Raw genomic sequence first — 72,089 nt, 5'->3', positions numbered from 1 at the left:
TTTCATTTCAATATGTTGAGGAACCCAAGTACTACAAGTCTTAAGAAGGAGTGAAGAACTATTATATAAGAGAAATAGAAGTTAGTTGCCAAAAAAATGTGCTAATGATATCGTTATTATGAGTCACGAATTTTTATACTATTTAATATAAAAATGTTGTGTTCATAATTATGCCGAAGGTGTTTTCTCTATCGATTTTCATGTCCAAACACTATTCACTAATTCGTCATTCAATCTAATGGTATTTGACCATGTGGTTCATCCTTGAAACACAACCACACCGTCGTTGCTCTTCCATTTCGTCGAGATATTGTTGTTACGCTTTCATTTTGATATGTTGAGGAACCAAAGTACTACAATACGATAATACTGCATCTGGAGATGAGCCATGCAAGCCTAATCAACAAAATCCATTTCAACGTTTGTCCGTCGGGTGTTTCATGGGCACAGAATGTCCCGATCATCAACATTAAGAACAATCATCAATACTTTCCGGTGGGTTTCTTCCTCAACCCGGCTCTCGCTTCGCTTCTCAACGTCATGTTCCCAAAACAGAAGAACAAAACGACCATTATAATTTATTGTTCAAGTCGCTGGTATCAGAAGAGAATTTTTGCTAGCCTTCAATTGAAGACAACATACTCCCACCTTGTCCACTGCATATTGCTACCTTCCAACCAGGTCCCTTGAGGGAAAGAGTATCAGAATTTGCACAACTAGGTCCCTTGAGAGGAAGAGTATCAGCATTGCACTTGCATGTTCAGCTAAATCGTTTAGCATATCAGAACGGTCCATCAGCCGGATAAGATTTGATTCACTAACTTCACACTCAATAAGTTCCTCCTCTTCATCTTTTTCTTGTTGGATCAAAGCAAGTCGATCTAATTCCTCTGGCATATTGGTATTTTGTTCCTGACAAAATTTTCCTTTCTCAATCACTAAGTGCTCCAACTTTAAGTTACGAAACGCTACTTTAAGCATGCGACCCTCAATAGAATGGGTTGTGATAAGCCTATAAATAAGTACAGGTCATGTTTTTCCAATCCTGTGGCATCGATCCATAGCTCGCATATCCATTTGAGGATTCCAATCACTATCATAGATAATACAAGTGTCTGCAGTAGTAAAATTAATTCCAAGACCACCAGCATGTGTGCTTAGTAAAAAGATACAAAAGTTGCTATCTGGGTCATTGAAATCCCTTATCTGATTTTTCCTATCCTCCAACTTAACACTTCCATCAATGCGACAAACCTCATATCCTCTCACACTTAGATAGTATTCCATCAAGTCAAGAACTTTAGTCCATTGAGAAAATATCAACCTCTTGTGTTTCTGAGCTTTCAAATGTGTTAATAGCCTGTCTAGCAAACCAAATTTACCACACTGCTTAACCAACTGCTCCACTGGTGGATATTCAAATGATTGATCAAACTGAAAATAAACCTCAAGTGTTCTGTTGACCAAATGATCTTTGATCTTCTTCTGATGTTCTGTCATATCTGCACACAAAATTATCTCTTTTTTGTTGGGCAGGGACTGCTCAACCTCTTCTTTCAACCTTTTGAGAAGAAATGGTCGAAGGATCAAATGAAGCTTTGAAATTACTTGAACTTGTATTTTCTCTTCAATTTCTTCATGCCTCATCCCATTGATTTATTTCCCAGCTAGATCAAACCAAGATTCAAACTCTTCATGTTATGTGAATATTTGAGGCAAAATGAAATTCAAAAAGGACCAAAGTTCCACCCAATTATTTTGTAGGGGCATCCTAATCAACAGAAACTTTTTTCAGCATGTAAGGTTTTCAATTCCCTCAGCAAATTGCAGTTGGATTTGTTTAATCGGTGTCCCTCATCAACAACTATATATTTCCAATCATAGCAAACCAAAGCCTTGCTATCTGATCTGAATTTGAAACTACTTGAAATTTGTTTGCAAGGTATTCAATTCAGAATTAAACATGTTTAAAAGACTTCCATGTCTTGCAGAAAGAAAACACATGAAATTTTCAGCTGTTCATGACCCATTCAAGCATAGCAGAGTTATTTCCTTTTACTGTTTAACACATTAAAATGAATTTTTTCTGCAAAATAAATCAACCACATATGCAAAAGAAGTTGATAAAGCAGTTCACCCCCTCCAGGGCTACGTCTGTTGGGTCCAAAGCTCCTAACCGGGCTTGTCCTTGTTTTTATTAAATGCTCAAATTGAAAATACAGCTGAATAGAAGCATATACAGGAGAAATAGATGGTAGAAATGGATTCAGAACACTTGAATCCTTCAGGATTGACTATTGGATCACCTCCAATGGATACCTGCAACCCTGTACAGTCTTCCCAATACTGGGCCCTAGTGGCTCCTAGAACTTCCACGGCTTCAAAACGTCTGCAAATGACCTCTGATGGCTGTAAGACCTGCACCAATGGCTTCAGAAGGTCGAAATTACCCAAAATCCAAAAAAAAATTCGTCCAAAACCGACTTTCCTAGCCAAAGTTATGGCCATTTACTCCCAATTGTCAGTTTGGCCTAACAAAACCCCAGTTAACTTTAGTGGAGGCCAGTTAGGCCCGCCAAATATGGCGGGACCGCCAAATTTGTCGCTCCGCCAAATAATCCGCCAGCTGTAACTGCAGTTCAAAAATGCGTATGTGACCACAAAGTTCGGTTGGCGGTTAACCTTGGATTTCGCGCCAGGCGGTTTAGTTTCTAAGCCCACGGTTCCGGGGCCATGGTCACATGAGAGGGCGGGGCTGGCCCTTAGGGGCTGGCCCCCTTTGTTTTCCCGCCAAACGTAGTTTTCAATTCAAATATAATTTCGTTGCAATACATTTCACGTCCGGCTCCCATGGTGTAACCGTAAGGCGTTGGGCTGGCACAAAGGAGGTCACGCGTTCAAATCTTGCTGATGCCAAAACTATTTTGCATTGCGCCCCAACAAAAGGTTTGCTGACATCATCTGGGGCCACGTGGCAGCCTCTGATTGGTGCCTGAAAAGGGAATATTCCAAGGAATATTCTGCAGAATATTCCTTTTTTAATTTTTTTTGAAAAATCAAATTTTCTAATGATTTGGACAAATTATTCTTTTGGCCATATCTTCCTCATACGGCGACTGTTTTTCGAACCGTTTGCGGCGCCGGAATCGGGAGGACGAGCACTTTCCCGTCATTCAGCTTTGAACCGATTCTGAGCACTTTAAATTTTGAGCATTTTTACGACACTTAGGACATGAGCACCTGATCACGCCTCCCCATTGGGAAGCTTTTGGACCCCAAAAGCCTTCAACTACATGTTAAAGAGGTGAGGGTATAGCTCCCTCACTCTGTCCACCTCCATCCACTTTTCCTTGTTCGGTTTGCTGCCTTTGAAACCAACCCGAACATAGTCTACACTGCCCCTCCTTGAAGTGCATGTCCTTCTGTCAAGGATTGTATCTTCTTTCAGCTCATCTAATAATTCTAGCGAGAAATCTTCTATAGATGGCAGTTGAACAGCACTTTCATGATCAGCAATCAAAGGAGGTTCATACAAACGTAAGTTCTCCACATTGACAACAAAATACATTTGCATGTAGGAAGGCAAATCTAATTGAAAATCATTATTTCCAACCTTCTTGAGGATTTTGAATGGACCATAACGAATAGGCTTCAGCTTTTTACCTTCTCCTTGCATCCTTTCCTTACTAATGTACAGCCATACCTCATCCCCTTCTTGAAACTTGTGATCGACTCTATGCTTGTCGTGTCTTTCCTTGTACTTGCCTTGACTCTTCTCAAGCTGTTCTTGAATTTGCTGATGTATTTGCTGAATTCTTTCAATGAATGAACGATCTTTGTCAATATCACTATGTCCCTCAATGGAAACATCTTTCTCAAGAATGAAATCAAGAGGTGATTTTGGCAAGTAACCAAAACAAGCTTCAAACGGTGAGGTGTCTGTGGAAGAGTGCTTAGCACGGTTGTAAGCATGTTGTATGTAGTGCAAATGTTCATCCCAAAGCTTGGGATGCTTGCTACAATAACCTCTCAAGAGGTGCACAATGGTTTTGTTCACAACTTCGGTTTGTCCATCTGTTTGCGGATGGAAAGCAGTGCTTTTCTTCAACTTTGTGTCCATCATCTCCCATAGGTTGGACCAAAAATTCCCCACAAATCTGGAATCCCTGTCACTAATAATGGAAGTAGGCAAACCAAAGTGAATCCATACATGATGAAAAAATAATTCAGCAGTTTGTTCAGCAGTTATAGTTTTCTTACAAGGCATAAGTATACACATTTTGCTGAAACGATCAACCACTACATATAAATAATCATGCTGCTTTCTAGATTTTGGCAAACCTCCTACAAAATCCATAGAGATGCTCTCCCATGGTCTAGAAGGTACCGGCAAAGGAGTATACAAACCAAGCTTCCTATTGCTAGGCTTGCTTGTAGCACATAATGAACAACCTCTTATGGACCTTGAAACAGAATCTACCATGCGAGGCCAATAGCAATACCTCTGTAGATGTGCAACTGTTTTGCTCACACCAAAATGGCCAGCAATAAGAGAAGAATGAGCTTCTCTTATGACATTTATCCTCTCCCCCTGTGGTATACACAACTTATCCAAATGAAACAGCAAATTGTTATGCATGTTATAATCATTTTCCTCTACATGATTCCCTTTACTCAAGTTAGCATACACATCTTTAAAGTCATCATCATATGCATATTGTTCTATGTAACTATCATGTACAATGGAAGCATTCTTAAGTAAAGTAACAGCACCAATAATAGGCCTCGAAAGCATATCAACAACCTTATTCAAAGTACCTTTCTTGTACCTTATTACCAAATGGAACTGTTGCAAGAAGCCCATCCATCTGAAGTGTCGTGACTATTGTAACTTGCTTTGCGATTGCAAGTACTGTAAGGGCTGATGGTCGGTATGTATAACAGTTTCTTTGCCCATCAAATAGCGTTTCCACTTTTTGACGCTTTGTACCAATGCATACAAATCCTTATCATATGTAGGATAATTTACAACAGCACCATTAAAAGTTTCAGAATGAAATTCAATAGGCTTACCATGCTGTAGAAGAACTGCACCCATAGCATAATCACTAGCATCAGTTTGTATCTCAAATGGCTGTCTCAAATCTGGTAATGCAAGGACTGGAGCTGAACTAATCTTCTCTTTCAAAGATTCGAAAGCTTTTTGTTCGTTGCCTCCCCATTGGAAAGCATGCTTCACACTTGTCACTGCATGCATAGGAGCTGCTATAGAAGAGAAGTTAGAGATAAACTTCCTCCAATATTGAGCTGCACCCAAAAAACTTCTTACCTCTGTTATGGATTTTGGAGTAGGCCACTTCACAATAGCCTCAATCTTAGCAGGATCAATTCTCAAAGCACCTCCTCCTACTATGTGTCCCAAATAAACCAAAGAAGTCTTTCCAAATTCACACTTCGACATTTTAAGAAATAACTGATTCTTCTTCAAAACATCAAGTACTTTTCTAACATGCATGACATGATCTTCTCTAGACTTGCTGAAAATTAAGATATCATCTAAGTAGACAATAACGAAATCATCAAGAAAAGGACGCAAGACATCATCCATTACCCGCATGAAAGTTGCAGGTGCATTGCACAAACCAAACGACATCACAAGCCACTCAAAGAGTCCTTGTTTGGTTTTAAAGGTTGTCTTCCAAATGTCACTTTCTTCAATTCTTACTTGATGATATCCACTGCGCAAGTCTAGCTTAGTGAAATATCGAGCATCTTTCAGCTGGTCTAACAAATCATCTATCCTTGGGAGTGGGTAACGATTCTTTACCGTTATCTTGTTCAAGGCCCTGAAATCGACACACATACGCCAAGTGCCATCTTTCTTTGGAATCAATACAATCGGTGACCCACATGGCGAAGTACTTGGCCTTATGAAACCTTTGTCCAACAAGTCCTTGATTTGCTTCTTTATTTCAACATTCTCCATAATAGACATGCGGTACATGCCTATGTTTGGAAGAGGACAATCTGGATGCAAATGGATTTCATGCTGAATCTCCCTCTTAGGAGGCAAACCTGTTGGCTCCTGAAACATCTCATGATATGCTTCAACTACATCATACAGATCTGATTTAAGTTTTGGATCACAATTTTCAAATGACTCATGATTCACATCAACCTTGGGCTTAATCATAAGAAGAACAAAATTCTTACTTGAATTGACCAGCCTTTTTACCTGTCCTGCATTCACCATCGCTATATTTGTCTTCTTGCGATGAGCTCTAACAATGAACTCCTTGCCATCTTTGAACAGATGATATTTGTTTTCATGGCGATGAAAGATAGCTTTCCTGTCAAACAAGTAAGGACTTCCCAAAACAATTCCTGCTATATCAAAAGGTACCACATCAAGTTCAACTGTGTCAATAAAATGTGCAGTAATTGCAAAGCGCAATGTGCACTTTCTTGAAACTTGTAAGTTTGCATCCTTGCAAATCCATCCAAGTGGATATGGCTTCGGATGTGGAACGGTCTCAAGTTTAAGCTGCTTGACCAAGTCCTCTGATATAAGGTTTGCTTGTGACCCACTATCAAAAAGTGTGTCAATCTTAGTATGTTTTGAAATCACCCTCACATGAAACAGTTCAATTCTTTCTTCCTCATTAGGAGCTTGTACATGGCAGTTTGAGGTATTAGTGCTGGCTTGAGTTTCAATTTCTTTTCCCTTCAAGTTTTTCAAACCCATGGCTGCAATTTTGGTTTCATCACCTGAATCTTCCCCTAAATCTTGTGGTGTAGATGTAGCAGCAGCAGTTTTCTGTTTCCCTTTGGATTTGTTAGATTGAGGTCTTTTTTCAGGATGTAATTTCCAACAGTTTTTCTCCTCATGGCTTGGTTTAGAACAGTGTTTACAGATCACTTTCTCACTCTCCTGCTTGACAGATGCATTCTTTTTGCCCTTTCCCTTGGAGGTTTTCTCTTTGCTTTTCCCCTTGGGGGGCTTGCTTCTACCCTCTTCAAATGTGTTTTTTCCCCTTGCCTCTAAATGGGTAGCTTGGACACAAACCTCGTCCAGGCTAGTAGGGTTAAACATCAAGATGGTGTGTCTAAGGTAGCTATGCAAGCCACCAATGTATTTCAGCAAGGTTTCTTGGGACTGTAAATCTACCCCTAACAAGAGAACTCTTCTCCTGAATTCTTGGGTGTAGTCTTGGACACTCTGACCCTTAAGTTGTCTGAAACTTTGCCAGTTCATAATGGCTTTCTGCATGTGAGCAAGAGGATAAAATTGTTTTTTAATGGCTAACAGAAATTTAGGCCATGTTAAGGTAACCTTACCAAATTTCTTGATCTCCTCTTTAGTCTTGGCCTCCCACCAGACCAAGGCTGCTCCATCCATTCTCAAAGAAGACAACTGAATCTTTGTGGCATCATCATGCATATTTTGGATCCTCAAGTAAACTTCCAACTGCCTAATCCAGTTGTCAAGTTTTTCTGCATTCACTTCACCATTAAACATAGGTAATTCGAATTTTACATCAAGCTTCAAAAAAGGACTTTTTCCAGAGGATCTATGCTTATGAACAGAAGAAGACGAGGATGAAGAGGAAGAAGGTGAAGATGGGGGTGGTGGATCACCATTACCTCCATGTCCTTTCTTGGAATGATCATCATCCTTCTTACCTCCTGAAGATCCCTCTCCTTCATGTGGATGTTTGGACCCTTCTCCAGCCAATTTCTCATTTCTTTCTTGGTACAATATCCTCACCATTTCAGTGAGATCCAAGAAAGCCTTTCTGAAGACTCTTTCTTCTTCTCTTGGATCTGTCTCTATAGGAATTTCTCCTTCATGTTCAGACATCTTTGAAGCTTCTGCTGAGACTCTTGAGGGTGAAATTGAAGGTGGAGGTGATGGCTCTCTGGCCTTCCTTGACTGAGGATTCTCTCGTTCTCTAGTCAATTGTCCTTCCCCTCTTTTAAGTTTCAACCTGGTAAGCATCAATACTTGCAAGACAGTTAGAAGATCTTTGCACAAAAACCCTGAGCTCTGATACCAACTTGATCTGAATTTGAAACTACTTGAAATTTGTTTGCAAGGTATTCAATTCAGAATTAAACATGTTTAAAAGACTTCCATGTCTTGCAGAAAGAAAACACATGAAATTTTCAGTTGTTCATGACCCATTCAAGCATAGCAGAGTTATTTCCTTTTACTGTTTAACACATTAAAATGAATTTGTTCTGCAAAATAAATCAACCACATATGCAAAATAAGTTGATAAAGCAGTTCACCCCCTCTAGGGCTACGTCTGCTGGGTCCAAAGCTCCCAACCGGGCTTGTCCTTGTTTTTATTAAATGCTCAAATTAAAAATACAGCTGAATAGAAGCATCTACAGGAGAAATAGATGGTAGAAATGGATTCAGAACACTTGAATCCTTCAGGATTGACTATTGGATCACCTCCAATGGATACTTGCAACCCTGTACAGTCTTCCCAATACTGGGCCCTAGTGGCTCCTAGAACTTCCACGGCTTCAAAACGTCTGCAAATGACCTCTGATGGCTGTAAGACCTGCACCAATGGCTTCAGAAGGTCGAAATTACCCAAAATCCAAAAAAAAATTCGTCCAAAACCGACTTTCCTAGCCAAAGTTATGGCCATTTACTCCCAACTGTCAGTTTGGCCTAACAAAACCCCAGTTAACTTTAGTTGAGGCTAGTTAGGCCTGCCATATATGGCGGGACCGCCAAATAATCCGCCAGCTGTAACTGCAGTTCAAAAATGCACATGTGACCACAAATTTTGGTTGGCGGTTAACCTTGGATTTCGCGCCAGGCGGTTTAGTTTCTAAGCCCACGGTTCCGGGGCCATGGTCACATGAGAGGGCGGGGCTGGCCCCCTTTGTTTTCCCGCCAAACACCATTTTCAATTCAAATATAATTTCATTGAAATACATTTCATGTCCGGCTCCCATGGTGTAACGGTAAGGCATTGGGCTAGCACAAAGGAGGTTGTGCGTTCAAATCTTGCCGATGCCAAAACAATTTTGCATTGCGCCCCAACAAAAGGTTTGCTGACGTCATCTGGGGCCACGTGGCGCCCTCCGGGCCTGCCACGTGGCAGCCTCTGATTGGTGTCTGAAAAGGGAATATTCCCTAGAATATTCCAAGGAATATTCTGCGGAATATTCCTTTTTTAATTTTTTTTGAAAAATCAAATTTTCTAATGTTTTGGACAAATTATTCTTTTGGCCATATCTTCTTCATACGGCGACCGTTTTTCGAACCGTTTGCGGCGCCGGAATCGGGAGGACGAGCACTTTCCCGTCGTTTAGCTTTGAACCAGTTATGAGCACTTTAAATTTTGAGCATTTTTACGACACTTAGGACATGAGCACCTGATCACGATCATTCAAAACAACCTCATATGAAGCGAAAATGACAAGGAATGTTGGGCACACTGTGTAAGGCATGTGGGTTTTCCTCAACTCTTGTCGCTCAATTTTGGAGGCAAGATAGATTATAGCATTCATGCTTGGAAAAACCCTATTGATTTCATTTACCCAATTCGAGAGAGTTGAAATAGGATCAACTATTAAAAAGGGCCCATGCATGCCCATCCCCTTGAGATGAGCAAGGAGACCAATAGTCTAGGTTTCAAGGTTATTTTTTTACATGCTGGATCACTCTAGAATAAAGAAACCGAGTGAAGACAGAGGGCTTAGCCCTTACCCAGCCTCATAGCTGGCGTTTAGAACCTATCATCGTGCCTTTATTTTTTTGGAGACATTCATTTGGCTCTTTCTTCCCTCCATTGAAAGCCACATAACCACAAGCCTTACAAGGAGAGAAATTTTCATTAAGGGCATAAAAAAAAAAAAAAAAATTTGATTTTTGCGTATCATTTCATAGTGTTTTTCTCTTTGAAACCCACAAGCCATCAAGGGCTTCTCACATCTAAAATCAAAGGGTTTCAAACCTCATTAGTTACATAAATCGTTTATAATTTTCAAAATGAATTTTCTGAGCCTACTGTGAATATTTGAAGGACTATTATATGTGTTTTCCAGCGGCAAAGGGGTTTTGAAATTCCTCTTTTACATAAAATGATTCCTAACCATCCTGTAACATGGTTCCATCACAACTTTTGGGCTCAAGAATAATTTTCATTGTCTTGTTTCATTGGAGAATTTACTTCAAGAAGGTCGTAGGCTTTTCATTCATGCTTCAAACCTCTGAGGTTTTGTTAAGGGTATTAAGGGTCTTAAATGAGCAAGGAGACCAATAGTCTGCACCATCTTTCCTATACCCATTTGATCTGCTAGAATTCTATTGAGCCCATTTTTCTATAAAGAAATCAACCACTTTACAACCTTAATTTGATAGGACTTTAACATTCCCCTGATCAATAGAGGAACATGTTCCATCCGTTCTTTCCAGTTCCTCTCCTCCTCTCTAAAATTATTAGAAGCTTGAAGTAGGTGCCTCCTATGCAATTCTTAGTCATAGCATTCATAACATTTTTTGACTTTTTCTTCATCTGATAAGAGTCTGCATTATTAGTCACTATCTTACGCTTTCAACCCCTACCACTTTCCTTCTACGCACTTGATTTTTCATTTCCATTCTCGCTTGGAATAAATGTGATGTCGTCGATCTTCTCAAGTAGAAACTCTGAATAAAGTTGAGTCTGGCTAAGAAGCTCATCCAGTTTTTTAAATAACATATGATCCATCTGTTAACTCCCATTGCTCAGTTGTTTTTACATTTCCTTCTTTTCTCGCTCATCTCGTTCTTCTTCTAGGCGTTTCTACTCCATGGCCATATCCTCTAGAACTTCCAATGCTTCACTATAAACTGATAAATCATTATCCTTTGCATCAACAACTGGCACTTCACTTCCAAATATTCCCTCATCCTCTAAAATAAATATAGGTGAATGTGCATCTCCTTTAAGACTAGCGGTTGAATCCTTCTCCATTTTTAAAATCATTCGTCAATACTAATCCGGCAATGGTCCAATTGCTCGATGGAGTGTTAAGCTCTTCACCAGGATTCTGCTCCTATGTTCAATCACATGCATATTGAATGAGTTTGAAAGAGATGAAGTTGGGTACCAAGTCCAAGTGAAATTTGCACCAGTCAGACTTGGCACCTAAATACACCCGACAAATTGGCACCTAAAATGATAAATTGCCCGAATATGGATGTGCTTCTGCGTTAAGAAAATTGAGAACATCTCCTAAGTTAGATGTTTGAAGTTGTTTTAATGGTTGACTCAATCCCTTGCTCTTTAAGAATTTTTATTTTTATTTTTTTGGTGTATTTTTGTGCATACAAAATAAATGGAAATGTCCAAGTCAAAATAAATTGGATGTACTCCTCTTCATATCCCTCCTGGCCCCTAGCCCAATTAGATATATGTAGATCAGAGCCTTTTGGATGTAGGGGTCACAAAAACCCTTTCAATTGGAATTGTTTCAAGCAATTTTAGAGCACCAAACGATATGTCGTGAATAAACACCCAAAATCCAACCAATTTTCACCGGTGACAAAATCCTACAATATCCCCCAGAACAACCAATCAAGTGGGCCAAACTTAAGATGCTCTGACGCTTGCACATCAGGGATCAAACTTTACACCTTTTCTTGTTTTTTTCATTATATCTTTATTTTTTTGCATACTATCTTTGAATTTACGCTTTACTTCTTCCTCACCCTCCACGCAGAGAAAGATAGAGACAACTAAGTTGAGACCAAATGAGGCAAAGCCAAAAAGTAGGAGAGAAAAACACAACGAAGTTGAGACGAAATTGAAGATAGTGACAAACACTGATAGTAGAAAACAAAAAGCTTGGCTTTTTGAGCTTTCGGCATTCCTTTGCTCCTCTCGATGCAATTGCTAGTGATATTGTTACTATGAATCACGGATTTCTATACTATTTAATATAAGAATGTTGTGCTAATAATAATATTGTATAGTAAAAACATAACATTTTATTATTTTACAGAAGTAAAAATAATTTTCTTAAAAATTCTAAATTATAAAATGAAATGTTTCATTTTGTAAAATTTCTTTTGATAAAATAAAATTAAATAACTAGAAATATGTTTTGAATGTTCTCAAATTTAACAATCACTCATCAATCAAATTTAATAATGGCTCATCAATTAAATGAAAATGTTTATCGTTCAAATAATACTTTAATACATCTATTTTAACAGATAACATTCTTATAATATTCTTTTAAATCTTATATTAGTATATATGTAGATGTAACAGCCTTGGTGAAAAGTTCATGTAATAAAATTTAATAAAGGAAAAACAAGACCACAGTTAAGGGACACTTATTCCAAGCTGAATGTTGGGCAAATATATCCTAGTGGGCATCACTGGATGTGTTTATCGCTAAGGAAATTGGAAAAGGCATTAAAAGGAAAAAATACATTTTTGACACATTTATTCGTGAAAATAAAGGAAATTAGGAGAAAAGTAAGGTGAAAGGTCACACGTTGCATGTGAGGAGGAAATTGAAGGAAAATAATGGAAAATGAAGAAATTAAAGGCCTCATTAATAAAAAGGCTTATGAGGATTAGTTGGTAACCTTTTGTTAGTTCAAGTTTTGGAGCCCTCTCATTATTCTCTCTCACTCTCACTCTCGGTCACTTAGAGTTTTCTTAGAGCACTCTAGCTTTGGATCAAGGAAGGAAAAAGCAAGAAAAGGGAAAGGAAGGAAAGCAAAGATCAAGGAAGGAAGAGCAGGATCAAGAAGCTTCAGCATGAATACTTGTAGGTAATATATTGCATGTGTGATTTCCTAGTTGGTTTTGACATGCATGGATTTGCATGTTGGTATATGGCTCTCTTGTTGTTGGTGCCATGGTTTTGTCAGGTTATGGTAGTGGTTTTTAGCCTAGCCTTGCATTTACCAGATGCCATGGTGTGTTGGGATGTTTATCTGGGTTTTGAGCTTTGGATTTGCCGGATGGATTTCGGAATCTGGGGTGGAGGTGGCCTCAAGGTTCATTCCCAAATGCCTAGGAAACCCTTAACGGATTTTGGCAGGATACATGGTAAAACCCGACAGAGGAGTCTCAATTTAAGGCCTAGTGATCTAAGTTTGGATTGTTGTAAAGTTTGAGAGACTAGTCTCGGTTTAGGGCCTAGTGATCTGGGATTAGATTGCGGTAAAGCTTGAGAGACAAGGAGACAAAAAATTCCTCAAGGATAGTGATGGATTTCAGATGGAATTTCAGGTTCGATTGAGTTGTGATCGGAGCACCGGTTTAGGTGTGATCACGGTTTGGTGAGGGTGGAGGTGGTTTAACCTCTGGATTCTCTTGGTTGTTTTTGGATTGGTTTATCCATGAGATCCCACATTCATGCTTGGAATATGGCATGGGGTGGCTGGCTGAAAGAAAGATTTGTTCAGCTATGTGTACAGTCGGGTGGTACGTGGAAGTCCTGAACGTGGTCGGATTTGCCTACGTTTAATGAAAGCTAAGCTCTCTTTCTTTTTCACTTGTCTATATGTGCATTTAATGGTTGTTATATATTTTTTATTTTACATGGTTTTATGCTAGTTATAAGCATGGTTAATTGACTGGTTCATGGCATGGTCATTTGATGTATTTACTTGTAATTGTTAAAATGATGGATGCAAGACCTAATTGATGTCATAATAGTTCAAGGGACGAGGTGGTGATCCTTCTTGTCATGTTTCATAAGAGTTTTCAGTCATTCATGCTCTGTCTTGTATCCTAGACCTGTAGGTTCTATTGATTCAAAGTGTTTGATGAAATGTCAGTCCCGGTTGGGGATGGTCAGGCCTAGTCTTGAGGTTGATTTTTGGTTTATTAGTACTTTCATCATGTCTTTGATGGATTCTGAAAGTTACAACAAGTTTTGGAAAGTGGGCGAAATTATGGGCTAGAAAAGTGCCTTGAATTCCACAGACGCTGGCATAGGTATGCTGGGAAAAGTCCATAGATGTTGGCTTGCAGGCTTGTGAGAGCATCCAGGGGTCCCTAGACACTGGCATGCCATTAGCATGAGAGCGTCCAGAGGTCAAGAGGTCTAAAATATCAATGGTACCTATGGGCAGGATGTCTGAGTGGTTGAGATGTCTTGTGGGGGTGTTATTGCTTATGTGGAAGGTATGGTTGATGTGTTCCGTCAATTCCATTTCCTTAAGGTCACCAAGGAGGTTGAATCCCTTCATAGTGGCCTCTTTCGGCACATGTTTACCTCGATTGGTCAATTACTTGGTTGTATGTGGGAGGAGGGTGGTTACAGATTGGTATCAGAGCGTGGTTGTGCTCTCCTTGGGTGAATGTGTTTGTCATGCATTCATGTCGGTTGTACATGTGTCAGTCATCCTTGTGGTCTATGTGCGTGTTACATATGAATGGTGTTGGTTATGGTCGTAGTGATGTCGCCATGGGAATAAGGATGTCATTGCGTGAAGCATGTTTCCATGAGTGTAAGACTGGTTACATGTTATATGTCGCTTACATGTGTCATTTTGTATGCTTGGTTACATTCTCATATGTTTGGTTACATTCTTGTACACTTGGTTACATGTATCATTTTTGTAGGTTTGGTTACAAGTATCGTCGTTCATGCTTGATCATATGCGTTCATGCGTGGGTGTGGTAGATTACGCATTGCTTATGCATGTGGTTAAGTATACAGTGGTGTTATGGTTGTTGTTGTCATGCATGTAGTCATGGTATGTGTGTAGTTGATATGGTCATGCATTGATGACTGGACTCTAGCTACACTGATGGTTACATGGTTATGTGCTTATATATCATATGTCTATATGTTGTTATGATTATGTTATAGATGTATCACACTGATTTGATGATTTTGTAGATCAGATATCCTCCCTGAACTATGCTAAGGTACATTGGTTTATTGTGATTTGGTTTAGCTGACATAGTATGCCTTGCAAGAATGAGATAAAATGGCTAGCAAGATGGTAGACTACAAAGACTCCCCTATGAATTGAATGAGCAACATGGTGTTGGGCTCTCTTATAATTTGGCAGATACATTGAGAGGCTTGAAGGAAGAAATAAGGAGTTATAAGGCGGACAATGACAAAATCGTGCAGGAACAAGAGAAACAAGCACAGGTTAATGCAATACTACTTCAGAGTTTGTCATAATTGCAACGACAGGGACCACTTCGGATCAACCATGAGAAGGAGGATAGAACTAATGGGGCATATGGCAGCAGGTCTTATGGTGGTCACAAGTCGGACAGACACATCATGATCAGAGATGGCAGGTTTTCGGACACTCCGGATAGGATAGGTGATGGACACAGGTACTATTCCAGTTTTGGTTCGAACAGGCAACTTGATCGTCCTTGTTATCATCCTTACAGGAGGAGTGATAGGGGATACTTTCCAGATGAGTTTAAGAAAGAAAATCCATCTACGGTGAAAAGATGGAGAAATCAAAGGATGCAGAGGCATGGTTGCTTGGTATGAGGAAGTTCTTCAGATTGCATGATTATTCAGAAAACATGAAAGTAAAGATAGCCACATTCAGTCTTAAAGGTAAAGTAGATATTTGGTGTGAATATGTGAAGAATGTTAAAGGTTTACATGAGGATGATTTGACTTGGCATGATTTTGAGAGGCTCTTCAAGAAGAAGTATTTGTCGGAAAGGTACTTTGATGACAGAGCTAAGGAGTTTTATGAGTTGCGGATGGGTTCCATGACAGATGATGAGTATACTAGCAGGTTCTTGGAGTTGTTGAGATATGTGCCTTACCTCAAGGAGGAGAAGGCCATGGTTCATAGATTCACCCGTGGACTATCAGTAGCATACAGAGACTGGATTGAGTTCAATGAGCCTAAATCATTGGAGGAGGCCATTCGAATGTCAAAACATTGTTATGAGCAATCGAAGTGCAAAGTTGAGCCTAAGCATGACTTGAAAAGAAATGAGAAAGCTAAAGGAAAATGGACACCAAAGCGAGAAATACCTCAAGAAGCGAGTGAGAAATAAAATGTAGCTCCTTACAAGAGGTTCAATACAACTGAGAAAGGACATGGAGAGCAGCAGGCTAGAAGCAGTGGTAGGGAACCATTGCAGTGTTGGATATGTGGTAAGGATCATTGTAAGAGGGATTTTCCACAGTATCAAAGTGGTGGTAGACCCCAGATCTACAGTGCTCAGGAGGTGCATATAGTTGGTAATGTTGATCCTAATATAAATATTATAAACACTAAAATAAACATGATTGACCATCGTTGATTTTCATATTGAGACAATCCTTATCACAATTCCATGTTGGACCATGGTTGCCCATAACACACCATGGTTGACCGGGGAATAATAAACCCAAGCAATTGATATTAGAAACCCAAAGGAACAATAAACCCAAGGGATTAATACTAAAATCCGAAGGGATTATGATCCTAAGGGAATAATATTAAACCCATTGGACTAATATTATAAACCCAAGGTATATAAACCCTAAGTGGAGACAATTCTTTTCATAATGCGATACCAGACCATGATTGACCACAGTTGATCATGGTTGACCATGATTGATATTATAAACCCAAGTTAATAATAAACCCAAGGGATTGATATTATGAACCCAAGGGAAACATAAACTCATGGGATTAATACTAAAAACCCTAAGGGAATAATATTAAACCTAAGGCACTGATATTTAAAACCCAACATTTGTAAACCCAAATATAAATATTACAAACACTAAAATAAACATGGTTTATTTTCATGGTGAGACAACCCTTGTCACAATGCTACATTCAAACATGGTTGACCATGGTTGGCTATGATTGACAATGGTTGACCATGATTGATATTATAAACCTAAGAGAATAATAAACCCAAGGGATTGATATTATAAACCCAAGGGACTAAAACTAAAACCCTAAGGGATTATGAACCCAAGGGAATAATATTAAACCCAAGGGAATAATATTAAACCCAAGGGACTAATATTATAAACCCTAAGATAAATATTATAAACACTAAAATAAACATGATTGACCATATTGAGACAATCCTTATCACAATTCCATGTTGGACAATGGTTAACCATGGTTGAAATCATAATAAACCATGGTTAACCGGGGAATAATAAACCCAAGTGATTAATACCAAAACCCCAAGGGATGAACACTAAAACTCCAAGAGATTATGAACCTAAGGGAATAATATTAAACCCAAGGGAATAATATTATAAACCCAAGGTATAAAAACCCTAAGATAAATATTAAAAATACTAAAATAAACATGGTTGAATTAATATTTTAAACTCAAGGGATTAATAAGACCTAAGAATTAATATTTTAAACTCAAAGGATTAATAAACCAAAGAGATTATTACTATTATAAACCCAACCGTTTAATATTATAAACCCAAGGAATTAGTGAACCCAAGGGATAAATATTAAAAACCTAAGGGATCAAGAAGAACAAGGGATCGATATTATAAACACTAGAGATTAATAAAGCCTAGGAATTAATATTCTAAAAACAAAGGATTGATAAACTCGCATGATTATTAATATTATAAACTGAAGCGATCAATAAACCTTAGAGATTGTTAGTATTATAAACCCAATGAATAAATAGACTCAAGGGATAAACATTATAAACCTAATGGATTAAACCCTTATTATTGGGGTTTAATAAAGCGAAGGTATTATTATTATAAATCCAAGGGAATATTAATATTATAAATACAAGGGATGAATAAACCCAATAATGCATTATTAATATTATAAACCCAAGACATTAATTTTATAAAAACAAATGATTAATAACCCCAAGACATTAATATTATAAAAACAAATGATTAATAAACCCAAGCAATCAATAAACCCAACAAACTAATATTAAAAACCTAAACGATTAATAAACCATAGCTATTAATATTTTAAAGTCAAGGGATTAATAAACCCAAGGGATAAACAGATAAACGAAATGAATTATTAATATTATAAACTCAAAGAACAAATAAACCCAGGCATTTAATATTATAAACCCAAGAGAAAAATAGTATAAACGTAAGGGATCAAAATATGCAAGGGATTAATATTATAAACCCAAGGTAAATAAACCCTAAGACAAATATTGTAAACACTAAAATTATCATGGTTGGCATGGTTGATTTTCATATTGATACAATCTTTGTCACAATGCAACGTTGCAACATGAATGACCATGGATATTAGACGCAAGGGATTAATATTATAAACCTAAGGTATATAGACAGTGAGATAAATATAATAAACCCTAAAATAAACATGGTTGACTAAAATATATATGGTTTACTATGGTTGACCATGGTTGACTATGGTTCAGAGTAATATTAAACCCAATGTATGAACATTATCAACCTAATTTAATTAATTAAATCAATGACATTTATATTAAACCAAAGGATTAATATTATGAACCCTATGAATAATAGTACGCCCAATGAATATGAACCCTTAGATTAATAAACCCAAAGGATTGATATTATAAACCCACAAGAAGTAAACCCTAAAATTATCATGGTTGACTGTGGTTGATTTTCATATTGAGACAATTTTTGTAACAATGCAACATTGCAACATGGTTTACTATGGATATTATACCCAAGGGATTAATATTGTAAGGCCAAGATATATAAACCCTAAAATAAACATGGTTGACTAAAATAAATATGGTTGACTATTGTTGGGAGTAATATTAAACCCAACGGATGAATATTAACAACCAATTTAATTAATTAAATTTATGGGATTTATATCAAACCCAAGGATTAATATTATGAACTCTATGAATAATAGTACACCCTATGAATATGAACCCTTATATTAATAAACTGAAGGGATTGATATTATAAGCCCACGGGAGTAAAAAACCCAAGGAATCAATAATAAAAACATAATGGAATAATATTACACACAAACAATAAATATTATAAACCCAAGGTATATAACCCCTAATATAAATATTGTAAACCCTATAATTATCATGGTTGACCATGATTGATTTTCATATCAAGACAATCTTTGTCACAATGCGACATTGCAATATGGTTGACCATGGTTGACCATGGTTGACCATGATTTATTTTCATATGCGCACAATATTTTGTCACAATGCAATGTTGAACCATGGTTGATTTTCATATAGAGAAAATATTTGTCACAATGTGACATTGGACCATGGTTGACCATGATTATAAACCAAGGGGATTTATATTAGACCCAAGAATTAATATTATAAACCCTATGAATAATATTAAGCCCTAGGAATAAGAACCCTTAGATTAATAAATCTAAGGGATTGCTATTAGAAACCAAGGGATAAATAAACCAAATGGATTAATACTAAAAACCCAATGGATTATAAACCCAAGGGATTAATATTATAAAACCAAGGTATATAAACCCTAAGATAAATATTATAAACCCTAAAATAGACATGGTTGATCATGGTTTACCATACTTGATTTTCATATTGATACAATCTTTGGCAGAACACGATGTTGGACTATGGTTGACCATGATTATAAACCCAATGGATTCATATTAAACCCGAGGATTAATATTATAAACCCTATGAATAATATCATACCCTAGGAGGATGAACCCTTAGATTAATAAACCCAAGGGGTTGTTATTATAAACCCAAAAGAATAAATTTAAAACCCCCAATGTTTTAAAAAAAATTATAAACCATAAATTTTCAATTGGTAACTATATATGAATTTCTGGGTTTTTCTGACTACCCAAATATTGTTCTTGTGTATTGTTTGCTACTCATTCTTATGCATTTAAAATTTAGATTTGTTCAGATATGATTGTATATGACTATATTTCCCGAAAATAATTTCCTGTCTAATCAAGGTTCTTGAAAAAGGGTTCTTTCAACCGTGGACCGACTTAGGTTTACTGACCTCCAACCCCGTCGATCGACCAGAGCTAAAAAGGCGGTTACCTGACTCCTCACTACACAATCGGGAAGAAAATAAAGTACACAGATAATATCTCGTTTGACAGTTAAAATACTTTCTTGGGACCAGGGTTTCATGCATGTTATAGTTTAATACCTTCTTGAATGGTCTTTCTATTTTCCTTCCTTCAAATCTAGTTCCTTTCTTTTTCTTTATATTCTTCTTAGTAGCTTTCGAAGTGTCTGCCAAGAGTTATCTTTTATACCTTTTGAGGCCTTATGAATTTTCTTTCCACGTTTCCATTGGCTAAATGGGTTTTTTCTTCCAGCGATACACAGATTCTTCGGGCATGTAGACCTAATCTGACAACCCCATATAGATTTTTACTAGTTCATGTTCACCATTAGTGTCTTACCTCTCAAGCCCTGTACTTTTTAGGTGAGAATACTTGTACCACATTTCACAGTTAATTCTACGCATAATTTATTTTGGCTTTCTTTTCCAACTATACGCATAACTCATAACATTGTTATCTACAACATTATTCAATAATGTTTAATATACTTCAACTAACAGTCAAATCATGCACTATTATATTAACCAGAAACACAATCTTGCTTTCATTACCATTCAACTGGAAAAGAACTTATCAAATCATTTACAACAACAAATAAATAAATTCCTCTCAAGAAAATATGTGTATCTTAGTACTCTGACAATATGGGAAATTTCTTTCGGAAAGTGAGCTCTCCACCCAACCTTGAGTTTGGCTATTACAATCAACACCCTTCCTCGAGCCATTTCTGTTGCAGACTCAGTTAATAAACATTGGTTTGATACTCTCGTTCTTCTAGCATCAATACTACATTCCAGCCAGGTCTCTTTCAGACTCAAAGGGCTAATCAGGACATCCACTGGCTCCTACCCAACCTTTTTCCGATTTCTCTTCATTTCACAATTCCTCTCTCTCTCCTCTCCTCGACCAACCTGTTGGATCCCTTTGTTGTTTTTCCTTTCTCTTTTGAGAGGAAAAGGGAGTAACTGTCTATAATTGTACGAAAAAAGAAAGTTATCTCTTTAGGTCTCCTTCCGTGAATTCCATACCCAAAAATCGTATATACATATATAATATCCCATTAAACTTTCGCCTCATTCGGCATTTACCAAGTTTTCCCATAGTAAAAATAAAGTAAAACCAATGTAGTTGGAACTGTTACAAAAATTAGGCTTTATTTTTGTATCAGAGTGTAGCAATGTTTTTTTTTTAAATTAGGGAATCTCATTTAAATGATTTGGATTTATGTATCTATATTCCTCATGTCTAAAAATTTATCCTTTATTTTTGTATAATTATTGTTGTCTTCCTGCATGAGAGTGTTTTATAGGAAATCGAGTGTCAATTGTTGTGCCAAATTTGAGATTTGAATAATTTTGTGTAGGAGCTATATATAGACAGAACATTCATGAAGTGATTCAAGTATTAGGACCTTGAGTTGTTAATCTCACATGTGGCTATTATTGGTAAAGGTAAGCGTTCCCTTCTCTATCAAAATGTCTTATACACAAAGTAAAAAAAGAAAAAATAAATGTAGGGTAAAATTCTGATAACTTTTTAAGTTATAATTTATTAATTTAAAAATAAAAATAAAAACAAGGATTATTTTTGTAACAGCCCTCGTGAAAATTCCATGTAATAAAAGTAATAAAGGAAAAATAATAACCACGGATGATGGGACACTTATTCCAAGCTGAATGTTGGGAAAAATCCTAGTGATGGGGGTCACTTGTGATTGTTTATGGCTAAGGAAATTGGAAAAGGCAATGGCTAAGGCTTTGGAAAGGAAAAATGGCATTTTTGGCGCATTTGTTTATGAAAATAATGGAAATTAGGAGAAAAAGGAGGTGAAAGGTCACAGGTTGCATGTGAGGAGGAAAATGGAAAATAATGGAAAATGAAGAAAATAGAGGCCTCATTCATAAAAGGGCTTCTAAGGATCAGCCGGTAACATTTTTTAGTTTCGTTTTGGAGCTCTCTCATTATTCTCTCTTTCTCTCATACTCTTGGAGACTTAGAGTTTTCTTGCAGCACTCTTCGTGGGTGTGGCATACTTTGATTCTTGGAGCAAGGAGGCAAAGGAAGTGTAGGAAAGCACATGAGGGCATCGAGATCAGTAGCTACATTATATTTTCTTGCAGGTACCGAATTGTATGTATGTATGTATCCTTCACTAGTTTTGGCATGCATGGCATATGCATGTGGATTTTTGGTTTTGATATGTCATTGGCATGGAGGATGGTTGGGATTGACAATGGATTGCCTAGCCTTGCCATTTTTTGGATAGCCATGGTGATTGTGGGTTTACTTTCATTGTTTGTTTTTGGTTGGTTCTTATGTTTCCTTAGCTTGGGTTGAGTTACTAGTCCTAGAAGCCCTGGTTGGACAAACACTCTGAAAGCCCTGTAACAACTTGGGTTGAGTTACTAGTCCTGGAAGCCTTGGTTGGAAAAATGCTCTGGAAGCCCTTGGTGGGTTGAGTTACTAGTCCTGGAAGCCCTGGTTGGAAAAATGCTATGGAAGCCCTGTATAAGTTGTGGGTTGAGTTATTAGTCCTGGAAGCCTTGGTTGGAAAAACTCTCTGGAAGCCCTGGAAGGCTTGGATGGAGATCAATATGATGATGGTTTTGGTGATATCCGACCGGGTGGTGGAATCACTGCTATATGGGTTGAGGTGGATGGCCTCTAGAAGCCCTGGATGAGTTTTTATTGATGTGTTCTATGAGATCTCACATTCATTCTTGGAATATGGCACAGGGGTGAATGGCTGAAGAGAGATTTGACTCAGCCATTCTATGGTCTGGTGGAACATGGAAGTCCCATCCCGTGATTGGATTTTACATCATTAATGAAAGGTTATTTCTCCTTGTATTTCTATGAGTATTTTGATGGATTATATGTAGTCTATATGGATGTACTTTCATGAGTATTTTTGTTGCTATTATGTTGGTTATGTATGTGTTTTATGACAACATCTATGTATGGATTTCACCATGTTTTTACTTGTAATTGAATAATCAATGTATCTATGACATAATGGATGGAATGGAAGTTGATGTGTTGAGGCATAAATGGTTATTAGCGATTCTCAGCTAATTATGAGACCCTTATGCTCAAAACTATTATTTACACCTATAGTTTACATATTCGTGACATGTTTGACGAAATGCTTGTCATGGCTAGTAGGGGTCTAGTCAAGGTTTCATTCAAGAATTTTCTTTAGTACTATCATTTCCATGTTATTTTACTATTTTGAAGGTGTCATGAAATTCTGGGCAATGACATGAGCTCTGGTCCTGAAAAAGTGGCTCAAATCCCACAGACGTTGGCATAGCATTGACAAATTTAGTCTCTGGATGCTAGCAAGAAAGCCTGTGAGAGTGGCTTTGGGTTTCTAGACGATGTCATGCCTATAGCATGAGAGAGATTGAGGTTTAAGTTGTCCAAAAGCTCAGTGGGACCCAAGGGAAAGTTGTCTAAAGTGTTGGATCGGTTCATGAGGGTCCTAAAGCTGATGTTGAATGTATGTATGGTGTGTTTCTATCGGTTCCACTTCCTTACTGTGACTTAGGAGGTCGAATCATATCATGGTGGTCTCTCATCGCATGTTTACCTCGGTTGGTCAGTCGCTTGGGTAGATGTGGGAGGAGGGTGTTACAGAGTGGTATCAAAGCATGGTTCACCCCTTAGACTGGATCAGCTATGTGTTGGTTATGCATGCATGCTAGTTGCATGTGTGTCTCTCATACTTGCATTCCATGTTCTTGTTGCATTTGCATAATGTTGTTCATGGTTGTAGTGACATCATCATGTAGAGTTGATGTGTTTCACTGTGGGATGCATCATCGTGAGACTTGTATGACTAGTTACATGTCAACTTATGTCACTTACATGTATTGTTGTAGTATGTTTAGTTGCAATCTTGATTGGTGGTTACATTCTTGTATTCTTGGTTGCATGTATCATTCTTGCAAGTTTGATTTCAAGTATTTCTCATTCATGCTTGATCATATGTGTTTATGCATATGTGTGGATGCTTATGCATTTCTTATGCATGTTCATGTTTGCATGTGGTCAAATGTATAGTGACGTAATGATGGTGGTTTTCATGCATGAGGTCATGGTGTGTGTTGTTGTTAAGGTCATGCATTGATGATTGGACCCTAGCTAGAATGACAGTTGCATGGGCATATGCTTGTGTATTAAGTTTCTATATGATATTATGATTATGCTATACATGTATCACGCTAATTTTTGATCTTGCAGACAAGATCTCCTCCCCGAGCTATGCTAAGGTACATTGGTTTATTTTGATTTGGTTTAACTGACATGATATACCTTCTAGGAAGAAATATCAAATGGCTAGCAATATGGTTGACTACAAAGACTCTCCCTATGAATTAGAAGAGCAGTATGTGTTGGAAACTCTTCTAACTTGGTAGTGACACTAAGAATTTTAAAGGAATAAATAAGGGGTTGTAAGAAAGATAATGACAGAATCATATAGGCACAGGAAAAGTTAGCAGAGGTAAATGCAATCATACTTCAAATATTTTCATATATGTTGCGACAGGGACCGCTTCGAATCAGCCATGAGCTGGAGGATAGAACTAATGGGGCATATGGTAGTAGATCACATGGTGTTCACATATCAGATAGAGATAACACAATAAAATATGGCATATTTTTGGCCACTCTTGATAGGAGAGGTGATAGACACAGGTATTATTCTAGTTTTTATTCATATAGGCATCATGATCATCATCATTATCATCCTTACAACATAAGTGATAGGGGATACTTGCTGGGTGAGTTTAAGAAAGAAAAGCCAACAACTTTTGATGGAGAGGTAAAGAAATCACAAGATGCAGAGGCATGGTTGATAGGCATGAAGAAGTTCTTCAGATTGCATGACTATTGAGAGAACATGAAAGCTAGAGTGGCTACATTCAATCTCAAAGGTAAAGCAAACATTTGGTTGGAAGACGTAAAGAATGTCAAAGGTATAAATGAGGAAGATTTTATTTTGAGTGAGTTTGAGCGGCTATTCAAGAAGGAGTACCTATCAAAGAGATACTTTGATGACATAGCAAAGGAATTCTATGAGCTAAAGATGGGATCCATGATAGATGATGAGTACACTAGCAGATTCTCGAAGTTTCTGAGATATGTGTCTTACCTCAAGGAGGAGAAGGCGAAGATTCAGAGATTCAAGAGGTAATGCAAAGAACAAAGGAAAATGGGACATAAAGCGAGCAAGACCTCAGGATACAGGTAACAAGGAGAATGTTGCACCATCTAATAATTTCAATGCATCAAATAAAGGACAAGGATTTCGATCAGGAGAATAGAATAAGGAGACAAGATGGAATACCATAGAGTGTTGGATTTGTGGCAAGGATCATCGTAGGAGAGATTATCCGCAGAATCAGGGTGCTATACTTTAGATATACAATGCGCAGGAGGCATAGACTATTGGGGATGTTGGTCATATTGTTCCACATATCTATGCAACATTAAATAACAAACAAGCAGAGCATCGGGAATCTACCATTGAGATGGACGATAAGCTTTGTGATCAAGTTATTTCTATTTTGATTGACCCTAGATCTAATTATAGCTATGTTAGTCCTGACGTGGTGGATAAGTATGGTTTGAGTAAGGAATTGCATGCAGAATCTTGGTTAGTGTAGTTGGTTATAGGTACAAAGAAGTGAGTTCGTCATTGGGTAAGAGCTTGTGCATTTGATTTGAATGGTATGCCTACCGCATCACATTTGAATGTATTATCGTTCAGTTCATCAAATATGTGGTTGGGCATGAATTGGTTATATCTTCATAGAACTAAGGTAGATTGTTATGGCAAAGACATTGAGTGTGTTGATGAAAATGAAGAACCAAGAGTCTTACAGGGTAAGAATAAAGCTACATCAGTTAGGATGGTGATAGCTATGCAAGCAAAGTGTAGTCGTGGGAAAGGGTGTAAGCTATTTGTAGTGCACATTTCTAGTGATAAGGGTAAGGAAGTTGAGGATATAGATGTGTTGAGAAGGTACCCAGTTTTGCAACTATTCAAGGATGTATTTCCTGAGTAAATTTTAAAGTTTCCACCCCATAGGGAGGTAGACAATTATATTGTGTTAGTGCTAGGGGCAGCTCTAACATCAAAAGCACCTTACAGGATGAGCATACCTGAGTTGGTTGAGTTAAAGTTGTAGTTGAAGGAAATGTTGGACAAAGGGTACATTAGGCTGAGTGTATCACCATGGGGCACACTGATGTTGTTTCTGAAGAAGAAAGATGGTACTCTCAGATTATGCAATGACAATAGGTAGTTGAATAAAGTAACCATCAAGAACATGTATCTGTTGCCGAGGATTGATGACTTGTTCGATCAGCTGAAGGGAGCAGTAGTGTTTTCTAAGATTGACTTGAGATCGGGATACCATCAGGTACGCATCAAAGAGGAAGACATTTACAAGACCGATTTCCAGACCAAGTATGGGAATTATGAGTTTGTTGTAGTTCTGTTTGGATTAACTAATGCTCCAGCTACAGTTATGTGTTTGATGAATAGTGTGTTGTGTCTGTATTTGGATAAGTTTGTTATTATTTTCATTGATGATATATTGGTATATTCAAAAAATGAGGAAGATCATGTCGAGAATCTAGCACCAGTGTTGAGGTTGTTCAGAGAACATCAGTTGTATGCTAAGCTCAGCAAGTGTAGTTTCTTTCAGACTAAGGTACACTACTTGGGGCATGTTGTCTCCAAGGGAATTGCAATAGATCCAGAAAAGATAAGGGCCATCATGGAGTGGTTAGCTCTTAAGAATGTGGATGAGGTGATATCTTTCATGGGTTTGGCAAGCTACTATAGGAGGTTCATCAGGAACTTCTCACAAATTGCTTATCCTATCACATCATTGCAAAGGAAAGGTAAGAAATTCGAATGTACAGAGGAGTGTGAGGCTAGTTTTGAGAAGCTCAAGCAGTTGCTGACACATGCACCAGTGTTAAAGATTACAGAACCAGACAAAGAATTTGTAGTATGAATAGATGCTTGCTAGAAGGGACTTGGTGGAGTCCTTATGCAAGATGGATAGGTGGTATGTTATGAGTTGCGTAAACTGAATGAGCACGAATAGAACTACCCCACGCATGATCTTGAGTTGGCAACAATTATACATGCATTGAAGATGTGGAGACACTATCTTTTGGGTAGGAGGTTCACATTGATGAGTGATCACAGTGGTTTGTGATATCTATTTGACCAACCGAATATGAATGGTAGGCAGGCTCGGTGGTTGGCTACGATCAGTGAGTTTGATTTTGAGATCAGGTATATCAAAGGTAAAGAGAACAGAGTGGTAGATGCTCTTAGCAGGTGGATACAAGTAAATCACTTAGCATTTATGAGCTCCTATGGGACAAATCTACAGGATAGGATCTTACGGGCAGGTTAGCAGGATGTCAGATATATGGATATTGTGCACAGGTTAGAGCAGAGTACTGGTACAAGTACACGTGATGGTATAGGTGCAAGTACATGTGATAGTATAGGTACAGGTACATGTGATAGTACAAGTATAGATACAAGTGATGGTACAAGTGATGGTACAAGTGATGGTACAGGTGGTGGTACAGGTACAGGTACAGGTGCAGGTGCACAGGATGTGGATTATTGCCTTACAGTAGATGGATTGGTTAGGTTTCGAGACAGGATATATGTGTCAGATAGCAGTGAGCCCAAGAAGATGATATTGAGAGATTTTAACGTGAAACCATAGTCGGGTCACCTAGGATACCAGAAGACATTGACAACAATGAAGAGATTTTACTATTGGCCGAATCTGAAGAGGGATGTAGCAGCATTTGTGGCTATATGTTTTGACTCTAAGCATGTGAATGCAGATTGTAAACAACCAAGTGCACTGCTACAACCAATTACAATTCCATAGTGGAAATTGAAGGTAATTTCCATGGACTTCATTAGAGGGTTGCCGAGGGAAGTGAGACAACATGATTCCATCATGGTTATTATGGACATGCTGACAAAGGTTGCACATTTCATTCTGCTGAAGTCTACATTCTCAGCTAGCAATATATCTAATGTGTTCATCAGAGATGTGGTCAGATTGCACAGTGTTCACAGCTGAGATGCAAAGTGTTCACAGTTGTCAGACAGGGATGCAAAGTTCACTTCCGAGTTTTGGAAGGAGTTGTTTGCAGGTTTGGGCACAGAGTTTGCTTTCAGTAGAGTGTATCATCTGCAAACAGATGGACAAATAGAGAGGGTCAACAAGATATTGGAGGACATGTGGAGGATGTATGTGATGCATCAGCAGTGAAAGTGGGAAGAGTATCTTCCACTGGTAGAATTCACGTACAACAACAGGTATCGGGATTATTTGAGGATGAGTTTATTTGAGGCATTATATGGGCGGAGTTGCAATACTCCTATCAGTTGGAGTGATCCAGTTAACAGGGTATTGATTGGACTAGATATGTTGGTAGACATGGAAGAGGAAATGCAGGTGATCAAGAAAATTCTAAAGGCGGCACAGGATAGGCAGAAGAGTTATGCATATTGGAACATGTTATTCAAGGAGTTCTAGGCTAGGGAACAGATTTACTTGCGCGTCAAGCCGAAGAAGAGCTCCTTGTGGATTGGATCATGTGCCAAGCTGGCACCACGGTTTTTTGGACTCTTAAGTATTATAGAGAGGATTGGGTCAGTAACCTATCAACTTGTACTACCTCCGACAGTGAAAATCATTGATTTTTTCCATTTCATTACTTAAGAAGTATGTTAAAGATGTTGATCATGTGATTGACTGGTCTGTATTGCAGGTGGAACCAGATGGAGAATTCTAGTCAGAGCCTCAATGTATATTGCAGAAAAAGGTGCTCATGCTCCAAAACTGAGCAATCAAGCAGGTTAAGGTGCAATGGAAGCACTTTGGGCCCGATGAATCTACATGGGAGATGGAGGATCAGATGCAGGCTATGTATCCTTCCTTGTCTTCCGGTTGAGGCAAAGCAGTTTTGGCGTGGTGTTTTGGTGTGATTTTGGTATATGCTTTGGTGTATGTTCTGATATATGTTTTGGTGATGTTTATTACATGTCAATATGTATCTCGACAGAAACATATACCTTTACCCTCGACCCTATACCGCTTCCGAACGAACGGGTCCTACCTCACTTACGTATATGCAGCGATGAGGAGCCGGATCCACATAGAGCTCACCCGGACTGACTTTCCCGATAGCGGAATCGATAGATGTTCCCACGGAGCGCTAACTAGCAACCTAACTTAGCATTTCAATAACTACACTAGAGGAAGGGAGGTGCACTTACTTCCCGGCGAAGACCAACCAATTTCTTTCGGATGTAAATACCACCATGAGCTATGTTATAAATCTCCAACAAGTGGTATGGGTTTCATGTCATTATGATGTTATGTTGTTAAATTTCATGTTGGTTTGCTTCTCAGCAGGTTGATCATTATAAATACTGCATCGAACTAAGTTATAAATCTCCATTAGAAATATATTTTTCTTACAACAGTTTTGTGATTTAGGTGTTGTTGAACACCAAGGATGATGTTCCCCCAAGGGGGAGGGTTCTATAATAGCCCTAGTGAAAATACCATGTAATAAAAGTAATAAAGGAAAAATAATAACCACGGATGAAGGGACACTTAGTCCAAGCTGAATGTTGGGAAAAATCCTAGTGATGGGGGTCACTTGTGATTGTTTATGGCTAAGGAAATTGGCAAAGGCAATGGCTAAGCCTTTGGAAAGGAAAAATGGCATTTTTGGCACATTTATTTATGAAAATAATGGAAATTAGGAGAAAAATGAGGTGAAAGGTAACAAGTTTCATATGAAGAGGAAAATGAAGGAAAATAATGGAAAATGAAGAAAATAGAGGCCTCGTTCATAAAAAGGCTTCTGAGGATCAGTTGGTAACCTTTTTTAGTTTAGTTTTAGAGCTCTCTCATTATTCTCTCTCCCTCTTATACTCTTGGAAACTTAGAGTTTTCTGGGAGCACTCTTGGTGGGTGTGGCATACTTGGATTCTTGGAGCAAGAAGGAAAAGGAAGAGAAGGAAAGTGCAAGAGGGGATCGGGTTCAACATCTACATTATATTTTCTTGCAGGTACTGAGTTGCATGTATGTTTCCTTCACTATTTTTGCCTATATGGCATATGCATGTGGATTTTTGGTTGTGATCTTTCATTAGCATGGAGGATGGTCGGGATTGACAGTGGATTGCCTAGCCTTTCCATTTCTTGGATAGCCATGGTGATTGTGGATTTACTTTCATTGTTTGTTTTTGGTTGGTTCTCATGTTTCCTTAGCTTGGGTTGAGTTACTAGTCCTGGAAGCCCTGGTTGGACAAATGCTCTAGAAGCCCTGTAACAACTTAGGTTGAGTTACTAGTCCTCGAAGGCTTGGATGGAGACCAATCTGATGATGGTTTTGGTGATGTCTGACCGGGTGGTGGAATCACTGCTTGATGGGTTTAGGTGGATGGCCTCTAGAAGCCCTGGATGAGTTTTTATTGATGTGTTCTATGAGATCCCACATTCATGCTTGAAATATGGCACGGGGGTGAATGGATGAAGAGAGATTTGGCTTAGCCACTCTATGGTCGGGTGGAACACGGAAGTCCCATCCCGGGTTTGGATTTTGCATCATTAATGAAAGGTTATTTCTCCTTTTATTCCTATGAGTATTTTTATGGATTATATGTGGTCTATATGGTTGTACTTTCATGAGTATTTTTGTTGCTATTATGTTGGTTATGTATGTGTTTTATGACATTAGCTATGTATGGCTTTCACCATGCTTTTACTTGTAATTTCATAATCAATGTATCTATGACCTAATGGATGGGATGGAAGTTGATGTGTTGAGGCATAAATGGTTCTTAGCAATTCTTAGCTAAGTATGAAACCCCTATGCTTAGAATTGTTATTTACACCTATAGTTTACATATTCGTGACATGTTTGACGAAATGCCTATCATGGCTAGTAGGGGTCTAGTCAAGGTTTCATTCAAAATTTTTATTTAGTATGCTCATTTACATGTTATTTTACTATTCTAAAAGGGACATGAAATTATGGGCAGTGACCTGGGCTCTGGGGCTGAAAAAGTGGCTCAAATCCCTGGGATGTTGGCATAGCACTGACAAATTTAGTCTTTGGACGTTGGTAAGCAAGCCTATGAGAGAGACTTTGGGTTTCTAGATGCTGTCATGCCTATAGCATGAGAGCGGCTGAGGCTTAAGTTGTCCAAAAGATCAGTGGGACCCAAGGGCAAGTTGTCTAAAGTGTTGGATTGGTTCCTAAGGGTCCTAAAGCTAATGTTGAATGTCTTTACGGTGTGTTTATGCCAATTCCACTTCCTTAACATGACTTAGGAGTTCAAATCATATCATGGTGGCCTCTCGTCGCATGTTTACCTCTTTTGGTTGGTTTCTTGGGTAGATGTGGGAGGAGGGTGTTACAATTTTCTCTTTATTTTTATTTTTCTTTTTAAATTATATTTTAAATTGTTTGTGAATTGTTTGCACATAAGTAAAAGAAAATTAGTAGACTAAAAATATCTCTATTTATTATTGTCCTCTAGCATGAGAGTGTTTTTATGAAAGTGTATTAATTTATTCCTTTAAAGCTTTTGTGAATGGACCTTATGTCTAAAAAGTTAGGCTTTATTTTTGTATGTTTTATAAGCAAACTTTTCTAAAAATGTTAGGGAATCCCATTTTAATGATTTTGACTCATGTATTTCTATTCCTTGTGTCTAAAAAAATTATGCTTTATTTTTGTATAATTATCTATTATGTAAAGTAGCGTATATCCATCTTAACTCTAGATCTATCAAGCACCAAGAAAGATAAAATCTCTCGAGGTATAAACCTTTCCTCAAGTTCAATATTTAAACCTCTTTTTTGAGTGCAAAACTTAAGGACATGTTTGCACCTCGAGAAATTTGATACCTCTCGGCACTTGATATATCCAGAGTTAAGATGAATCTACGTTGATTTTATAAAAAATATTGATGATAATGATGATAATGATGACATGATTAAAACAGAGAAAGGAACAGAGAAGGAGTTACATGTGCTGAAGCAGCGACTCAAGGAAGAACATGAGTTACATAAACGAGAGAATGAGTTGCAACAGGAACAGATGCAGTGGAGGGCGCAGCATGCACAGACGGATGGAACTGTGCCCACACAAGTTATAGATCCATCCCAATCGCTGGTACGGAGCAGACAAGGTGAGTAGTGTTGTTCATCGCATACAAGGGACTTCAGCAGCATGCATGTCATTGTGCGTACGCATGTGATCCCACCCATTTGGAACACTCACCGAGGCGAAGACAAGAAGCAAGTCCGATTGGATCTGAACATGTACTTCGACAAGTTTATGCGCATGGTCACCAACACACACTTGGAGATCAGCACAAACAATATGCATCAATATGTTGCTGGTATAGCCACACTCAAGATGATCATGTGCATGCTATCAAACGAGTTGAACAGAGGGGTCATATCAGTGTACCTGGATGCAATGGAGGCAAGGGTTTGCTTTCAGCAGGATGTCACCATTGAGGCACGGACGACCAAGATTGGCATTAGTTCGCCACCATCGATCATCGCAAGGATGTCGAAGAGTTGGTCTTACCACAACGGTCTGAGTGTTAGTGATGTCTTGCATGGCTTGCTCAAGCCTATTTTGTCTCACATGGGTACATGTGCAGATTGTATGTAACATCTTGTCAAGTATAAGTTCAAGTGTCAATAGTTGATTGTAACAGTCATAGAGTAGTTGAAGATTCATGAGCGTAGGTGAATAATCACAAAGGGGAATGTCAAGGGCCACCCCACCCTTTGCTATAAATAGTCCCTCATAACTCATTGTAGAGGTTTTTGGTCAACCAAGCTTCCAATAGGAGTATCTTAGAGAAAGCTTAGACAATATTGTAACAAGCCTTCGCTTCTCCCTGTGCCGAGCTAGTATATCTCTTTGGAGGAGCAGGCGGTAGTGACTGTAATGTTCCGTTGTCGGAACTAGTGGTTGGTCATGGTTGTATTGTATGACTGGAACTTATGCTTCTTAATATAATAGATCCAACACATTTCATGCATATGTCATATTGTGTTTCAGCTATCTTGTTTACTCTAAATGATATATGTATTTGTTTGCTTACGCATGCATGTGTAGCTATTTTTTGTATATGTATGTATGAATCTTACTGAAACATGTTGTTGGTTTAACCATCACTTTGGATTGCTAGCTTACTTTCCTTCCACGTTGTGATGCATGTTTGCTCGTGTGTTCCCTTCTTAACTCTATGCTATCACAGATTTCCAAAGGGCGCACTCACCTTCCTTGACTTACTGCATATGTCACACCTTTGCTACCAACAGGGACATCTTACTTGCCTCTGTGTGAAACCGCGGTCAAGGCGATACCATATGACCCACCGTTGGGAATCCTACACCAAACGGTCTAAGGTATAATTGGGACTTCTTACCAGGGAGATCCCCTGACATGTTGGCGGGTCCAGCACCGTCAACAGTCTCCTACTCCAAACGGTCTGAGGTCTAGTTGGGACTTCTTATCGAGGAGATCCCCTGACATGTTGGCAGGTCCAACACCGTCAACACCTTCACTCTAAATCATCATGTTGAAAGTTGAGATAAATGGTTCCTCTTTAAAATACAATATAGTTAATAGGTTAACCAAGCTATTTAAGAACTTTTCAAAAATTATTTAGCTTGATTTGTAAAATCTTCAAAATTACATAAATAGCAACTATACAAAATTACATCAAATTATTGACTAGTTTGATAATAAAAATTAACACTATTAAATATATTTGATTTTTTCAAAGTAATATAAAGCATATACAACTATAATATCATTTCGTTGAACTATATTTTATAGTTAAGTTAAGGCAGGAAATTTTTCACCACTAGTAATAAAAGATTACTTTTATGTTTATAATAAAAAAAATACACACATAATATATGATATTAAATGATAAATAAAAATAAATATCAAACATTATACAAAAATGATTTTTATGCAATTAAATTATATTCTAATTATTGAGTATAGATTGGCCAAATTAAATTATATTTTAATTAAACAAAATTTTTCGGTAGAAATCACATGAGAGAATTTTTTGGCCAACGACGTGAACTAACAAGTGTGGATTTCATATATTTTAATTAGTCAAATCTTTCTAATAAGTGTGGATTTCTGATTATAATACTCTTAGTATTATTCAAATCCTTGTAACAAGTGTCGATTTTTAGATAGAGAGGTCAAAATGGCATAAATTCTTCAAATCCTTTAGATTAAGGTGCAGATTGGTCAAATATTTGCCATAGCTATGGTTTGGTGAATAAAGCGTGGGTTGGGTAAGTGTGGATTGGTAAAGGTGTAGTAAATTGGTCAAATCCTTTTATCGATTTGTAGTAGGTGTGGATTACTCAAATCCTTCCATCCTTCTAACCAATGCAAGCTACTTCTATACCGCCCAAAGTTGCAGGAATTAAAATTTACTAAAGAACCTACAACTCCATGACAGCTTTCATTATTTTCATCATACGACCTACGGGGATAGTATTTCATAACCTTTTTACACTTCGATTTTGGTTCCCAATGGAATGGCCTACGTGACGTATGGGTATAGTATTTCATAACCTTTTTACACTCACTCACACCGTTTAACTTTAGATTGTTATCAAACTAACCACGAATAGCTTCTGCACATTTTTTGATAAAATGTTATTATGTTTTTACTATTTTCCTATTGCAGAAGATGCAAGTTTTTTTTTTCTCATTTTTCTTTAGAGACTGCTCATTTTCCAGTTTCACATTTTAGATAACGAGAGTTAGTCTTCAGTTGTGCAATTAAAATTTTAGCTTTTCCCTACTCAAATACTCTTTATCATCATGTTTACCGGTTGGTTTAAATTCTTTGACATAATATGTTTTTTTGCCTACCTGTTTGGTCCACATGGCAGTTCTAAAAATTTTAACACCCTTTTTTTATCTCCTCTTTAGCCTGAAGACAATCATGCATATTTATGTCCCATTTGCCCAACCACTTTCAATTTTGCTTCATCCATGTCTTTTTGCAACGATTTAGCTCTTCTTCAACAACCAATTTGGGTCATTTGTGCTTATCCATGTTTTCAACCGTCTTTAGGTAACTTAGCAAATGAATGATGGCTCAAGCCTCAATTGGAAACATGTCAGCCTCACCTATTAGGATATCATATGGGACTGAAGACGGGTTTTTTAGTCTTCCAATCTCATAGTTCTACTTGTCTACACCTGCTCTCAAAAAGGTACGAAGCTTTCTACCCTCCTTAGATTCTCTTTGATCTACGTGTCTTCCAGCGAAACCTATAGTGGAAATCAACTCCTAAGTACTTGTACTCATCTACAACCTCCAAGTGGTTGCCCTCAAAGAGAAAAGTGACCTGTTGTTTGCATTCCCACATCTTGACAAAAGAGTCTCAGAGCTCTAAAACCTAGTGCACTAAGAATAAGGTCATCCGCATCTAAAAATAGTTTAACCACATATCATGCCAATTGGATGTTTTCTCTTTAGGTATTGCTTATCCACTCTTCAAATTTATCAATATATGAATAAACAACGGATGTCATCTTCTCTTTCAGTATTGCTTATCCACTCTTCAAATTTATCAATATATAAACCAACATCGTGGGAGAAAAAAGACATCCATGTTTAACTACTATATCACTGCCAAAGCAGTCCAACATACCTTCCTTTTGAACAACATACCTTCCTTTGTTCAAATTTTGGCTCTAAAGCTCATAAAACTTATGAACAGGTACCCTATATCCCCCCCTAATTCTTTCATTTTGTACCATAACTTATCTCTAAAAACAATATAAAAAACTTACTTATCTCTAAAAACAACATCAAAATCAACCAAACAACAAAATATGCTTCCCACTATTCCTTAATAGTGACCAATATTAATAATGACATCTGTCAGCATAATGTTTTGGCCTTGTCTACCCATTCCTCTTTTCATCGCAACCCTAAGCTAGTGACGTGTGAGCATAATGTTTTGGCGCGACGTGTGAGGCCACAAAACTGGGTGCTGCAAAAGGTGTAACGGCAAAGCATACAACTTTGTACTCTGATTTAGACAATTGAAGATTCATCGAGTCCGACGCAGGGACAGGCGGTTGTGCGTTGCTTGGGCATTCATGTTTCAAAAATTCCGGGAACGAACAATGAGAGAGACAACAGTTGATATGCATTCAAAAATACAAAGACCAGGTTTCACAGCTATAAGCCGTATCTTTGTTAAGCAACTTGAAGATGAAGACTACAAACGGTGTCATAATGTATGTGTGAATGGTAGGTAGCGTTGCAGTGTAACGATGGCAATTTTAAATTGATTGATAATTATTAAGAACACGCCTTGCTCATCCCATGTCAGCCCAAATGTAGAAACGCCGTCCAAAACATATAAGCGAAAATACAAGGGATGTGCCATGAAAAATAACAGTAATATGAAAAATAAAGTCAAAAAAATGAAGCTGTCACATGGGTGCAGAATGAAATTCGGCAGAGAATCCTAACTACTACATCTAATATGTTTTTCTTGGGTTTATTAATTTCAATATGTTTCAAACTTCCTAAGCAAATGAAACAACTGGCTTTTTAAAAAGGCTTTTCGCCAAATTTGCAAGATATTTCAGACAAAGAATGTGTATTAATCTCTATAAAGAATAAAGAATATCTGTTGAAATGCGGCATAATAGATGCCACTTCTTCTGCGCCTAAATCTACCTGCTCCCTGCCTTCTTTAGGCAGGTTTAGGACTGCGACAACTACAAAAATGATTATATCAATGTCTTGCATGACTGGGTAGCCGGATCCCACATAGCTGGCAGCAGAAACTCCCTCCCATTAACTCCATTGGCATTGTAGCTTGCCCCCGTCGTTTTATCTACCTGAAGCTCCCCTGGGAACCCCGGATATGACCCCTTTCCGTAAATTCCCGCGCAGGCAGACACGGCCTCTAAAGGTGCGGCAGCATCCCCTTGGAAGTAGCCTGTGTCGAATGGATTAGTGGTTGCTCCTGCCACAACAGTGGCAATGTTGATGATCATGCCATCGATGCCCACGTCTCCGTTTGGTGCCACCAGGGGAGGAGTCTGGGGTCCGTACATGGGCTGATGGAAGGGCCACGCGCACTGTCCAGGGCACTGACTCGCAGAATTCCCCACCCATGCGTATGGAAGAAGCTGTTGATGCTTCTCCTCATTCCCCATTATTCGGCTTCTAGTTGATTTCTGGTCCGATAATAGATTGAGACTGGCATGGAATCCACAGGAACTCATGCAGAACCCTTCCACTGTAACATCCTCAGATGTAAGCACCAAATACACAGCATTGGCACTTCCATCATTATTTTCCGGCAGAGGCAGAGGTAAAGCTCCCGACTTGACGGCCGCTTCAACCAGAGCAGCAATGTCAGTCCTCTTGAGTGACTTGCCAAGGGAATAATCTGAATCCACCTTCTGCTTTCCAAGCATTATAACACTGGAGGGAGCCGCCTTGTTTTTGGCTGCGCCCTCATACTTCTCGGTGGTCTTCCACCAGGTGGACGCGGAGGGCTGATTTGCTTTCCCCTCTAACGTCTTTTCCCCAAGAGACTGCAGGAAATCTGCCACAATGGATCGTTGAACAGGGGTGAATTGCCCATAGAAGATCAAATGGACAGTGATCATCCCACTGGTAGAGAGCAGAGGACCATCATGGTAAGTCAAAACAACAGCCGGGTCTGCCACCAAAGCAGCAAGTTTCCTCGACTGTCCAGAAGAAGCAGCAGAAAATGCAAATAACATCGCCATACAAACCGCCATATGCAGAATGGCGGTAAGTCGAAACCATGAAACAGAACAAGCCATTTGAAGGCAAGCTAATGAAATAACCTTGCGACACTCCCTATCTATCAGACAGCCAGCAAATGCAAACTTTCTTGACAATCAAGAAAAAAAACAAACAATGCAACAGCGTCAGAATTCGTTACACCACTCTAGGAGGCAAGAAAAACAATGAACGAAGAAATTGGAAACTGGAAGAGGCTGTGTACTGAGAAGATAAGGAGCAGCGATATATAAATAGGGCAAAGTGAAAGACGCGGTTATGAAATGGTGAAAGCGATTGACAGAGGAGCGCCGCGCTGGCATGCATTATTATATATTTACGTTGAAGACTGGCAATTTCGAGATGCGTTCCTTGAAGTTCCTTCCCATCCCTTCACAATCACGACCTCCCTCATTACGGGAGACTGCTATCCTGGGGCCATTCCACATGCGATGATACGTGTCGGAAGGAACGGTCCCCTTCTTCTACGTTTCAGCTTTTACTGCAAACTCAACCTACGCTGTATACCGAGTTACGGATTACATCGTAGTCAATGTCCCGGTTGAAGTTAACTACCCCTCAAATAATAACAATTATGTAATCAATGAACAGCTCATTCACCGCCTGGGATTCCCGGCCGGTTTCTGCCTACGTGCATGCGTGCATTATTAAAATATTAAATGTCACGTCGTTATTAAACATTAAGAAAATATTATCGCTCCGAATTGCGAAGAACACGATGAGCTGGCCCACGGGGTTGCTGTTTCCAGTGAGCTGCCAAGTGCACCTCGTCATTCATTTCTTAAGTGGAGTTCCCGTGACTTGTCCGACTGTAATTGATTGCGTGGACGGTGGACCTCACAGCGAGTAATAAACATTTTTGGGAGTTTGCGTTCATCTCGATATATTCCAGCAGGTATGTTTATCTTGAAGTAGACTTAGATTTGAATTGAAAATGCTATTCCGTTTGTGGGTTGAACTTGTTGTTTTGTTAGAAGTCCTAGTTTGACTTCATTATATCTTTATAATAATATTTATAAAATATTTATAAAAACAATTACGAAGATTAAATTTTTAGAATTTTAATTTAATTATTTATAAGGGAGTCGCTCTGTCTTTTGGCTGTGTCTTTATATTTCTAGATTCATTTTCTTTTTTAAATAAGTTATATTGTACATTAACACAATGGGTTTTTATAAACATGAAACTCAAAAACTACAAATAACCTGATTTATCAAATTTACCTAAATTACCCAACCAAAATTAATAAATTTTCATATAAATTCAAAAATGATATATAAAATTATATTATAATTTTTATTTCATTATATTAATTTAAGTCAATAAACATTGCATGATGCTATCACATAGCATTTTTATTATTTTAATTTGAACGATCAAGATAACATTACATTACATGATGCATTACATAATGTTTTATAATATCACTATCATATTGGACCCTAGAGCAGTTCTAGGCACAATAATATTATACTATTAATTCCAAAAGAATATTAAATATTTAGGCACAATAATGTTATACTATTAATTCCAAAAGAATATTAAATATTTATTTATTTATGTTGTATTATTTATTATTAGATTAAAATATTAAAATATATTTATCTAATAATTTAAATATAATTACTAAAAACAATCTAAATTAAATTATATAAATAGATTGTATAATATTTATATTATTGTATTAATTTACACATGTAAATAACAAAATGTTATATAACAAATTGCAAATGCGTTTATAATTTTTTTATGGTATAAAGTTGTCATATAATTGTCTTTTTCTTTCTCAAGTATTTATAAAGCTTGAGTGGGAGTAATGGTTAAGAGCATGTGTTTCCTCCTAAAAGGTCACAAGTTCAAAACCATAGAGGGTAGAGTATGTATGCTTTCGTAGACCGCGTAGTCAAGAGGGTAGAGTATGTATGTTTTCGTAGACCCTTCTCAAGAGGAAGAGTGTGTATAAGGATAGAGTATGTAGAGTATATCTAAACAAAATCCCTTATCCCACAAACAAAAAAATCTCACATTATTTAATAAAATATTATTTAAATTTATAAATTAATAACATTACCAAAAAAATTACAATGGTTTAATGCAACGAGTTTTATATGGAAGAGATAAATGAAGAGGTTGTGATATATTGTTCCCTTGAAAGATAGTTGGATTTAATTGAAAAATACTAAATTGTATTTTAAATATTATAGTTGGATGTAATTGAAAAATATTAAATTGTATTTTAAGTATTTAAATTTTAAAATGTATGTATGTATGTATGTATGTTAATTTTAATAGTAATAAAAAATTCATTCATAATTCCAAATTATGTTTAAAATATATAGAATTTATGAATCTTGAAAGTGTTATGTATGTATGTATGTATGTATGTATGTATGAATGATTCATTTATAATTTTAATGGTAATAAAAAAATTCACTCATAATTCCAAATTATGTTTAAAATATATAGAATTTATGAACCTTGAAAGTGTTAAGAGTGAAGAACTATTACATATGAGAAATAAAAGTTAGTTATCAAAAAAATGTGCTAATGATATTGTTATTATGAGTCACGAATTTTTATACTATTTAATATAAAAATTTTGTGTTCATAATTACACCGAAGGTGTTTTCTCTATGTATTTTCATGTCCAAACACTGTTCACTGATTCCTCGTTCAATCTAACGGTATTTGACCAGATGGTTCATCCTTGAAACACGACCACACCATCGTTGCTCTTCCATTTCGTCGAGATATTGTTGTTAATCTTTCATTTGGATATGTTGAGGAACCCAAGTACTACAAGCGTTAAGAAAGAGTGAAGAACTATTATATATGAGAAATAGAAGTTAGTTGCCAAAAAAATGTGCTAATGATATCGTTATTATGAGTCACGAATTTTTATACTATTTAATATAAAAATGTTGTGTTCATAATTATGCCGAAGGTGTTTTCTCTATGGATTTTCATGTCCAAACACTGTTCACTGATTCTTCATTCAATCAAATGGTATTTGACCATGTGGTTCGTCCTTGAAACACAACCACACCATCATTTCTCTTCCATTTCGTCGGGATATTGTTGTTACACTTTCATTTTGATATGTTGAGGAACCCAAGTACTACAATACGACAATACTGCATCTGGAGATGAGCCATGCGAGCCCGATCAACGAAACCCATTTCAACGTCTGTCCATCGGGTGTTTCACGGGCACAGAATGTCATGATCATCAACATTAAGAACAATCATCAATACTTTCCGGTGGGTTTCTTCCTCAACTCGGCTCTTGCTTCGCTTCTCAACGTCATGTTCCCAAAACAGAAGAACAAAACGACCATTATAATTTATTGTTCAAGTCACTAGTATCAGAAGAGAATTTTTGCTAGCCTTCAATTGAAAGACAACATACTCCCACCTTGTCCACTGTGTACTGCTACCTTCCAACCAGGTCCCTTGAGGGGAAGAGTATCAGAATTTGCACAACTAGGTCCCTTGAGAGGAAGAGTATCAACATTGCACTTGCATGTTCAGCTAAATCGTTTATCATATCAGAACGGTCCATCAGCCTGATAAGATTTGATTCACTAACTTCACACTCAATGAGTTCCTCCTCTTCATCTTTTTCTTGTTGGATCAAAGCAAGTAGATCTAATTCCTCTAGCATGTTGGTATTTTGTTCCTGACAAAATTTTCCTTTCTCAATCACCAAGTGCTCCAACTTTAAGTTACCAAACGCTACTTTAAGCATGCGACCCTCAATAGAATGGGTTGTGATAAGCCTATAAATAAGTACAGGTCGTGTTTTTCCAATCCTGTGGCATCGATGCATAGCTCGCATATCCATTTGAGGATTCCAATCACTATCATATATAATACAAGTGTCTGCAGTAGTAAAATTGATTCCAAGACCACCAGCACGTGTGCTTAGAAAAAAGATACAAAAGTTGATATCTGGGTCATTGAAATCCCTTATCTGATTTTTCCTATCCTCCAACTTAACACTTCCATCAATTGGACAAACTTCATATCCTCTCACACTTAGATAGTATTCCATAAAGTCAAGAACTTTAGTCCATTGATAAAATATCAACCTCTTGTGTTTTTGAGATTTCAAATGTGTTAATAACCTGTCTAGCAAACCAAGTTTACCACATTTCTTAACCAACTGCTCCACTGGTGGATATTCAAATGTTTGATCAAATTGAAAAATAAACCTCAGTGTTCTGTTGACCAAATGATCTTTGAACTTCTTCTGATGTTCGTCATATCTGCATATAAAATTATCTCTTTTTTGTTGGGCGGGGTTTGCTCAACCTCTTCTTTCAACCTTCTGAGAAGAAATGGTCTAAGGATCAAATGAAGCTTTGAAATTACTTGAACTTGTATTTTCTCTTCAGTTTCTTCCTGCCCCATCCCATTGATTTGTTTCCCAGCTAGATCAAACCAAGATTCAAACTCTTCATGTTATGTGAATATTTGAGGCAAAATGAAATTCAGAAAGGACCAAAGTTCCACCCAATTATTTTGTAGGGGCGTCATAATCAAAAGAAACTTTTTTTCAGCAGGTAAGGTTTTCAATTCCCTCAGCAAATTGCAGTTGGAGTTGTTTAATCGGTGTCCCTCATTAACAACTATATATTTCCAATCATAGCAAACCAAAGCCTTGCTCTCATTCAAAACAACGTCATATGAAGCGAAAATGACAAGGAATGTTGGGCACACTGTGTAAGGCATGTGGGTTTTCCTCAACTCTTGTCACTCAATTTTGGAGGCAAGATAGATTATAGCATTCATGCTTGGAAAAAACCTATTGATTTCATTTACCCAATTCAAGAGAGTTGAAAGAGGATCAACTATTAAAAAGGGCCCATGCATGCCCATCCCCTTGAGATGAGCAAGGAGACCAACAGTCTAGGTTTCAAGGTTATTTCTTTTATAGGCTGGATCACTTTGGAATAAAGAAACCGAGTGAAGACAGAGGGCTTAGCCCTTACCGAGCCTCACAGCTGGGGTTTAGAACCTATCATCGTGCCTTTATTTCTTTGGAGACATTCATTTGGCTCTTTCTTCCCTCCATTGAAAGCCACATAACCACAAGCCTTACAAGGAGCGGAATTTTCATTAAGGGTTTTGGGCATAGAAAATAATAATAATAATAATAATAATAAATAAAAAATAAAAATAAAAAATAAAAAATAAAAAAAATCGATTTTTTCTCATCATTTCATGGTGTTTTTCTCTTTGAAACCCGCAAGCCATCAAGGGCTTCTCACATCTAAAATCAAAGGGTTTCAAACCTCATTAGTTACATAAATCATTTATAATTTTCAAAATGAATTTTCTGAGCCTACTGTGAATATTTGAAGGACTATTATATGTGTTTTCCAGCAGCAAAGGGGTTTTGAAATTCCTCTTTTACATAAAGTGATTCATAACCATCCTGTAACATGGTTCCATCACAACTTTTGGGCTCAAGATAAATTTTCGTAGTCTTGTTTTATTGGAGAATTTACTTCAAGAAGGTCGTAGGCTTTTCATTCATGCTTCAAACCTCTAAGGTTTTGTTAAGGGTATTAAGGGTCTTAAATGAGCAAGGAGACCAATAGTCTACACCATCTTTCCTATACCCATTTGATCTACCAGAATTCTATTGAGCCCATTTTTCCATAGAGAAATCAACCACTTTACAACCTTAATTTGATAGGACTTTAACATTCCCCTGATCAATAGAGGGATATGTTCCATCCGTTCTTTCTAGTTCCTCTCCTCCTCTCTAAAATTATTAGAAGCTTGAACTGGGTGCCTCCTATGCAATTCTTAGCCATAGCATTCATAACATTTTTTTACTTTTTCTTCGTCTGATAAGAGTCTGCATTATTAGTCACTATCTTACGCTTTCAACACCTACCACTTTTATTCTACGCACTTGATTTTTCATTTCCATTCTCGCTTGGAATAAATGTGATGTCGTCCATCTTCTCAAGTAGAAACTCTGAATAAAGTTGAGTCTAGCTAAGAAGCTCATCTAGTTTTTTAAATAACACATGATCCATCTGTTAACTCCCATTGCTCAGTTGTTTTTACATTTCCTTCTTTTCTCGCTCATCTCGTTCTTCTTCTAGGCGTTTCTACTCCATGGCCATATCCTCTAGAACTTCCAATGCTTCACTATAAACTGCTAAATCATTATCCTTTGCATCAACAACTGGCACTTCGCTTCCAGATATTCCCTCATCCTCTAAAATAAATATAGGTGAATGTGCATCTCTTTTAAGACTGACGGTTGAATCCTTCTCCATTTTTAAAATCATTCATCAATACCAATCAGGCAATGGTACAATCGCTCGATGGAGTGTTAAGCTCTTCACCAGGATTCTTCTCCTATGTTCAATCACATGCATATTGAATGAGTTTGAAAGAGATAAGGCTGGATACCAAGTCCAAGTGAAATTTGCACCAGTCAAACTTGGCACCTAAATACACCCGACAAATTGGCACCTAAAATGATAAATTGCCCAAAAATGGGCATGCTTCCGCGTTAAGAAAAATGAGAACATCTCCTAAGTTAGATGTTTGAAGTTGTTTTAATGGTTGACTTAGTCCCTTGCTCTTTCAAAAAAAAAATTTATTTTTTTGGTGTATTTTTGTGCATACAAAATAAATGGAAATGTCCAAGTCAAAATAAATTGGATGTACTCCTCTTCATATCCCTCCTGGCCCCTGGCCCAATTAGATATATGTAGATCAGAGCCTCTTGGACGTAGGGGTCACAAAAACCCTTTCAATTGGAATTGTTTCAAGCAATTTTAGAGCACCAAACGATATGTCGTGAATAGACACCCAAAATCCAACCAATTTTTACCGGTGACAAAATCCTACAATATCCCCCAGAACAACCAATCGAGTGGGCCAAACTTAATATGCTCTGATGCTTGCACGTCAGGGATCAAACTTTACACCTTTTCTTGTTTTTTGCATTATATCTTTATTGTTTTGCATACTATCTTTGAGTTTACACTTTACTTCTTCCTCACCCTCCATGCAGAGAAAGATAGAGACAACTAAGTTGAGACCAAATGAGGCAAAGCCACAAAGTAGGAGAGAAAAACACAACGAAGTTGAGACGAAATCGAAGACAACGACAAACACTGATAGTAGAAAACAAAAAGCTTGGCTTTTTGAGCTTTCGGCATTCCTTTGCTCCTCTCGATGCAATTGCTAGTGATATTGTTACTATGAATCATGAATTTCTATACTATTTAATATAAGAATGTTGTGCTAATAATAATATTGTATAGTAAAAACATAACATTTTATTATTTTACATAAGTAAAAATAATTTTCTTAAAAATTCTAAATTATAAAATGAAATGTTTCATTTTGTAAAATTTATTTTGATAAAATAAAATTAAATAACTAGAAATATGTTTTGAATGTTCTCAAATTTAACAATCACTCATCAATCAAATTTAATAGTGGCTCATCAATTAAATGAAAATGTTTATCGTTCAAATAATACTTTAATACATCTATTTTAATAGATAACATTCTTATAATATTCTTTTAAATCTTATATTAGTATATCTGTAGATGTAACAGCCTTGGTGGAAAGTTCATGTAATAAAATTTAATAAAGGAAAAACACGACCACGGTTAAGGAACACTTATTCCAAGCTGAATGTTGGGCAAATATATCCTAGTGGGCATCACTGGATGTGTTTATCGCTAAGGAAATTGGCAAGGCTAAGGCAAAGGCATTAAAAGGAAAAAAGACATTTTTGACACATTTATTCATGAAAATAAAGGAAATTAGGAGAAAATTAAGGTGAAAGGTCACAGGTTGCATTTGAGGAGGAAATTGAAGGAAAATAATGGAAAATGAAGAAATTAAAGGCCTCATTAATAAAAAGGCTTATGAGGATCAGTTGGTAACCTTTTGTTAGTTCAAGTTTTGGAGCCCTCTCATTATTCTCTCTCACTCTCACTCTCAGTCACTTAGAGTTTTCTTAGAGCACTCTAGCTTTGGATCAAGGAAGGAAAAAGCAAGAAAAGAGAAAGGAAGGAAAGCAAGGATCAAGGAAGGAAGAGCAGGATCAAGCAGCTTCAGCATGATTACTTGTAGGTAATATATTGCATGTGTGATTTCCTAGTAGGTTTTGACATGCATGGATTTGCATGTTGGTGTATGGCTCTCTTGTTGTTGGTGGCATGGTTTTGTCAGGTTATGGTAGTGGTTTTTAGCCTAGCCTTGCATTTTCCAGATGCCATGGTGTGTTGGGATGTTTATCTCGGTTTTGAGCTTTGGATTTGCTGGATGGATTTCGGAATCTGGGGCGGAGGTGGCCTCAAGGTTCATTCCCAAATGCCTAGGAAACCCTTAATGGATTTTGGCAGGATACATGGTAAAACCCAACAGAGGAGTCTCAGTTTAAGGCCTAGTGATCTAAGTTTGGATTGTTATAAAGTTTGAGAGACTGGTCTCGGTTTAGGGCCTAGTGATCTGGGATTAGATTGCGGTAAAGCTTGAGAGACAAGGAGACAAAAAATTCCTCAAGGATAGTGATGGATTTCGGATGGCATTTCATGTTCGATTGAGTTGTGATCGGAGCACCAGTTTTGGTGTGATCACGGTTTGGTGAGGGTGGAGATGGTTTAACCTCTGGATTCCCTTGGTTGTTTTTGGATTGGTTTATCCATGAGATCCCACATTCATGCTTGGAATATGGCATGGGGTGGCTGGCTGAAAGAAAGATTTGTTCAGCTATGTGTACAGTGGGGTGGTACGTGGAAGTCCTGAACCTGGTTGGATTTGCCTACGTTTAATGAAAGCTAGTCTCTCTTTCTTTTTCACTTGTCTATATGTGGATTTAATGGTTGTTATATATTTTTTATTTACATGGTTTTATGCTAGTTATAAGCATGGTTAATTGACTGGTTCATGGCATGGTCATTTGATGTATTTACTTGTAATTGTTAAAATGATGGATGTAAGACCTAATTGATGTCATAATAGTTCAAGGGACGAGGTGCTGATCCTTCTTGTCATGTTTCATAAGAGTTTTCAGTCATTCATGCTATGTCTTGTATCCTAGACCTGTAGGTTCTATTGATTCCAAGTGTTTGACGAAATTTCAGTCCCGGTTGGGGATGGTCAGGCCTAGTCTTGAGGTTGATTTTTGGTTTATTAGTATTGTCATCATGTCTTTGATGGATTCTGAAAGTTACAACAACTTTTGGAAAGTGGGCGAAATTATGGGCTAGAAAAGTGCCTTGAATTCCACAGACGCTGGCATAGGTATGCTGGGAAAAGTCCCTAGATGCTGGCTTGCAGGCCTTTGAGAGCATCCAGGGGTCCCTGGACACTGGCATGCCCATAGCATGAGAGCGTCCAGAGGTCAAGAGGTCTAAAATATCAATGGTACCTATGGGCAGGATGTCTAAGTGGTTGAGATGTCTCGTGGGGGTGTTATTGCTTATGTGGAAGGTATGGTTGATGTGTTCTATCAATTCCATTTCCTTAAGGTCACCAAGGAGGTTGAATCCCTTCATAGTGGCCTCTTTCGGCACATGTTTACCTCGTTTGGTCAGTTACTTGGTTGTATGTGGAAGGAGGGTGGTTACAGATTAGTATTAGAGCCTGGTTGTGCTCTCCTTGGGTGAATGTGTTTGTCATGCATTCATGTCGGTTGTACATGTGTCAGTCATCCTTGTGGTCTATGTGCATGTTACATATGAATGGTGTTGGTTATGGTCGTAGTGATGTCGCCATGGGAATAAGGATGTCATTGTGTGAAGCATGTTGCCATGAGTGTATGACTGGTTACATGTTATGTGTCGCTTACATGTGTCATTTTGTATGCTTGGTTACATTCTCGTATGTTTGGTTACATTCTTGTACACTTGGTTACATGTATCATTTTTGTAGGTTTGGTTACAAGTATTTCCATTCATGCTTGATCATATGCGTTCATGTGTGGGTGTGGTCAATTACGCATTGCTTATGCATGTTAATGTTTGCATGTGGTTAAGTATACAGTGGTGTTATGGTTGTTGTTGTCATGCATGTAGTCATGGTATGTGTGTAGTTGATATGGTCATGCATTGATGACTGGACTCTAGCTACACTGATGGTTACATGGTTATGTGCTTATATATCATATGTCTATATGTTGTTATGATTATGTTATACATGTATCACACTGATTTGATGATCTTGTAGATCAGATTTCCTCCCTGAACTATGCCAAGGCGCATTGGTTTATTTTGATTTGGTTTAGTTGACATAGTATGCCTTGCAAGAACGAGATAAAATGGCTAGCAAGATGGTAGACTACAAAGACTCCCCTATGAATCGAATGAGAAACATGGTGTTGGGCTCTCTTCTAATTTTGCAGATACATTGAGAAGCTTGAAGGAAGAAATAAGGAGTTATAAGGCGGACAATGACAAAATCGTGCAGGCACAAGAGAAACAAGCACAGGTTAATGCAATACTACTTCAGAGTTTGTCAGAATTACAATGACAGGGACCACTTCGGATCAACCATGAGAAGGAGGACAAAACTAATGGGGCATATGGCAGCAAGTCTTATGGTGGTCACAAGTCGGATAGACATGACATGATCAGAGATGGTAGGTTTTTGGACACTCCGGATAAGAGAGGTGATGGACACAGGTACTATTCCAGTTTTGGTTCGAACAGGCAACTTGATCGTCCTCGTTATCATCCTTACAGGAGGAGTGATAGGGGATACTTGCCAAATGAGTTTAAGAAAGAAAATCCATCTACCTTTGGTGAAAAGATGGAGAAATCAAAGGATGCAGAGGCATGGTTGCTTGGTATGAGGAAGTTCTTCAGATTGCATGATTATTCAAAAAACATGAAAGTAAAGATAGCCACATTCAGTCTTAAAGGTAAAGTAGATATTTGGTGCGAATATGTGAAGAATGTTAAAGGTTTACATGAGGATGATTTGACTTGGCATGATTTTGAGAGGCTCTTCAAGAAGAAGTATTTCTCGGAAAGGTACTTTGATGACAGGGCTAAGGAGTTTTATGAGTTGTGGATGGGTTCCATGACAGATGATGAGTATACTAGCAGGTTTTTGGAGTTGTTGAGATATGTGCCTTACCTCAAGGAGGAGAAGGCCAAGGTTCATAGATTCATCAGTGGACTATCAATAGCATACAGAGACTGGATTGAGTTCGATGAGCCTAGATCATTGGCGGAGCCCATTCGAAATTCAAAACATTGTTACGAGAAATCGAAGTACAAAGTTGAGCCTAAGCATGACTTGAAAATAAATAAGAAAGCTAAAGGAAAATGGACACAAAAGCGAGGAATACCTCAAGAAGCAACTGACAAAGAAAATGTAGCTCCTTACAAGAGGTTCAATACAATTGAGAAAGGACATGGAGAGCAGCAGGCTAGAAGCAGTGGTAGGGAACCATTGCAGTGTAGGATATGTGGTAAGGATCATCCTAAGAGGGATTTTCCACAGTATCAAAGTGGTGGTAGACCCTAGATCTACAGTGTTCAGGAGGTGCATACAGTTGGTAATGTTGGTCATAACATTCCTCGTATCTATGCAGTTGTGGACAACAGGCAGGCAAATCATGAGGCATCTATCATTGAGATGGATGGTAAGATTTGTGATCAAGTTGTTTCTATTTTGATTGATCCTGGATCTAACTATAGTTATATTAATCCTAACCTGGTGGATAATTGTGGTTTGAGAAAATAAGTGCATGCAGAATCTTGGTTGGCACAGTTGGTTATAGGTACAAATAAGAGAGTTCACCATTGGGTAAATGCTTGTGCATTTGAGTTAAATGGTATGCCTACAGTAGCACATTTGAATGTACTGCCATTGGGTTCATATAGTATGATTTTGGGTATGGATTGGTTGTACCTTCACAGGACCAAAGTGGACTGCTTCAACAAGGCCATTGAGTGCGTGGATGATAATGGGGAAAGAGAACTTTGCAGGAGAAGAAGAAGCCTACATCAGTGAGGATGGTTACCGCTATGTAGCCTAAGCTTAGTTGCAGAAAAGGTTGTGTGATGTTTGCAGTGCACATTTCTAGCGACAAAGGTAAGGAAGTTGGGGATTCAAATTTTTTGAGCAGATACCTAGTTCTACAACAGTTTCAAGATGTATTTTATAAGGACATTATAGAGTTTCCACCTCACAGGGAGGTATACTTTTCTATTGATTTAGTGTCAAGAGTAGCTCCAGCATCAAAGGCACCTTACCGAATGAGCACACCTAAGTTGGTAGAGTTGAAGTTGCAGATAAATGAGATGCTTGAAAAGGGATACATTAGGCCAAGTGTATCGCCTTGGGATGCACCAATGTTGTTTGTAAAGAAGAAATATGGTACTCTCAGATTGTGCATTGATTACAGGCAACTGAAGAAGGGTGATATTAAAAACATGTACCCATTACCGAGGATTGATGATTTGTTTGATCAGTTGAAGGGAGCAGTAGTGATATCTAAGATCGACTTGAAATCAGGCTACGATCAGGTATACATCAAGGCAGAGGATATCTTCAAGACTGCATTCAGGACCATGTATGGGAATTATGGGTTTGTTGTAGTTCCATTCGTTCTGACTAATGATCTAGCTACATTTATGTGTTTAATGAATAGTGTGTTGTGTCCCTATCTAGGCAATTTTGTTATTGTATTCATTGATGACATACTAGTATATTCTAAAAATGAGGAAGAACATGCCGAGCATTTAGCAGCAGTGTTGAGATTGTTAAGAGAGCATCAATTGTATGCTAAGCTTAGCAAGTGCAGCTTCTTTCATGCTGAGGTACATTACTTGGGGCATGTTGTCTCCAAGGAATGCATAGCAGTAGATCCAAAAAAGATAAGGGCCATCATGGAGTGGGAAGCTCCTAAGAATGTGGATGAGGTGAGATCATTTATGGTATTGGCAGGTTACTACAGGAGGTTCATCGATAACTTCTCACGCATTGTATATCCTATCACATCATTGCAGAGGAAAGGTAATAAGTTTGAATGGACAGAAGAATGTGTAGCTAGTTTTGAGTAGCCCAAGCAGTTGTTGACACATGCACCAATGTTAAATATTGCATATCCGGACATGCTTGCAAGAGAGGACTTGGTGGAGTTCTCACACAAGAAGGACAAGTAGTGTGCTATGAGTCATGGAAACTAAATGAAAACAAGCAGAACTATCTGATGCATTATCTTGAGTTGGCAGTGATTATACATGAATTGAAGATGTGTAGGCACTATCTTCTTGGCATGAAGTTTGTACTAATGAGCGACCACAGTGGGCTGAGGTATTTGTTTTACCAACTAAATCTAAATACCAAGCAAGCTAGATTATTGGCCACCCTCAATGAGTTTGACTTCGAGATCAGATACATCAAAGGAAAGGAGAATCAAATTACAGATGCTCTTAGTAGGAAGGTATAGGTAAATCATATAACAACTATGAGCTCTTATGGGACAAAGTTATAGGATAGGATCTTGCAGGCAGGACAACAAGATGATATGTACATGGAGATCATGCATAGGTTCTAGCAGAGTACAAGTATAGGTATAGGTATAGGTATAGGTGTAGGTGCAGGTACATGCACAGGTGCAGGTATAGGTATAGGTGACCAGGACACAGACTATCATCTCACAACAGATGGTTTGGTGAGATTCAGGGACATGATCTATGTGTCGAATTGCAGTGAACTCAAGAATATTATCTTGAGGGAGTTGCACGTGAATCCATACTCGAGTCACCTAGGATATCAAAATACATTGACATCGGTGAAGAAGTTCTACTATTGGCCAAATATGAAGAAGGAAGTGGCAAAGTTTATGGCTAGATGTTTAGATTGTCAGTAGGTGAAGGCATAATGTAAGAATCCAAGGGGTCTGCTAAAACCTATAGTGATTCTGGAATGGAAATGGGAGCTCATTTCCATGGATTTAATTATAGATCTTCCTAAGACAGTGAGACAACATGATTCTATTATGGTTTTGGTCAACAGGTTGAGCAAGGTAGCTCACTTTGTTTCAGTGAAGACTAAATATTTAGCCAGTGAGGTAGCACAAGTTTTCATAAGAGAGATAGTGAGATTACATGGTGTTCCGAAGAAGATTATGTCAGACAGGGATGCAAAGTTCACTTCCAAGTTCTGGAAGGATCTATTTGCAGGTTTGAGTACAGAGTTGGCCTTCAGTATATCTTATCATTCATAAATAGATGGACAAACAGAGAGGGTCAATAGGATCTTGGACGCTATGTTGAGGATGTACATGATACACAAACAGAGGAAATGGGAGGATTATATTCCATTGGTCGAGTTTTAATACAACAATGGTTATTAGGAGTCATTGAGGATCAATCCTTTCGAGGCATTATATGGGCAAATTTGTAATACTCCCATCTACTGGAGTGATCTAGTGAATAGGGTACTTATTGGACAAGATACGTTGGCAGACATGGAACATGAAATGCAGTTTATAAAGAAGAATCTAAAGGAATCACAAGATAAACATAAGAGTTATGCAGACCAACACAAGGTATTCAAGGAGTTTCAGGTTGGGGAGCATGTGTATTTGTGCATCAATCCCAAGAAGAGATCTTTGAGGATTGGATCATGTGCCAAATTGGCACCAAGGTATTGCAGGTCTTTTGATATACTTGAGAGGATTGGACCAATGGCCTATCGACTTGCATTGCCTCCAACAGTGAAAGTCCTTGATGTTTTCCATATTTCATTGCTTAAGAGGTATATAAAGGAATTTGATCATGTTATTGGTTGGTCGATATTGCAGGTGGAGCAAGAAGGAGAGTTTTAGTTGGAGCCTCAGTGTATATTGCATCAGAAGCATCTCATTCTCAGGAACATAGCCATAGAGCAAGTTAAAGTGCAGTGGAAGCACTTTGGGCCCAAAGAAGCTGCATGGGAGATGGCGGAATAGATGCGACCATGTATCCTTCATTTTTTGTCGGTTGAGGAAAAGCAGTTTTGGTTTGATGTTTGGTATATGTTTTTCATATGTTTGATGATGTTTTGGTATATGTAAATATATGTATGGATGTAAATATTTCCATGAGCTAAGTTAAAAAGCTCCAATAAGCAGTATGGTTGTTACCTTGTCATGTTGTCATGGTGTTTTTCTTTTGAGCAGGTCTTTCATTGTAAATACTGCAACGAGCTAAGTTATAAAGATTCATGGGACGCATGTTTTCTTTTTAGTGGTTTTGGTGAGGTCTTGGTGTGGTTTAACATCGAGGATGATGTTCCCCAAGGAGGAGGGTTTTGTAAGAGCCCTGGTGAAAATTTCATGTAATAAAATTTAATAAAGGCAAAATAAGACCACGATTAAGGGACATTTTGTTGGGTCAATTTACTATGCAAATTAACACAAGTATTTAATTATCAATCCGGGTTTGTAGAACTTAGAAGCATGTCCAAAGTCTATGGATTCCAATGGTAGTCAATTTTAGAAGATGAAATATAAATATTGAAAGAAATGCATATTACAAATATAAAATATAATTAAGTAATTTCTGATTCACTTATGTAATATGTGAGGGATGACGCTCCTAACTTAGGCAAACCAGGTTGCCCTTCCCTACAATACTACTTTCATGAAGAGAAATCCAAAAGCACTAATTAACAATGGTTTATGATGCAGAAGATGTAAAAGAAGAGGCTCCTAACTAAGGAGGACCAAGTTGTCCTTCTTCACAATTCTTGCTTCAAACCAGAAATGCAGAAATAACTTCAAATAAGAAAAGGAGAATGAAATTCAGTTTTAGTTCAAGATCAAATAGAAGGGGAATTTAACTTAAATTCCCGTGTGTCCCTTCATATGTAGATTAGAATTAAACCAATATCCATTCAACAATCATCACACATATAAATACATTTGAAACAAGAACTAATTTATGAAAACTATGAAAATTTAACCAAGAAGTGCACTTAGCTTGGTGTGGGGGGCCTCCACCCTTTCCTTGCACACTTGAAGAAATATCAGCTACAACAACTTCAGTAAATCAACCAAGCGTGAACAAAAAATTGAAATGAAATGGGTTCTTCAATTAATTTTTAGTCTTCAAAGAGTCTCAAAATTAGATTACATAAATTCTACATCCTTAAACCTTCAATACTCTTGGCTTAAATAGAGAAATAATAAACAAACTTGACTAAAAAGTATCTAACAACCTTATCTATCCTAATCCCATCTATCATAGTTGAATCCACCCATTCAGCTACACGAAATTTGGAAAAATCCCAAAAAGTCACTAATTTTGACATATTTCCTAGGGATTTTCTAGACAGCAGGTCATGTTTGACTATAGTTGAATGGGCATGTTTTAGCTTGGTTTGACTAAACTAGCAGGTACATGTCCATTCTTAGTTCCCAATATTTTTAGAAATGTGCTCAGCGCATGCCTAGGTGTCTTACAAGTATGACATCAATGAAGCTATTACGGGAATTTTAAATGCAGTCTTAAAATTAATTTAAAACCCAATTTTTACTAAAATGTCTAAAAATTGAAAAACTTAATCTAAGTACCTGATTATGAAAAATAAGGGTAAAATGAGGCATAATTAAGTGGAATGAGGTGGAAAATGATGGTATATATGTGGGTTTATGATAAACAAAAATGACCAAAATTGGGGACCAACACACTTATTCCAAGTTGAATGTTGGGGAAAGATATCCTAGTGGGCATCCATGGATGTGTTTATGGCTAAGGAAGTTGGCAAAGGCTAAGGCTAAGGAATTAAAAGGAAAAATGGCATTTTTGGCACATTTATTCATGAAAATAAAGGAAAATAGGAGAAAAGTAAGGTGAAAGGTCACAGGTTGCATGTGAGGAGGAAATTGAATGAAAAATGGAAAATGAAGAAATTAGAGGCCTAATTGATAAAAAGGCTTCTAAGGATCAGTTGGTAACTTTTTTCAGTTCAAATTCTGGAGCTCTCTCATTATTCTGTCTCTCACACTCTTGGTCACTTAGATTTTTCTTGGAGCACTCTAACTTTGGGTCAAGGAAGGAAAAAGTAAGAAAAGGGGAAGGAAGGAAAGAAAGGATCAAGGAAGGAAGAGAGAGGTCAAGAAACTTCAGCAGGAATACTTGCATGTAGCATATTCAATGTGTGATTTCCTAGTTGGTTTTGACATGCATGGATTTGAAGGTTGGTGTATTATTCTCTTGTTGTTGGTGGCATGGTTTTGCCAAGTTATGACAGTGGATTTCAACCTAGCCTTACCTTTTCTAGATGCCATGGTGTGTTGGGATGTTTATCTTGGTTTTGAGCTTTGGATTTTCAGGATGGATTTCGGAATCCTGGGCGGAGGTGGTCTCAAGGTTCATTCCCAAAGGCTTAGGAATCCCTTGAACAGTTTTGGTGAGATACATGGTAAATCCTAAGGGAGGAGCCTCAGTTTAGTGCCTATTGATTGGGTTTGGATTGCGGTAAAGTCTAAGAGACTGGTCTCGGTTTAGGGCCTAGTGATCTGGGATTGAATTGTAGTAAAGCCTGAAAGACAAGGAGATGGAAAATTCCTCAAGGATAATGATGGATCTCGGATGGCATTCCAAGTTCAGTTCGGTTGTGATCGGAGCACCGATTTTGGTGTGATCATGATTTGGTGAGGGTGTAGGTGGTTTAACCTATGGATTCCCTTGGTTGTTTTTGGATTGGTTTATCCATGGGATCCCACATTCATGCTTGGAATATGGCACGGGAGTGACTGGTTGAAATAATGATTTGGTTCAACCATGTCTATGGTCAGGTGGTACGTGGAATTCCCAAACCTGGTCAGATTTTCCTATGATTAATAAAAGTTAAGTTCTCTTCTTTTTCACTTGCTTATATGTGGATTTAATGGTTGCTATATCTCTATTATTTACATGCTTTTATGTTGGTTATAAGTATGGTTAATTGACTAGTTCATGTCATGGTCATTTGATGTATTTACTTGTAATTGTTAAAATGATGGATGCAAGACCTAACTGATGTCATAAAAGTTCAATGGAGAAGGTGGTGATCCTTCTTATGATGTTTCATAAGAGTTTTTAGTCATTCATGCTCTGTCTTCTATCCTATACCTGTAGGTTGCATTGATGCCAAGTGTTTGAAGGAATGTCAATCCTAGTTGGGGATGGTCAGGCCTAGTCCCAAGGTTGATTTTTGGTTTATTCGCCTTGTCATAATGTATTTAATGGATTCTAAAAGTTACAATGAGTTATGGGCAGTGGCCGAAATTCTAGGCTAGAAACGTGCCTTGAATTCCCTTGATGCTAGCACAAGTCTGCAGGGAAAATTCCCTGGACACTGGCTTGCAGGCCTGTGAGAGCATCCAGAGGTCCCTAGATGCTGGCATGACCATAGCATGAGAGCGTCTAGAGGTCAAGAGGTCTAAAATATCATTGGGACCCAAGGGCATGATGTCTGAGTGGTTGAGATGTCTCCTGAGGGTGTTGTTACTGATGTGGAAGGTATGGTTGTTGTGTTCCTTCGATTCCATTTCCTTAAGGTCTCCAAGGAGGTTGAATCCCTTCATAGTGGCCTATCTCGTCACATGTTTACCCCGGTTGGTCCATTACTTGGGTAGATGTGGGAGTAGGGTGGTTACAATAGATTCGGTTTATTGGTTGGTTGGGTTGTTGAAATATTTTTTCAACAAGAAATTTATTAGATCTCATAAGCACTATATATATGTGGGATGTATTTTGGTTTTGAATGGCAATATATGCATTTTTTTGTGTAATTAGACTATGCTTGCTCCTCTTATTTCCTTGTTGGTATCAAAGCCCATATGGGTCTAAGGGCTACTTTAACACATCAACTTTAACATATCACATTTTTATAACATTTTTTTAAACCTTACATTAGTATATACATATATTTGGTTTGTTGGTTGGTTGGGTTGTTGAAATATTATTTCAACAAGAAATCTGTTAGATCTCATAAGCATTATATATCTGGGATGTATTTTGGTTTTGAATGGTAATCTATGAATTGTTTTTTTGTGTAACTGCACTATGCTTGCTCCTCTGATTTCTTTGTTGGTATCAAACCCCATATGGGCCTGAGGGCCTGGCTCCTAGGAGTGAGGGCCTAAAAAAATGGAAATTTAAGGATTAAATTGTTACTTTGTACTGAGAGTATATAGTTTTCATCGTGCTAAAACAATTTGTTTGTTGTATGTTTTTTGACTTGCGAGGATTAACCATTGCTTGAAGAAGAAGTGGACCGGTACATGGATTCATTCAACTGCGCAGGTATATTGTATTGATTCCTTCTAGTTGAAGAGACAATTGCTCAAAGCCCAAACTGTTTGGGATATTGCATGGCAATAGAATATCTCATCAAATTTCAAAATTATGAGTGGACATTGTATGAGATATCGACTCTCATAGACTATCGATTATTTCTTCCTCCTCTTGTTGCTTTAGACCAAGTCTAGAGATGTCGTAGACACAACTTCTGACCGAATAGTTTTAGGTGCCTCTCTCACTAGAAACAAGACCCATGCAGAAACAAGACAAAATATCTCCATCTTAATATTGTGACAGTCGCTTCTATTATTGTGTCCCGACACTTGGTCTGATATACTTACTAAGATCCATCTTAAGCATGGATCTAACATGAGCTTAGATGGATCAAATTTCTTTAGGTACAACTTATTTTAGAGTGCAAAAAAAATGCGTAACTTTTTTTTGTTTTAATTGTATTTTTGAATTTTAAAGAGATTACATAACATGTGGATTGAACCATTCTATCAGCGCACATTAAACTAGTTTTTTTATTATCAATATATTTTAAAAATATGTCAATATTAATTCATATTAAAATATTTTATTCATAACTCATATTGAATTTTTTTATGGAAAATTAATTAAATATGCATAGAATTATTATTATTATTATTCTTATGGTGGGCGTTTCTCTTCTATTTAGAAAATATTTTATTTTTATTTTAAGAGGGATGGACATACTTACACATCACCTTCACATTGGGTTGTAGAATGATCCTCTCGGCTCAACTAGGCATATTAGTTGTCGGCATAAGGTTGCAGCGAAGTGACATGTTGGCTTTGAGTCCACATGTGAATTTCACTACACCAAAGACAATGAATCCATGTCCTTTCGGATTTTCACGATCACGTGAAGAGGATTTGATTGCAGTTCCAGAGGTTCTCCGTGACAGACCACCAGGACATGACTAAGAATTGAGATGGATATTTCACCAATTACTTTCATTGGCATCATTAGAATTTTTTAATTAACAAGATCGATCTCATTGTTAGCGCTTGTAAATCTCATTTCAGTTCAGATGTGACATTATGTACAATAAATTTCATGTTTGAGCTTTATTTTTTGTTGTATTTCCAATTTTAACCTCTCAGTGTGACTAATTCCATCAGCTTCTTGTGGTGTAAATTTACAAGGAGAAACGACTGTGACTTCTACCATATTAGGTGCATAAGGGTGGGATTTTTTGTGCCTCTGTTGTTGCATATTGTCATATCAAGGGTAAGCACTCAAATAGTTGTGTTTCCTGATCATGAGAGCTTCTGGTTACTACAAGAGGTGTTTTTGCAATGCACATGACCACTACTTGATTGTTGAAGGTCATTGCAGGTACTCTTCCAACATCAACGTTTTTTATAAAGAGCGCAACATTGAAGACTTATACATAGAGGTTTCATTTTTAATTTTAGTAATGAACTATATTATTTTGAAGAAAAAAAATGAAGGAGGTTGTGTGATCTATGAAGGAGGGACAATGAGACTTGTTTGTAGAATTTTATTGTAGATTCAAACTGTAGACTGTAATATGCTAAACAATTGACTTGAATAGAATACTCTACTGATCAGCGGAAACAAAAATTGATCGATGAAATCATGAAGCAGAAAAGGAATAATTTTAATCGCTCATAACACAATAATTTTCTAGGGAAAGCCTCAGCTAAAAGCCCCCGTGTTCTGTATATTTCATGAACCAAAAGATCTAAGGAGAAAATACAATGCTTTTCAACTCGAACAATCTCTACACAAGTACAATCTATCTCACTGCTTCACAAACCATATCAAGCCAATACTTAGCCAAGTCTGTTGCCTGCTAAGCTCCTATTTCCTTGTGCAATTTCCTAAGGAATTAGCCCATATTTAATTGGGAAATTCCTCATCCATAATTGCACAATCCATCCATATGCCTTCCTTTGATTTCATGCACCATCAATTTAATTTAGATGATTTTACAATTGATAGTACATTTTCCTTGAACTCTAATCTCAACTGGGTCTTTATCAGAACTGACATGCATGAGTTATTTTTGAGTGAATTAACAGTTATCTAATTGATGACTACATGTGAATTAAATCCGATTTAATTCACTTGACCATTCACTAGTTCCTCCAACAAATAGAACTAGCTTAACTGAATCTAACTCAGTTAAACTAAATTAAATAATTACAACTCAATTATAACTCAATAATAACTCAACCTAGACCCATAAAATTTAGGGATCACTCTACATTACTCTAGATAGACTCCCAAATCGAATTTACAGAGCCAACTAAGTCAACTTAACTTAGAATTACAATTTAATTCAAGGACAAATTAAATTAGGATTTTTCTTGATTTTATTTTTAACATTTCTTGTTGCTATTTTAAATACTCCCTCTCAACAAGAAAGGAAATGAACTCTATCCTGATCTAGTACCTTTGGAATGTTTTGTATGTAACATTTATCACTATTTTTGTTGCTACTGCAACATCTACAACCAAAAAACATCCAAAAAAAATAAACTTAATCAATTGTGTTTGCAACTCTATACTGGGAAAATTGTGATGTTGTTGACTATGTTATTGAGCCTTCTAGTTACTATAAACACTTCTCTGCACTCCTCAATATCTGACTAACACTGATGCTCCTGCTACTGAATAATGTGGGCCCTTGTACCAAGGTAATGATCCATGAGACAAATACACCTCAATGGATCCTGCCCAATTTTTGAACTCTTGGGACTATTGCTTCACATCACCCCACCTCTCAGCTAGAGGTATGGTTACATGTGCTCCCTCTACCCACTTGGCTCAAAATTTCCCACTATTGGAGGTCTCTACTTGAGTTGATGTCTCCACTCGGTCTCCTCTCTACTTCTCCAATTTTGGTTGCTCCACAACTTGTTGAGGCTACTTCTGATGCTGCATGTTGAGAGGTAATTCATGCTTCCTCTCAACCACCAAGTCTCTAACCTTTCCCTTGCTCCTCAAGGATTTGCATACATATTGTATCTCAAGTGCATACAGGTCCTTGACTCGCAAACCGATCTATTTCACCTATACCATGGAGAGGCGTCTAAGGAAAACCTTTCCTTTGCTAAAAATCACATCGTAGCTATGGTCTTCCAATACCGTGACGGAAACAATATTCTTCTTTAGTCCTGGAACATACATCACATCTATGAGTCTGAGAGGGAAGCCAGACTCCCTCTGAAAAGTAGCAGTACCAATTTCGATCGCGTTATACCTCCCATCATCTCCAAACTCTATGTTTTTCTTGAAGTCTTTCTCCTCCAAGTCACTTAAGAGATCTCTATTTCCCGCCATATGGAACAAGGCACCACTGTCGAGATACCACATGCTTCCCATATAGTGCTTTCCATGCATGCAATGATAGTGAAATCAAATTCGAATTGTGAAGCGAGAGCTTCACTTGTCACTCCTCCTGGGGGATTCTTATTGACCTTCTTATGGGAACACTTTGTAGCATAGTGTCCCAACTCCTGACAGTGAAAACATTTAATTTTTGACATGTCGTTTTTCTTGCCACCCTCACTAGAATTTGATTTGGAATGGGATGAATTCCCCTTCCCTTTCTTCACCTTTCCAGCTAAGGCACAATTCTCCTCATCATAATGCTTCAATGAGGATCCATCTCTGGTGTTCCGCTGAATCTCTTCATGTACCAAGTCGAACCACAATCGCTCCCACTATGGTAGCTTCTCCCTCCCATTAACTAAGTCCTGGTAGTTGTGCCAGCTCTTGGGAAGTCTTGAAGTGCTAGGCTCACCATATCATCTTCTACAATAGTAACCCTGACACTTCCAATCCCATCCCGACATTGGGTGAACTTGGTTAAGTACTTCGGAATTGAGTCACCCTTCTCCATCTTGATCTTTTTGAGTTTTTCCTACAATGCCAACTTCTTGTGGTCACTGATGTTTTGAAACAGATCTATCAATGCCTTCCACATTGCAAATGGATTTTCCTTACCATGGATACTCGAGACAATATGATCTCGAACTCCTTCTAGGATAATCCTTCTCGCCTTTGCTGCACAATTTCTCCATTCTACCAGATTTTTAGCATCAGATGTTGGAGGATTCAAGATATCATGATCTATGAATTCCTTCAACACATTATCTTCCAACACTATATCCATCCTATCTTTCCAAGCTATGTAATTCGAGCTACCCTCAAGGGCATACTCAAGTCTCAATCCATAAAACAACATCTTGCTAGCTCTGAAGTATGAAACTACAAATTCGATCTCACTTGCACAACAAACTCATATTCTCCTCTTCTATAATGATTTCAACTTTGATACCATGTAGAATTTTATTGTAGATTCAAACTGCGGATTGTAATATTCTAAAGCAATTGACTTAAAACTACTCTACTCATCAGCGAAAACATAATTTTGATCGATGAAATCACGAAGTAGAAAAGGAAGAATTTCAATCACATAATAGAATACTTTTCTAGGAAAAGCCTCATCTAAAGACCCCTACTATCTATACATTGCATTAACCATAATATTTGAGAAGAAAATACAATTCTTGTTCAACCCCAACAATCTCTGCATAAGTAAAATCTATCTCACTGCTTCACAAACTAGCTCAAGCCAATACTTAGCCAAATCTACTGCCTGCCAAGCTCCTACTTCCTTGCCCAGTTTCCTATGGAATTAACCCATATTTAATCGAGAAATTCCTCATCCATAATTGTGCAATCCATCCATAGGCCTTCCTTTGATTGCATGCACCATCGATTTAATTCAAATCATTATACAACTAATAGTACATTGTCCCTGAACCCTAATCTCAACTGGGTCTTTCTCAGAACTGACATGCATGAGTTATTTTTGAGTGAATTATCAGTTACCTGATTGATCACTGCATGTGAATTAAATCCAATTTAATTCACTTGACCACTCACTAGTTCCTCCAACAGTTAGAACTAGTTTAACTGAATTAAATAATTACAACTCAATAATAACTCAACCTATGCCCCTAAAATTTAGGGATCACTCTACATGACTCTAGATAGACTCCCAACTCTAATTTACTGAGCCAACTAAGTCAACTTAACTTAGTTAACTGTTACAAGTTGCTATGAGAATTAGAATTACTTAACTTACTTAAATGTTACAAGTTGCTATGAGAATTAGAACTAAAATTTAATTCCCAATTTAATTCAAGGACAAGTTAAATTAGGATTTTTCTTGATGCTATTTTCAACATTGTTTATGCTCTGATTACAGTGGATAATTTTATGGTTATTGATTTTGTTGTTGCAATATCTGTGTAGTTTTCCATTCTATTTGTAAAAATAAAGGTGCAGAACAAATTAATGAACAATGAAACATTGTGCAAATTAATGGTGCTCGACGTTATTTGGTGCCGAGAGAACATATTGTTAATGTGATTATGTGAGTATGTTATATGTTGATGGGACTTGTTGTGCTTTGGGCTTCAAGAGCATCAATTACACGTTACTTTTATGAGATCCATGTGTGTGAGATAGGTCAAGTTGTTTGATCAACTTTTGAACACATTAAGTATTCTAATCACCTTCTTAGCAACTATCAGATAGTTGAAAGTGAAATATCCAACAAATGGTGTAGGTCCATAGAGTGGTTGATTACTTGATAACTTTTATCACGGAAGCCCCAATGAGTCAACAATGTGTCAATATTATTGATCTTACAAGTCCGTCAACAATGGTCAGAGATAGTTTTACCTTAAATGAGTAAACTGGGAAGCTCGAAGATTGTGGTGGAGAAAGAGCATGGTCCGTGAGATTTCAAAGTGGGTAGAAGTGTTAGTAAAGACCATATCAGACATGTGTGACTTATATGTGAAATGTAATTTGTGATTCTTTGTAATATTGATTATGCAATGACCCGGATGCGGGTGACTCTTCCAGCATTCATTGATGGATTCTGCCAGACAGACAGCTGGCCTGACGGATGGCAGGCGGAAGGATTGCATGGTACACGCCGTAGGATGGTTTAACAAGTTAAGGACAGGAGAATTAAATCCTGCGCAGCCTCGAAGTTGGTTAGAATTCATTCCGAGCATGGCTGCTCTGCATACACTCTGGCTCATGGACATGGATCCGCGCAACGCAATTAATGTCTCTGTGTTTTATGAAGCAAAGCCGCTTCAGATCCAATGTATAGTCATTTGGGACTGGATGTTAGATTGGTTCTGGAGACGCCCTGAATTTTTCAGCGCTTTCATTTCTTCAGGTTTGCTCTGTTTCAATTGCTCTCCCAGTTCTTTTGCCTCTGTAATCATGCCGCGCAGACGAGGAATCCCGCGCAGAGGAAGTCACTCAGGGAACAGAGGAAGCCTTTCTCGACCTGCGCCTCAGAATGTCGCTCCCATTGCCTTAGCTCCTCCCTCTTCTCCGCCTTTGGATCAAGATAGGTTTCTTCCGAATAATTCTTATCAGACCTCCAGGTTTACATTCCAAAGTCAGCTCATCAGGCCCATTGTGACAGTAAATTTTACCATATTTGTCTCAGAAGAGGAGAGCAACCAGTTCAGTTCGACTCCTCCCGTTTCCTCACCTTCTCAGGATGACAGTGTTCTGCTTGGGGACCTGACGGGGAGAGTGTATCATGAGGACCACATGCAAGAGGACGCCCCTGTTTCGGAAGCGCCTCAGCAGCCAGATCCAATACAGGAAGATGCTTTAGTTTGCGGGCCATCTCAACGAGAAGTTGGTATTCTGCATTTGGTTACTAATCCTGATGGAGGTGAGCCGGTTCTGGACGAAGACGGTCTCGTGACCTGGGTAGCTTCTACTAGCCAGGAAAAGGAGGATACGCCAGCTTCACCAAGTCATGTCGATTGATCACAGCTCCTTTCTGCCGGGTGGCTTTCTCGCTTATATGCTTTGCAATTTTGGTCTTATGTTTTTGAGTCTGAAGTTAGAGGTCGATGTCTGGTTTATTCTCATGCTTCAGGCAGCAACAAAAGCCAATACAGGCTTTATTTTTTGTCTTAAAAATGGCTATGCTAGGTGCTTTTTTGTTCTTTTGGTCAATGTAGGTTATGAAGATTGTAGGTCTGGTAAATTTTGTCAGTATGTCAGGAACCAAAGCAAAATCTTTGAAGTCTGTACTGTAAATCTGGTTGAAGGGCTGAACTGTAATATCCCTGATTTTTTGGTTGAGGATAGGCTTCGGCCTCCTCTGAGGTCTTGACCTCATTGTATATATTTTTCACCTTTTTAATAGAATTAGTATTTACGGAGAAAAAAAAAATATATATTGATTATGCAATGTAAGTGTTAAGGGAGGGATTTAGAAATAACTCTGTTGGGTCCCTATAATACTAGTGATTACACCATTACTATTGTAGTTGTACCCCTTATTAATATTGTTGTGCCCCTATTATCCCCATATTGTTATTACTGTGCCCCATAGAATCCCTCTATTGTTATTTTTGTGGCTTTATATTATTATTGTTAGGTCGGCTGAGTTATATTGTGACTCCTTAGACTCCTATATATAGAAAGGAGGTTTTGTCATTTGAATCATCCAAGAATTGTTCATTTATGTAATGTAAAGGAGGTTGCCCCCTCAAAGAGGTTGAATTATAAGGCGTTGATCTATCTTTTCTATCTTTTTCTTGAGCTGGTTTCATAACATTTGGTATCAGAGCTTTGGATTCTAGGGTTTCGCTACTCCAAACAGGTCATCGTGGAATTTTCACTATAACTTTTTTTCTGCGACGTTTCAGAAGTTGCAAAAAAAACCCATTTGAGAAGAAATTGCATTGAACCTTAGGTTCGAATTTCAGAGTTGTTCGCTATATATTTGCGGAGATATGATCTGAGGAAGTTGGTCTTTTTGCAGACTCCTGAATTACATTCCAAACAGGGGACCTGGGGAAAAGCGTCATAACTTTCTCTCTGGGGAGTGGATTGAAATTTCATAAGAAGGTACAGAAAGAGGACGGACTGTAGTTTCTTGTATGCATTTTTCAGATCCAAAGGTCGAAACAGTGACTCGTGGCACGTCGTACAAGTTCGCTCTACTGAACTAGTCTATAATCAAGTCACTGTGGGAGATTTCACACAACTCTTCCTTGGAGAATCCAATTTGGGTCAGACTTGTGGCATTGGAAGGAGGACACAGAGGGCTACTGCAGGTCACAAATTCAGATCTAGATGATTGGAAAGTACAAAGATACATCAGAGGCAATATCGAGCTCCTACAAAGTGAAAAAAGGTGTGTAGATTTTCTTAAATTTTTGCTTAAGCTTGGTTTGAAAATTTATTTTTAAAGAATTCAAAGGGCATAGTATAGCATTATTATCGGTAACTGATGCCCCGAGGAAAGAAAATTCAAACACCTAGTAAGGAACCTGAAAGCTCTAGCATGACTCATGAAGAAGAGGAAGAAATGCAACATGATATATCAAAATTACAAGACCAAGTGCAACAATTGTCCCTTGCACAAAAAGGAACAAAATCTAAGATGGATGGTTTAAAGAAAGACGTAGAAGCTAAGATGGATTGTTTAAAGAAAGGTGTATAAGCTAATATGAATGACGTGGAAGCTAAGATGGATGATTTGAAGATAGATTTGAAGACAGACATGGAACAATTGAAGATAAATATGAATAAGTTGCTACAAGAAAGGGTCACTAATGGTGAAAGGGTAGTAAAGGAAACTCATGATGAGAACAAAAGAAATGTTAATCATGATTCTATAGACTCTAATGTTGGATCAAAGACCCACCATATTCCAAAAATCGATATGAGGAAGTTTGATGGCAAGGATCCCACAACATGGATATTACAGATGGAGCAATTTTTCGATCTCAATAATGTGCAAAACACACAAAAGGTACGTATTGCAACTTTATATTTGGAACCAAATCAGTTTGTATGGTATCAATGGCTTTGCTCTTGTAAACAATTTATCACTTGGGCAATTTTTATGGAAGAATTGATAGCACATTATGAGGATACAAAAAGCAACACTTTTTTTAGCCAATTGATAAGTCTCAAACAAAAGGGTTCAATAATGGAGCACATTGAGGAGTTCCAAAAATTGAACATAAGGGTAAAAGATATTCCAGAGGAGCATAGGATTGATGTGTTCATAGGGTCTTTAAAGGATAATATCCAACATGATGTTCGCCTTTGGGAACCTGATTCATTAGAGAAGGCATTCAGGTTAGCAAGAAAAATGGAAAGCAAAATTATGGCAACCAGGAAGCATACCACTCACAACTATAAAGACGGAAGTGTTGTTGCCCCTAGTCTTCCACAACCTATAAGGCTGACACCACAACAATTGGAAGAAAAAAGAGCAAAAGGGCTTTGTTACAGTTGTGATAGCAAATACACTAAAGGTCATAAGTGTGCTGAGAAGAAATTATTCTACATAGATTGTGAAGAGGAAGAAGAAAAGGAGCAAGAAAGGTCAAAAGAAGAGGATATACTCCAGGAACAAAGCCTAGATAAAGAAGAAATGAATCCACCATATCTTGTAATGCATTGGCGGGAATTACCACTCCTCAAACCATCAAGATAGAAGGACAAATCAAGAAGAAAAAGGTAATAGTGTTGATTGATTCAGGAAGTACCCACAATTTTATTCATTGTAAGGTAGCAAAAGAATTGAATTGCTTCTTATATCCAGCACCAAAGTGTCAAGTGATGGTTGCAAATGGAGGAACAATAAATTGCTCGGGAAAGTGCCATAATATCAAGCTATCCATGGGAGAATATGTATTGACTAGCCCAATGCTTTCCATTCCAATGGGAGGTGCTGATGTTGTACTAGGAGTCCAATGGCTACAATCCTTGGGTACAATAGCTTTTAATTTTCAAGAACTTTTCATGAAATTTTCTGTGGAAGGAAAGGAAGTTGAATTAAGGGGTATTGCAGGGAAACCGGGAAAGATAATCAGCTCTAATGGTATGACAAAGCTTCTAAAAAAGGAACAAAGAGGTGTAATTGCACAATTATGTTCGCTAGATGTGTCCACAGTGGAATCATCTATTTCTCCAGATCTCCAAAAAGTCTTGGAAAATCATTCCAAGGTATTTGAGACTCCCAAAGGTCTCCCACCTATTCGTGATCATGATCATGCTATTCATCTGATTCCAGGAAGTGTTCCTCCAAACATCAGGCCGTACAGATATCCCTATGCCCAAAAGAGTGAAATTGAACGTATGGTTGCAGAAATGCTAGAGGCTGGTATAATTCAACCTAGTCAAAGTTCTTTCTCTGCTCCAGTCGTATTGGTGCGCAAGAAGGATGGATCATGGCGCATGTGTCCGGATTATAGGGAGCTCAACAAGCTCACTATTAAAGATAAGTTTCCCATTCCTGTCATTGATGAATTACTGGATGAATTGCATGGATCAATTTACTTCACCAAGTTGGATCTTCGTTCAGGATATCATCAAATCAGAATGAAGATTGAAGACATTCCGAAAACAACATTTAGAACTCATGAGGGTCATTATGAATTTTTGGTCATGCCTTTTGGCCTTACCAATGCACCTTCAAAATTTCAAGGTTTGATGAATTCAATTTTCAAACCATTCCTTAGAAAATTTGTGTTAGTATTTTTTGATGATATACTAATCTACAGCAAGTCTTGGAAGGATCATGTTGAACATGTTGACAGGGTGCTACAACTATTGGAGGAGAAACAATTATATGCAAAAAGATCCAAATGTTTCTTTGGAGTACAAGAGGTGGAATATCTGGGTCATATTGTATCTCATGAAGGAGTTAAGGTAGACCCTAGCAAAATTAAAGCCATTAAGGAATTGAAAATTCCCACATCCATAAAGCATCTGCAAGGATTTCTTGGGTTGACAGGTATTATCGCAAGTTTGTTAAGAATTATGGGAGAATAGCAACACCTCTAACAACATTATTGCAGAAAGATGCATTTTCATGGACTCCAGAAGCAACAAAGGCATTCGAACATCTTAAAGAGGCAATGTGCCAAGCACCAGTCTTAGCTACACCAGACTTCACAAAAACCTTTATTGTGGAATGTGATGCTTCAGGAAATGGAATTGGTGTTGTTTTAATGCAAGATGAAAGACCCATTGCTTTCTCCATGCACTTAAGAAATGACGACCCTACCTAATGGGAAGACACTTCAAGGTAAAAACGGATCATGATAGCCTTAAATACTTTTTAGAACAAAGATTATCCTCTGAAGAGCAACAAAAGTGGGTCACAAAGATGTTGGGTTATGACTTTGAAATCATCTACAAAAAAAGGGAAGAAAAATGTGGTGGCAGATGCACTCTCAAGAAAGGATGAGGATGTGGAAGCATTGTTGTGCGCCATTTCTATTATCCAACCAGATTGGATAAACGAAGCAAGGGAGGAATGGAAGAATGACGAAGAAGTGTGGGCACTTATTCGAAAGTTACAAAAAGATTCCAGTATGTCTGATACATTTAGCTGGCAAAATGATTCGTTATGGTACAAAGATCGCTTATACCTCTGTAAGAATTCCCAGCTAAAACAAAAGATTCTTATGGAATTGCACACTTCTCCCTTAGGAGGGCACTCAGGATTTTTAAAAACTTACCACAGGGTTAAGAAGGAATTTTTTTGGGATGGCCTTAAATCAGATATTCAAAAGTTTGTGGTGGAATGTTTGGTTTGCCAACAAAATAAAGTTGAAACAATTAAGACACCGGGTCTATTACAACCTTTATCCATTCCAAGCCAATGTTGGGAGGAGGTTTCAATGGATTTTATCACAGGTTTACCCAAGTCTGAGGGAAAGAGTGTCATCATGGTGGTAGTTGACAGACTTACCAAGTATGCACACTTTTGTGCATTATCACATCCATTTAAATCCAGTACAGTTTCTACTGCATTTATGGAAACAATTCAAAAGCTACATGGAAACCCAAAGATTATTGTAAGTGACAGAGATCCCATTTTCACTGGAAATTTTTGGACATAATTATTTTCTTGTCTTGGTACTCAGTTAGCTCATAGCTCATCTTATCATCCTCAATCTGATGGGCAAACTGAGATAGTAAACAAATGTTTGGAAGGATATCTTCGTTGCTTTGTATCTGATAAACAGACACAATGGGTCAAATGGTTGCCTTTGGCTGAATGGTGGTATAACACTTCCTTCCATACAGCAACAAAAATGACCCCATTTATGGCACTTTATGGGTATCTGCCACCATCCATCACATCATATTTAAGTGAAAATTCTAAGGTTCAAGCAGTGGAACATCACATTGAACATCAACAACAAGTCCTCCAACTCTTAAAGGATAACCTCGTGTTGGCACAAAATAGAATGAAACAACAGGCAGATCAACATCGTAGCGAAAGAAGTTTTGATGTAGGTGATTGGGTATTCCTACGGCTACAACCATATAAGCAAATGTCCCTCAAGCAAGCTAAGAAGGATAATAAATTATCACCAAAGTATTATGGTCCATACAAGGTGTTGCAAAAGATTGGTACTATGGCATACAAATTGGAGCTTCCTGCAGCTTCTCTATTGCACCCATTTTTCCATGTTTCATGTTTAAAGAAGGTTATAGGCGACAAGCTCCCAGTTCAAACAATATTGCCAGAACTTGACGAGGAAGGAAAAACTATATTAGAACCGGAAGCAGTCACAGAAACAAGAACTCGACAGCTACAAAATCGATCAATTTCAGAGTATCTTATCAAGTGGAAGAACTTATCCGCTGAAGATTCCACATGGGAGGATGAGAATTTTATACAGAAGCATCCAGAACTTCTCAAGCGTTGAGGACAACACTTTTTTGAAGGAGAGGGGCATGTTGGGTCCCTATAATACTAGTGATTACCCCATTACTATTGTAGTTGTACACCTTATTAATATTGTTGTGCCCCTATTATCCCCATATTGTTATTACTGTGCCCCATAGAATCCCTCTATTGTTATTTTTGTGGCTTTATATTATTATTGTTAGGTCGGCTGGGTTATATTGTGACTCCTTAGACTCCTATATATAGAAAGGAGGTTTTGTCATTTGAATCATCCAATAATTGTTCATTTATGTAATGTAAATGAGGTTTAAGACAATTGATTTTAGTTGTCTATACCACCCACGAAAAATGGCTCGCGTTGCTTCGAGGAAGGGTAAGACCACCCGAGGTTCTTGTGGTCACAGGAAGCAACCCAAAGCTGTCACTAATAAACCCAACACTTCTACAGGTAAAACTCATAGAAAAAAGTCAATCTCCCACATTATTGATGAAGTTGCTACTGCCTATCATGCAAGCTCTGCCCAGGTCTGCCAGCTCATAGCACAATGGGAATAGGAATTGAACCAAAGAGCTAAGTTATTGGACATCGATTTGGATGACTGATAGACCCTCATCCCTGACCCGGGGCACTCTCATGGAATAATTTCGCAATATAAGCAGACTATTCACTTGTACTATATGATGAAGAACCTTTTGGTCAAAGATTTGGAGCATATCCCTTCAGTCTCTACCTCATCCGCTCAGGCATTCCTGGATTATAGTCAGGATTTCCAGCAAATTAAATTTCAACTCCAGAAGTAGAATGGTTGCCTCAGCCACATTGAACAACATATCCCATGCATTCCGCAAACTAAACTTCCAGGGTCAAGTGCAAAGGATCTGACTCTTGTTGACTCAGTTGATGATGAATAGTTTGGTGTATCGCCTCTCATTTTGGCTTTTCTTGTATGCAACAGTTCCACTCTTGTCAGTATTCTCAGTATGTTTAAAGTTATCTAGATGTTAGGAAGTATAAGGACAATCATACTCTTTTAGCATAGATGGATAGACTTATTATATATTATTTTTGTATGGCTTATCATGTTGTTAGGTGGCCAAGAGACCTGGTTTCCCTTTGGACAGATTGAGGTCACCTAACCAGTTAGACTACGGTTGTAACTTGCCCTTTTATTAACAGAAAATGAATAAAAAAATCCTACCAAACTTACAAAAAAGAATATGATTAAAAAAATTAATTTTCTTATTTTCCCTAAACATATTTACACCTAAAAATAATATTATCATGTTAAATTCTATCATTGTGAATATGTGTTTTATTTTAATACTTATTATTTAACTTCAAAATTCCCTTACACATTCTTTTACTTTATTCAAACCGACCAAATAGCAAATAGAAAACCACCCTGCTTTAAAATAAAATATATGTAATCCATCCCTAGTGCTTTATTTAAACCAACCAAATAGCAAATAGAAAACCACCCTGCTTTAAAATAAAATATATGTAATCCATCCCTAGTGCTTTATTTAAACCAACCAAATAGCAAATAGAAAACCACCCTGCTTTAAAATAAAATATATGTAATCCATCCCTAGCACACAATATTCTTCTTTGGAGAAATAAAAGTTACTATGCATAAAAAAACACCACATCTTTGAAGACTCAACCATGAAGTTTGGATTCCACATCTTAGAAGACTTGGAAGCTCATTGTCACCCATAGTAACTAATGATGCATTTAAATGGAATGTAAAAGTGAAAATTTTAAGAGAAAGTTTGAAAATTTCCAACACATAGAGGGAAAATTAAATATTGTCGCTACATATATCTTTAGTAGTTTTTTAGCCCTTTACACTTTTTGCACCTTTTGTTGTTGTGATACATGATACACAAATTATAAGTTAATGTAAAGATTACCTTGATTGAAGAACAGTTTTTAAATAACAATTTTGAGAGTAAAGATTACCTTTGATTGAAGAATAGTTTTTAAATAACAATTTTGAGAACTGTAAGTTTCACATATCAATAACCTTTTATTTATACTTGTCCATGTC

General features: G+C 37.6%; 1 protein-coding gene and 2 pseudogenes across 1 annotated transcript; all 3 read right to left on the bottom strand.

Moving 5' to 3' along the window:
- Positions 1-616: 616 nt before the first annotated feature.
- On the bottom strand, positions 617-1,456 carry LOC149227505 (chromatin remodeling protein DDM1-like). The gene is made up of 2 exons (XM_089375519.1): positions 757-1,456; positions 617-724 (listed from the first exon to the last, which is right to left on the bottom strand). Exons 1-2 carry the CDS (start codon positions 979-981, stop codon positions 617-619), a joined length of 333 nt encoding a protein of 110 aa, XP_089231645.1. The 5' UTR covers positions 982-1,456.
- A 35,248-nt stretch (positions 1,457-36,704) lies between these two features.
- On the bottom strand, positions 36,705-38,315 carry LOC149227504 (protein EXORDIUM-like 2 pseudogene; annotated as a pseudogene).
- Positions 38,316-41,361: 3,046 nt separating this feature from the next.
- LOC149227503 (chromatin remodeling protein DDM1-like) lies at positions 41,362-43,916 on the bottom strand (annotated as a pseudogene).
- Positions 43,917-72,089: the final 28,173 nt, after the last annotated feature.

This window comes from Pinus tabuliformis, chromosome J (assembly GCF_031772625.1).
Source record: "Pinus tabuliformis cultivar Carrire ecotype Pingquan chromosome J, CPIR1, whole genome shotgun sequence".
Classification (NCBI taxonomy): Eukaryota; Viridiplantae; Streptophyta; class Pinopsida; order Pinales; family Pinaceae; genus Pinus; species Pinus tabuliformis.
This window is presented reverse-complemented; position numbering and strand designations above follow the sequence as displayed.

Excerpts from the sequence above, each read along its gene's own strand:
- LOC149227505 (XM_089375519.1), bottom strand. The coding sequence starts at position 981 with ATGCTTAAAGTAGCGTTTCGTAACTTAAAGTTGGAGCACTTAGTGATT. Across the intron at positions 725-756 it reads TAAACGATTTAGCTGAACAT|GGACCTAGTTGTGCAAATTC; the intron begins GCAAGTGCAATG and ends CTTCCTCTCAAG.